The following is a 72089-nucleotide window of genomic DNA, read 5'->3' as shown; positions in this document are numbered from 1 at the left end:
GGAGAAAAGAAAAAGCGAGGAGAGTGTGCGTCGAGACGGGTCCCTACGGCCTGGCAGGATCAAAGGAAATCAACGAAGGCGATCGCGGACCCACTCAACTTCAGAGAAGGTGCTCCACACTCCTAGAAGCGGGGATTTTCAAGCGCCTGGAAAAGAAGCATATCAGGACACTGGTTCCCAGGAAAGTTTAGTTTTAAGGAATGTTTATTTAGATTTTATGATAATTTAGGTTCATTTAGTGTGTAAGTTTGTTAAAATGTTACCATTGGAATAAATGTATTTTTTTGTTTCCTTATGTAAATATTGTGTTCTTTTTTTTTTCTTTGTGTTAATTTTACTGTTATTGAATTTTCTTTGTTTTATTTTATTTTATTTTTTACGGTTCGCTGTTTCCGTGTACATAAACAGCGTGGCGCCCATTTTTTTTAATTTAATATTATGTTCAATATTCTTAATTCATTAAGTAACCCCGCCCGTCTCCACGGAGCGAAGCCGGCAAATTCTCGGCGTAAGACCCTTCAAAAAGAAAAATTGTCGAGGCCATTTAAATAAAATAAATTTGAAATAAAATATATATTTGGAGCCCTAAACAAAAGAAAAGAGCAAGGGGATTTTCTCCTTTCTCATCAACTACAACTCTGTTCTTTCAACAAATCAAATTCAACCAAAGTCGTTCGTTATTTGGGACTTTAGATCTACAAAAGTCTTACTTGAAACCCCACACCACACTCAAAAGAAAACAAATTAACAGAAGATTATTCTAATGATTTTTTAAATATATTTATTTATTATAACGATAGGAAGACCAGAATGATAGGTAACTGTGAACTAGGTTTATCATCCAGCAGACAACAGGAAAAATCTCACAATTGGTCTTTCTTCTTTTATAATTTTTTCTACTCTACCAACTTCTAAACGTATTACATATTACACAATTATAATATATTTAAGATACTTTTTATTAATAAACTACTTAATAAACCGCATTTGACCCGATCGTACCAAACTTTCCAAATTGCAATTATTATCTGATTGTTTGTCTTACAATCAGTTAATTTACGCAGCCACTATAACAGCTAGATCTGCTAATTAATTGATAACCATGAGCTGTCCAACTTACAACCAGGAAAGTGATGATCTGCTTAATTCCATAAAGAAGTATATTGCTCTGCCCTTTAACTATACGTCAATATTAGCTTCTAAAAATATCAACAATTGTGCCTTTTTATTAAATTATTTAAAAGATATCAAGATAACTGTGTAGGCATATTTACTGAACTAAGTTAAAGTTTCCTTTCGCTTTGACGGTAGCATTTGACCTCACATTAATATTTAATAATAAAATGTTGAATCGTGGCTGAGACTACATGATTGATGTTTAAAAAAATTAATGGCTGCCGACATGAATGATTTAAGACTGTAGATATACGGGTGTGATGCACGTAGACTATTTTTGCCACCCATACTGTTGACAACGCTTTGCACTACAAAAGATTTCATCATGTCAACAAGAAACCTAGAAAGAAGAAAGAAAGAAAGCGGGGAACACATTTACCTGATGCAACGCTATGCGACGCTACCCGACGCAAATCCAAAGTCCAATTTTCCATAAGATTGTATTACCCCCGTGCACATCTGCCCGATGCTACGCAACGCTAAATCCAGTAACACACCTACCCGATGTTACCACATGCGACGCTACGCGATGCTACCCGACGCCTTGCCACATTTTGGTGGGGTGTGCACATCTATCCAACGCAAGCACACGTCGCGTACAGTCCACAGCGTTTATCACAATAATCACTATCATAATCGCAACGCATCTTTTGTTATAAATTGTTAGTTAAATTTTATGAGCACAACCATCTAATAAATTGTTTGTTAAACTTAATTGTTTTAAGATACTCCTAACGATCATAATTAAACAATGTTTATAAAAACTTATGCATTTTTGATCTCGTTTAATTTGGTTTACATTAAAATAACATGTAATTAATATAACGACAAAATTACATGTACTTAGTTTGAAATGAACTACAAAAAATATGAGTGTCCTGTTCTGATGCTACCCGACATTACAAAATGGTGTAATTTTACGAGCAAAATTATTAAATAAATTGTTAATTAAATTTTATGAGCCAAACCGTGTAATAAATTGTTCCAATTTTAGTATATGTATCGCCGAAGCGAGTACAATAAATTGTTAGTTAAATTCGTTATATCAAAAAATCGTATTCCAGTGTTTTGATTAATTTTCTACCAAACCATTAATATTAATTTTTAAATAAAAACTAATTAATTTTTAATCACAGTTAATTTGGTTTATATTAAAATAAGTATGTCGTAATTAATATAACGACAATAATACATGTAGTTTGAATAAAAATATGAGTGTCCGGTTCTTTTGTCTTCGACTGTACTCGATGCGACCCGACGAAAATATGGTCAGTGGGGATCGCAGAGCGTCGGGTAGGTTAGCGTGACATAGTATCAGGTAGATGTGCACGGGGGTAATGCAACCTTATGGAAAATCGGAGTTTGGATTTGCGTCGGGTAGCATCGGGTAGATGTGCACGGGGGTAATGCAACCTTATGGAAAATCGGAGTTTGGATTTGCATCGGGTAGCGTCGCATGGCGTAGCATCGAGTAAGTGTGTTCCCGGCTTGAAAACCCATGAGTGTAGGAAAATGAAAATAAAAGTACAGAAATGTGAAAACTCGACGCTTCAGTCTTCGTAAAAGACCTGCTGAACAAATGGTCAAAACCGAATCTGAAAAAGAGATACCTCACATCACCATTTTGAGCCCCATTTGGACATACAGCATTGAACTTAGGGGTTCTAGGAAACCTTTCAATCGCCAATGTATCCAACTTGGTACCTATACATAGTATGTACTTACTACAAAATTGGTGATAGTATAGAGTTCGCAAACCAGACAGGAAATCGAAATTTATAACCATTAGATCACCTTTTCACCTAAAATTCGGCAATATTAACTCAGAAAGCACTCCAAAACAATAGGTACTTTTGATGTTCACAGCAAATCCAATTCTGTCCATACAACCATGTTTGTGGACAGGTGGTAGTTTTCTTTGAAACTGTAGATACTATTGTTTACATAAATACTTAGATAGGTTTGGCAAAGACGTAATAAGCTCAACTCGATAAGAAAACACATTTCAACATTTACAAAACAAAAAATTCATCAGCTGACAAATCATCATCTTAAAATGTTTGTAATAATTATACCACTGTAATAGGCCCTGATAGAAGTCAGTGACACTAATGACCTGATCCTGGCATGGGTCCCGGGCACTCGGGTCATAGAGGCAACGAAAAGGTTGAAATGTTAGACAAAGAAGAAGCCAACATGGACCCCCTGGGACATCCTAAAATCGATCCTTAATGAGTCCAAAACCCTAGTGGAACAATACCGCAGGTATGAAGCTCGCGAAGAGATTCATAGAAGGTCCGCCCGCAAAACTTACAAAAGAACTTGGACTCCTGACTGGACAGATGTTCCCATCTTTACTCATGAGCGTTGAGACCCATGAGGATCTACGTCCGGACTTATCCCCAAGGGGACTTCTCAGACGCCTAGTGTTCTCGAAAGAACACCAGGAAGATTTTACATGCATGGACTTGTCACATCCCTTGGTGGTGCAATACTAACGAACTTCGAAGTGCCATAAAAATGGCACATCCATGCATGTGCCTTAAAAAAGGCAGTTTTATGGTTTGCAGCACAGCCTTTTAGCAATGCCTTTCACCACCCCCGGAGAGATATAGAAGGCACTCTATCTCCAGCTCCGGTCGGCCGGTACCCTCCAGCTAAGGTACAATTTGTTTACAAACCACGACCACCACGAGTTACCACAACCTCAATTAGTGGAGCCGCTTGGATACTCCACTCCCGTGGTTCAGTATTATTTTTAAGGTGGGACTGATCGCCTACCCGGGAGGTCATACGAACTCCCTACTGATGCACCCGTTGCCTGAGGGGTGAGGGTTCAGTAATCCAGGAATCCTCTGCCAAAGCAGAGGGGGGCAGGGAGGGAAAAGGAAAGGTATAGGAAGGGTAAGGAAGGTAATAGGGATAATGCCTCCATCATTGGTCCCAGACACCAGCGTTGATGGTCGGACTTTGCCTCGGGCCCACAGGGAAGATGTCTCTGTGGGTAGCTCTTGACAGGATATTACCACTTAAGAAAGAAGTGCACCGTATAGGAGTACAAACAGAAGATTGCACTTTGCAGATACTGACTGGAAGAGGAGGAGGCTGCAAAACACATTTTATGTTTCTGTGAAGATGTATGTAGCTGCAGGTTCTTGCAACTAGGATAAAAAAACCTCAAGCAAGATCTTACATTAAAGAGCCACTGGCATAGCTATGGACGCTGATATCAACCTGAAGCTGGCCAGTGATTTGTAAGAAACAGGGGAGCACAATAGATCGATTCAGGTCGAGGTGCAGAAGGGCTTGTGCCGCCTTTTGTATCTTTATCCTACATCTATAATTATTTGTTCAAAAATAAACATTATTTTAAGAACTAAAAAGAACAATTTAAACGATAAAATAGAAACGGAGCGAATGATTTATTGGACAAAAATAGAAGAACTCTTTTTTTTACTGTTACTTTTACGTTATGGTTTTTAATTAAATCTACCGAGAGGGTGAATATTTGAAGAGAAACAAATTAAAATCCTGTTCTCACCAGTGAAGGAAAAGTGGGTAGCGGTCAGGTTGTTTGCCCATATTGTAAAGCGGTTTATTGAAACAGCCTGGGAAAAAAAACACCCTTTTTGGAGGAAAAGTCAATTATCTCCGTTCTCTCATTTTTACCCTGAATCGGAGAAATATTTCTCGGAGGGAAAATATTGACCGCTTTTCCTAATTACGACGAAATGTTTTCGTTTCATTGTTACCGACAAAGAAAAGACTGTTTGTTCGTCTCAACAGAACTTCTGACATTTACAATTTTACGTGTGATATTAATTAGGCGAAAGGTTGGTTAAAGAGAAATTTAATTTGAAAATATTCTAACCTTTTGGATTTTATACATTTTGGCATACTTATATTATTACTTATACTTATATTATACTTATATAATTTTTTAACAGACAACATAGAAACCTATATAACGACAATAATACATGTAGTTTGAATAAAANATGTGTGGTGATTAGTGACCGTTAATCGATAATTATTCAGAAATCGTGAGATGCGGTCTGGTGTGATGTAGGTTTCAGAAAAACATTTTCTTTATCGGGCACTCTCAACACGACATGCAAGAATGGCACACTTACGCAGAAAACAAACACTTTGAGCCCTGAAGATGATCTCAATAAAGACCGAAACGTTAGCACGATAAAGAAAATGTTTTTCTGAAACGTACATCACACCAGACCGCAACTCACGATTTCTGAGTATTTATCAATAATGTCCAATACGTAAGCGAAAACACAAAACGTTAAAAATCGAGCTGTACCACTAATAAAAAATACCCTCTCTTTCTCGCATATATTGGCTCTCATAATGTAACATAGTGTCATAGTTTGTCTGCCCTAACGATAATGGTGGTCATTGACGGTAGGAGTATTAATTTTTTTGTGACAGTAATAGACAACATAGAAACCTAACAAACGAGCATAAATATCCATTTAGTAAGTTTTAGTAAGATTATTTTTTAAATGTGCTTTCCTCCTGCAATCAGAGCTAATTAGTTATTTAAAATACAAAATTAATTATTGAAATAAAGGTTTAATCTATTATTAAACATAGTGTAATAAAACATTTAAAAAATCGTTGAATATAATAAAGAAAAAGCAATATTATAATTAAGAATTTATTTATTATTTATACTTTGGCCAATCATTTTATGATAGATGGATCAGCCAAGGAGGTCTCAGCTGCATAACGTCTGAGCAGATTGTTTCTATACTGCATGATTGCATATTTAAAAAAACTTCTTCCATAAACAAGCTGTGATTTTTCCATATCGCACAACCACAAGAAAAGGGATAGAATTTAAAAAAAACTTTTACAGAAGAGACAGAAGTTTAGCTTTTTTACTTATGTATTAAGCACACGCAATTACGGTTGTTGGCCATAAAAACTGTCATGATTTATCAATAATGTGTGGTGATTAGTGACCGTTAATCGATAATTATTCAGAAATCGTGAGATGCGGTCTGGTGTGATGTAGGTTTCAGAAAAACANTATTTTTGAAATGTGCTTTCCTCCTGCAATCAGAGCTAATTAGTTATTTAAAATACAAAATTAATTATTGAAATAAAGGTTTAATCTATTATTAAACATAGTGTAATAAAACATTTAAAAAATCGTTGAATATAATAAAGAAAAAGCAATATTATAATTAAGAATTTATTTTTATTAGGTTTCGTGGTCCGTTTGACAAAAAAATTTCTTTTCAATTAATGAATCTTTAATTAAGGTTTTAGTTGAGATAAAAAAGTGTCACAAGCGGGATTCGAACCCACGACCTTCGACTAAATACGCCGTTGCTCTACCACTTGAGCTATCGTGACTGATGATGTGTGATTAATTGAAAGATATTAATTGGTCAACCGGACCACGAAAACTAGTGAATTATATATAATATGAAAATAAACTCATGAATGTATCAATGCTCCAAGTTGCGATTTCAGGTTCCTCCGAATTACCTCCTGACCACGTGGGAATCGGATGGTTCGGATTGCCGAGTCCATATAGCCAACGCTATGACTACGCGGCCGGCGTCCTTCGAATGCGCGAAGAATGGTGGACGGGGGCCGCGTAGTCATAGCGTTGGCTATATGGACTCGGCAATCCGAACCATCCGATTCCCACGTGGTCAGGAGGTAATTCGGAGGAACCTGAAATCGCAACTTGGAGCATTGATACATTCATGAGTTTATTTTCATAGGCCGGCGTCCTTCGAATGCGCGAAGAATGGTGGACGGGGGCGGGTGATTGTCAGAACTGTCTTTACCGTAGGCATGGTTTCGTCTAGCGGGTGGTTAGAGATTCCACTAAAATCGAAACCGCGGCCGGAGCGTATACGGAGGTTTCGACGCTAGCGGTGCCCCTACACCCGGGGAGATAGAGTTGTCGTCTCTATCTAGGGAATGCGTGGGAGACTTGGCCGATGCATTTCGACCACCTTTTCGGTATGCCTTTACGCGCGGCACTGGTTAAGTGCACAACGTTAACCCACCCCCTCGGAAGGGGCAAGCCGTAGAAATCGACATGTCGGCAGTATGCTGCAGGATGATGTGGGCTTCTACACCGACCTCACGGATGCAGCAGATTTTCCGTGCGCGGAGATGAGTCGCTTCTAACTTGAGAATCTAAAATGTGTGATAAGGTCAAATCGGCCAAGTTCGCACGCTAAAGATGACATTGCGACCCTAGTAGGAACATAGTACGTTTCCACCAATTGAAAAGTGACACATGGTGCAGCCTTGCAGCCAAGAGTACACCTACAGTTGTGCCATTTTTGTTGTAGCATCACACACACGAATACCTTAAATTATTAATAATAATAATAATAATCCGGTTTTTAGAATTTTTCGACCTGTCTCACTTTTCTTGTGGTTGCGCGATATGTTTAATACATATTCCCTGAATATAAACATATAATATAATACTGGAAAATATGGAGGAATATCAGGAAGGAGGATTTTATCTTGAAACCTTTCATCAAACCCTACGTTGTTGCCAAGGGTATAACTTTGTAAAATACTTGGTCAGACTTTGTATTTTTTTCTATTATATTACCATATTATCAAAACTTGAAGAGCACCGTCTAACCGCATCTACCTGAATTATTCAGCAAGTCAGTCAAGACCCACTTCGCTCTAATGTATTCTGACCCTCCTATTCCGCATTTACACGTTTAACATTTTCCTTAACTCCCGAGAAGGCAGATAAAATGCACTGGAGCACTCGTTAAGACGTAATTTTGAACCATCGCGATTACCAAATGAAGCGTTAAAACCCAATTACTTCTATATTCCGGGGCCCAACTTGTTCTATGTCCAAAACATAGTATGAAAACTATTCCTAGCTTTCGGCTCTATTTGGCCTTCCCAAGGGCAATGTACGTAGTTATCACTAAAAATGACGAGGCGTGCGTATGGGTGCCTGTGTGTGTGTGTGTGTGTATGTGTGCGTGTGTGCGCGCGCGCCTGTGTGTGTTTGTGTGTGTGTGTGTTGTGTATGTGCGTGTGCGTGTGTGGGTCAAGAGGAAAAAACTAGTATCACGAGTGGGATTCGAATCTACGACCCTCGGCCCAATGTGCCGCTGCTCTAGCTGCTTGAGCTATCGTGACTGTCGAAGTATAGTTAATTAAAATAATTAATTCGTTCAATATGTTTAAATACATAGATGGATAAAAATTATATATTGCAAAATATTCGTCCGTCTGAATTCTATTACCTACATTAGAGTTAATTGAAAAAAAATACATGTAACATTGTAAAAAGTAAATAAATAAGTTTGAAAAAAGTAAATATAGAAAAAAATAAAACAAAATGATAGCCAATGTGTGGTGTTTATTTAATGATTATTCGGAAATCGTGAGATGCGGTCTGGTGTGTCGTAGGTTTTAGAAAAATATTTCGATCATTATTGAGATCATCTTCAGGGCCTGGGATTTATAAACATTGTTTAAATTTTACAAATACACGTAGGATGTGGGAAAAATGAATTTATACAATGCTAGAAAATTTTATATTCAATCAAAGTATTTGTACTCACTCAAAGTGTTTGTCTTCTGCGTAATTGTGCCATTCTTGCGTGTCGTGTTGAGAGTGCCAGTGAGACATTGCTGTTTTATGTTTATGTACGTTGGATTTTGAAGGGGTGGGGAAGGAAGTCAGTATAGAAAGACATTTTTGTATAAGGAGTCAAAGAAGCCGACAATGGGAAAAACGTTGGTAATGGTACGGCCAGATTATCCTTTCAGGATTATATAGACGGGGATAATTAAGGAAAGGAAAGGTAAATTGTTCAAAAATTAGACTATGTAGAAATGTTTGATGTGTGGAATGTAATGATTGTTTTATATGTAATATTCTATGTTTTGTGTGATGTGATGATGATATATGTGTGTTATTGATATTGAATTTGATTAATGATAATAGCGTAGCTGCAATTGAATTTACATGTGTCTGTTCTGTAATTGATGCTGTGTTTATCCCTGTTGATGTAAACCATTTCTAAATAGTATCAGCTTCTACTTTATTGTATAAATACTCAATAAATTATACACAATTTCCTTCAAATGAAAAATTTGTGTCACAGGCGGGATTTGAACCGACGACTTTCAGGTCAATGCGTCGCTGCTCTACCACTTGAGCTACCGTGACTTCAATCGCCCATGCCACAAACTTCTCATTTCGACTGTCCGATTTTATTCTAATTGTAAGTAAATCGCGGCTTTCATATAGAAAGACTTTTTATTAAGGATTGTACTAACATTAGCGGGGCTGTGTACGATTCACAGGTGTAATTCTAGATTAATACTAAATTTTTAATTATTTTATCAGCTCCTACTTAATTATATAAATACTCAATTAATACAGCCGAAAGTCGTGGGTTCGAATCCAGCCTGTGACACAAATTTTTCATTACGGTTATGTTTGTTTTGTTCGGTGTGTAATATTTTTGGATTGTTGAAGTCGAAATTGTGATTGTGTTCAAAATGGTGGGTAGCCAGTGCTGTAGGATTTTGTTTGGGCTTTTTGCAATCATACATATGTTGCTTTATTCTCTTATCCAGATATTGGGATATAATACCAATGAAAGTTGCCGGACAATTTAAACAATCGATTTTGTAAATTACGTCAGATTTATTTGTTACTGGTGTGGGTTCTTTAATTTTGGAAAAAAGTGTGTGAATTGTTTTATAGTTTTTGTTCGTTGGCACGGTAAAGAAAATGTTTTTCTAAAACCTACATCACACCAGACCGCATCTCACGGTCTCCAAAATAATCATTAAATAACGGTCACTAAACACCACACATTTTTATTAATGTATTACAAGTTTTTTTCTTCTGCAATTAGGTAGACCCAATGGAAGTTTGGCCCAGAAAGAATTTGGAAAAGGATCAGAAAGTAGGCGTGGACCCTAAAACTATCACATTTGAAAATTGGAATCAAATTGATTCTCATTTGAGTAAGCTTATAGTTTTTCTTCTTAAGTTTAAACAAAATATATATTTTCCATTGTCTGTTTGCATAATTTGGCTAATTAAGTAGTTTTTGGGATGCAAAATTTCTAAATGTCTAAATTTCAGTATATAGATAGTGTGTGGTGATTAGTGACCGTTAATCGATAATTATTCAGAAATCGTGAGATGCGGTCTGGTGTAATGTAGGTTTCAGAAAAACATTTTCTTCATCACGCCAACGTTTTGATCTTTATTAAGATCATCTTCATGACTTATGTTCTCAATAAATATCGAAACGTTGGCATGATAAAGAAAATGTTTTTCTAAAACCTACGTCACACCAGACCGCATCTCACGATCTCCGAATAATCATTAACTAACGCTCACTAAACACCCACAAAATGAGCAATCTTCATGTTTTCTATTCTTAAGTAAATCCGATATGAAAAATGAGGATTAACATTTGTTTGTTTTTGGTTTGTATTTTTTATTTTGTTTTAACCAACTAACTAAAATTAATTGAAAATTAAACCCGTTATCTTTAGAACCCTTAATATTCAAATTATAAGTATATTGAAAAAAGATTTGTGCGTAATTTCGTTAAGATTTAACCGCGAGAGAGACTTCTTCCTAGGATGGCGGCGGTCATTCGGGTGTTGTTGCAAAATTTATTCGTCTCATTTAACTTTGCCGGGATGTTGATGTTTTCCTGTTTATAATTGGAGTTGCCTCCATTCTCCACCCGGGGGCTCTTCGCACTTGCAAGTTCATTTCCTTAGGAATCCCCGTCCTAATCCGGGATTTAACGGGGCGAACTTGGAATATATACGCGAATTGCCCACTTCCCCTCGCCACGGGGAAACTGTAATACTTTTTGGGTTTCTTTTCAGGAACTAGACAAAACTCATTCATGCGTTTTATGGTTTGTCTCCCCACAACCTCCTGGACTGCCAGATCTGTCAGATTTGTACATAACTACACTATTTCCTCAATGCATGTTTTGTACAGATAGCAATAAATAAAATAATACAAAATAACACTTTTTTACGTGAATTTTGTTGAAAATAAGCAGTTATTATTGATATCAGTGAAAATTGGAAGACCAACAAGGGTACAATCAGGTTAGTGTATCACGGATTTGGATCAAACTTTTTTGGGTGATTCTACACTCCAAAATATCGGATTTTTGTGAATAGGCTCTGGTTACAAAAAAATTTAAAAGTTGAAATTTTCCGTTTTTGAATATTTTTATTTCGCCGTTCTAATTTCTCAAATCAGCTTTGAGTATTACTATTTTTTTATGAAGATTGCAATAAAAATATAGTAAAACTATCAAGGGTTTTCAATAACCAAAAAATTTCAAAACACAATTTTTTTTTCAAGCAAACTAGGCCATAACATTCGTTTTTTCTTAAACCTAATATGAAATTTCGTTTTAGCACCTCTAGAGACCCCTAAATATACATTTTTAATACAAAACATACATACATTCAAAAATTTTCCGATTTTAAGAAATTATTATCGGAATATCTGATTTAAACGGCAATAATTCAAAAATAGAGAAAAGAATTTTAACTTCAAATATGCCATTTAAAAGAAGAGGAAGGTACCTTGTTAACGACGTATGTGCCATAAAAATAAATGAAAAATTTCTTTAAGAAAATACTCAAAATAGGAAAAATATTTGTCAAAAATTAACCTCATTTTTTAAGCAATAATAGCTCGATTTTAATGTTTGATACAGGTATAAAATGCGCTTGACAATTCCTTTAAAAAGAATTATCAACCATGCAAGTCGGTCTCCTCTCGGCTCATAGACGCCGCGGTCGTGGGTTCGATTCCCACCGTCACCTCTGGCCCTTTTTTCACGATAACCCCCCCCCCCCATATGAACACACATATAAGTATTCGTCACCATGGTTAATATGCATAGATCATAAGGCAAAAAAAAAAAAAGTCGGTCTCCTAGGTTTTGAGAAAAAGTATGTTAGAACTTACACTCGGAATGTCTGTCACGGCCGTCGAAATTATCAGTCAAAAAATTAATTCACACTGATTTCTGCGAAAGATGATATCTAAATGTTTTATAACGCTAATATCACGACGATGAAGTCAAATCCAAGTTTTGACCAATTTCTGACAAACTTTGCATCCAGAATGTTTGTAAAAATTTGCAAAAAAAAGCAGTATTTTGTATAAATTTCTTCTCAAATAATACCAAATTGTGATATTTTGCGTCATAGAACATTTTTGCTTTTATGTTAACCAGCAATGAAACTATTACGCCAAAAATAATATTTTTTTAATATATAAATAACGATTTATGCTCATTTAATTAAATTGACTTTATACTTATATATAACTTTTATTAATATCTAATTTATACAATAATTCTAATTCAATTAAATTATTCTAAATGTATTATAATGGACGTTGATAAGCAAAACTCTCCAGCACAACCTTAACAAAATTCAGTTTCATTAATTTTGAAACAGGATGGACAGGATAATTCCGGTTGAATGAAGAGAGTTATTTATCATGTACAAATTAAAATATTAATAAAACTTATAAGTATAAAGTAAATTTGATGAAATGAGCATAAATCGTTATTTACAGAATGAAAAAATATTATTTCAGTGCAAGTTCTAAGATAATTATTCTCAAAACCAAGGAGATCGATTTCCATGGTTAATAATTCTTTATAAAGGAATTGTCAAGCATTTTATAACTGTATGGAACATTGAAATCGGACTAGTATTCCTTTAAAAAAAAAAAAAACAAGGTTAATTTTTGACGCATACTTTCCTATTTTGAGTATTTTCTTAAAGAAAATCTTTCGTATATTTTTATGGTACTTACGTCGTTACCTATCTGCCTTCTTCTTCTTTCAAATGGTATGGATGAGGTTATTTTTTTATTTATTTATATGTGTTTTTACGAGAGTTCGCAACAGCAGAGGTCATATCAACCTTCGGGGTGGCGGTGTTTTGAAAAAAGCCCATTTGTAAGTAAGTCGGGTTCGAATGCAGGGCAGCTGGATTCGAACCCGGGACCTTTAGGCTAAAGTGAGCGCCGCCTAAACCGCTGGCCACCGACGCCCCCTATGGATGAAGTTAAAATCCTTTTAGCCATTTTTGAATTGTAGCCGTTTCAATCAGATATTCCTATAACGACTTCTTAAAAATCGAAAAAAAATTTAGGGTGTCAAAAAAATCGATAAATTTAAATTCAAACAAAAATTTATATTTATGGGTGTATTGAGGTATATAAAAATATATGAGCTAGTTTATTTGAAAAAAAAAAAAAAAAGGTTTTTATTGCAATCTACACAAAAAACGCTGTAAAATGATATATTCACAGTATAGATTCAGTTGATTTGAGCAAGTAGAACGGCGAAATAAAAATATGAAAAAACGGTAAATTTCAACTTTCAATTTTTTTTTGCGAACCAGGGCCTATTCACAAGAGTGGCGGATACGTGTCCGATATTTTGGAGTGTAGGATCACCAAAAAAAGTATGGTCCGAATCCGTGACACTCCAACCTGATCGTTCGCTTGTTGGTCTTCCAAGTTTCACTGATATAAATAATCCATTAGATTTCGTGGTCCGATTGGCCAAATAACCTGTTTCAATTAATTAATCTTTATGTAAGGTATTGGTAAGGTATCTCTGAGAGAGAGAGAGAGAGAGAGAGAGAGAGAGAGAGAGAAGGTATTGGTTGCTATAAAGTAAATAATAAAATAGATATAAATAATAATAACAGCTTGGCCGTTTCAATCTGATAATGCGATAACACATCGTAAAAATCGAAAAAAATTTAGACGTCAAAAAAATCGATAAATTTAAATTCAATCAAAAATTTATATTTAGGGGAGTCTTCAATTGCTAAAACGAAATGTCATGTTTGTTTTAAGAAAAAAAATATATATGACCTACTTTACTTTTAAAAAAATTTGTTTTTTTTAAATTTTGTGTTTATTGATAAACTTTGATAGCTTTTACTATATTTTTATTTTCATATTTATATATCTGCATAAAAAACGATGTAAAATGATGTATTCATCTAGTTGATTTGAGCAAGTAGAACTGCGAAATAAAAATATTAAAAAACGGTAAATTTCAACTTTCAAATTTTTTTTGCGAAACCAGGGCCTATTCACAAGAAGTGGCGGATACGTGTCCGATGTTTTGGAGTGTAGATTCACCAAAAAAAAGTATGGTCCAAATCCGTGACACTCCAACCTGTTCTTCCTCGCAAGCTAAAATCCAGCACGTTCAAGCTCAAAAATGCAAATATCATTGAATATAATTGTTTAAATTTCACGGCTGTGATGAGTTTCAATAAATGTTTGCCTTTATGCTTCTCAAAAGCAGTTCAAATTGGTAAGATTTTCTTCTTATCCGGCCGTAAACCGGATACGTTCTTGCGGTCGGAGCTCCTTTCCCATTTCCGTTACAGCCTCCATCCAACTGGGAAAGGAATTCGAGCCCTGGATACGATTATTGCGACCGTTCCCCTAGCACGAGGACATTTCCTTGCCGGATGAAAAGCGACCGCTTTGATTTGATGATGCTCCACCGAGCTGAGCGCTGGCCCATGCTCTTCATCATCCGAGGGGAGTCCTCACACCGCTCACCTGCCCAACTCGCCCCCGCCGACCCACCATGCTGTGAATTATTCCGAGAAACTTCTGAATTTAACTCAACCGTTATAGCAACTGACCCCATTTGAATCCCAGTTGTATTACAGTTTCTACAACTGTTTTAACACTATGTGTTTTTAACACAATTCATCGTTGTAACTTTAAAATACCAGATGTTGCAAAAAGCCCTGTCGTTTTTTAAATTTTGTTTATTTCTGTTTATTTTAGTTTATATAACGCAATATTGAGTATTACACACTTTTCCATTCAAAGGAAACTTTCTTACATTAAAATGATCTCAAAACCTCATAAAAATGTATGCTCCCCATCATCTTATCGTCCTATTAGTTTGTTGTCCTTTCTTTCTAAATTATTCGAAAAATTAATTTACAAAAGAATTATCTCTATTGTTACTTTAAACAACATCTTACCAGACCATCAATTTGGCTTGCGAACCCATCATTCCCCTGCTCATCAAGTTCACAGATACAAATTTCATTCCTTCATGTATCGAACAGAAACTGGACTGTTTCTAGATGTTTCTCACGGTGTCGACAAAGTATGGCATGAGGGATTATTATACAAATTAAAATCACTGGTTTTCGTAGTCCACTTGACCAATTAATATCTCTCAATTAATTAAGGTTTTTTGTTGAGATAAAAAGTCAGTGTCACGAGTGGGATTGAAAAATGGCAAAAAGGGGGGAAAATTCAAAAGGTGAGGTTGAGATGGGAAGTTAGTGACCGAGTGGATCGAGGTCACGATAACTCAAGTGGTAGAGCAGCGGCGTATCTAGCCGAAGATCGTGGGTTCGAATCCCGCTCGTGACACTGACTTTTTATCTCAACTAAAAACTTTAATTAATTGAAACAAATTAAAATTATTTTTACCCCAGGCCAAACAAACATAAATTGAAATCCAATCTGCTCGTTGTATACAATACATGTACAGTTGCAGATAAATATAAATAAAGTTAAAAAAAGTTTCCTTTGGTTTCAGTGTTTCCTTATTGATTTGCGACGTTTCCTAGTGTAAGTTTTGAATGCTAAAATTATTTTGTTTTGCTTTGATTGTAAAACCACGGTATAAAATTGACTTGAAGCTTCTCGCGAAATATTCTAATATCACTTTCTGTTATTACGGGCTGTGAAAATTTAAAAAAGACCCTCGCCGGAGAAAGGAAATGCGTATTACCTGGTTGTACATAACCAAGATCACGGACACCTCAGGGATGACGCAGGTATCCGGTTTTAGAAAAGCGTATAATAATAGTCAACAAATGACTAGCCTGCAACGGAAGGAGTACGGCATCCCGCATATCTTGTATGTGTTATTTACTGGCAGTGATCTATTTATAAGCGCGAATGGAGCGCTCTCTAGAGGTATAACGAGAACTCTCAGGGAGTGTGAATGAATGAGGTGTTTGAAGGTAATTCATTAGCGTGAATGGAAAGGCGAATTTCCAATTATCCCGAGAAATACGAGTTCTCTGGGTTAGAGAGAGTATGAATGTGTGAATATAATTTATTTGCGTCAATGAAGGCGTTTATCCCTAATTACCCCGGAGAAATATCCGTATTCAGTGATAGTGTGCACGAAGTCTGGTGTGTGAATGTAATTTCTTAGCGTGAATGGAGAGTCTTATGCCACTCACTCAGATATCGAATACTCTGGAATAGCGTGAGTAAATTGGGATATGCGAAGGTAATTTATTAGCGCGAATGGAAAAGTTTATTCCTAATTCCCCGTGAAATATCGAGTGCTATGGGAGAAGTGAGAATGAAGTATGATATATGAATGTAATTTATTAGCGAAAAGGAAAGTCTTTCTATAATTAACCCGAGGAATAACGAGTACTCTAGGGCAGTGTTAATAAATTGTGGTGAGTGAATGTAATTTATTAGCGTGAATAGAGAGCTTATACCTAATTACCTCGAGGAATATCGACTGCTTGACAAGGGGTAGTGTGAATACTATTATATTTTATCTTGTTTCAGTTTTATGTGTGTTTGTGTCGGATGTTTTTGTTTTTATCCACAATTGATGACGCCCGGAGGTGCAGAGATGCTAGGTTAAAGATCCTAACTGGTCCGATCATAACAAGAGAAACAGGAAGGGAAATTAATATCATTTAACGCAAGAAATAAAGCAAAGAAAAACAAATAAAGAGAGGGCTGGCGACGACCAATGTAGTTCGCCGGCCCTGAAATTAACAACAACAAAAAGTAGAACATTAATTAAGATTTTGGTTGAGATAAAAAAAGTCAGTGTGACAAGCGGGATTCGAACCCACGACCTTGTGCTAAATAACGCCGCTGCTCTACAACTTGAGCTATCGTGACTTCGATCCAATCGGACACCAACTCCCCATCTCATCCCACATTTTGAACTTTCCCTCCCTTTTTATTTGCCATTTTTCAAATGTCGTGTAATCTATTTGATTCTGAGCGATAAATGAAATGGCCACGGAGGGCTATAGTGAAGTATACTTCATTTTTCTTATTACTTTATTAGGTTTCGTGGAAAAAAAGTCAGTGTTCACAATTCGAAACCAGACCTTGTGCTAAATAACGCCGCTGCTCTACCACTGGAGCTACCGTGACTTCTATCCACTCGGACAGTAACCTCCCATCTCAACCCCACCTTTTGAATTTTCCGTCCTTTTTGCCATTTTTCAAATGTCGTGTAATCTATTTGATACTCGGCAAAAAGGAGGGAAAATCCAAAAGGTGGGGTTAAGATGGGAGGTTAGTGACCAAGTGGGTCGAAGTCACGGTAGCTTATGTGGTAGAGTAACGGCGTATCTAGCCGACGTTCGTGGGTTCGAATCCCGCTCGTGACACTGACTTTTTTTATCTCAACTAAAAACCTTAATTAATTGAAAGATATTAATTGGTCAAGCGGATCACGAAAACTAGTGAATTTTATTAAAACATTTTGTTTCATGCTGTTATCAATAAATGAAAAAAGACTGATTATGAAAAATAAATCAACGCTCTTTAAAATAGAATGCAAAATGTTGATGTTTGTAAGAAATAAACAAATTCCTATTGAGGAAATATTATAAAAAAAGCCATCTCGAAAGTTACTATCTAATTAATTATATTATTTATTTATCCACAGCCAGACATTAAAAGCAAGTATTCTAAATTCAGGGAAGGTAAGGAAACCAATTTTGTGCCACCCGGGTAGGTATTATTCTTGTAAATCCATAGGATTGGGTTTGGCATTTAAATTAAGTCCATTAGGCATTTCCCCTTGAAGCTTGGAAAGCTAGTTTTCTATGTATAAATGCATGGTAAAATAATACTATCACGCATTTCCATCTAGGTCCTATTCTGTGTAGACAGTAATCTTTGTCAGGTATATTTAATTGCTATCATTAAAAAATAGATTAATCGCTTATCTGCAGTGGAAAAATTAATCAAATTTTTTAACACCATTGCAAACACTAGCTGTAAGATAACCAAACTTTGATGAAAACACCTTCTTCCAACAGTTCATAACAAATTTGTAAATTTACAACTCCCCTTTTATTTTTTTAAACTAATGTTAAAATATAGCAGCTGCTCATATGTGTAAAGTGTGTTAGTAGACTAAATTGATATGTTAGAATTTAAAAAAAAGAATAATAATTTAAAAAGCAATAGAAATAAAATTGGGAAAAAATTTACAAAATTTTTGTGGAGACTAGCTATCAAAACTCCTAATTTCAGTCAATAAAGGTTATTTAATGCTAGTCTTATTAGAAATCACATCTTTGATGATGATGATGGATACTAGGAAGCTTTGGTCCATAAGCACTACAGCTTTCTGGCTTATTGTAGTTTCCAGGTTCCTTAGTTCAGCGCAATCCATTTGATCCTTCTCTTATGAATTATTAGTTAATTGACAATCATTGCTACTAATCGTTCTCTTGGTTTTCTTCATGTATCCCAGGTTGTCTTCATTGAGCGGTTGCTTTGCATGCGAACATAGGTGGCTGTTTCTTCCTCCTTGATGCATAACTTACAAATGGATCGTTAACATGCCCATGTTGTGTACTTGTTATCTTAGATGCCAATGGCCGGTATATAAACCTATCACTCCTCTGAGTTTAACCTTCTCTAACTGTTCGGTTTGACAGTCTTGGTAAGGATTATTTTAGCATAAGCTTACTCTGACTAGCAACTCTAGCATTTATCCACTTCTCCTTTTGTATTTTTTGGATCCATCCTGTGATTTGTGTTTGTTTTAGTTATTCCAAGAAAAGATTAAGGGCCTTTGTTTGGTATTGCAGATCCTCATCTGGCCAGTTTGTCTGCTTTTCCGTTACCCAAAATTGTATTTCAACTTAAAAGACTGAACACTGACTTCCCTAATGAGTTTCTTTGTTTATGTTTTCGAATTGTCCAAAAAACGCCTTATCTGGTTCCTTCATATTTTGGAGTCATCTGTGTACCGTATTACTGTGACTGATGTCCTTCTGAATTTGTCTTGGATGAAGGATTGAATTGATTACATGAACTAAGGAACTAGGAAACTACAATAAGCCGGAAGGCTGTAGTGCTTGGAGAATAAAACCCACTTCTTAGTATCCATCATCATCATAATCATCACACATGATTTCTAATAACACTAGCTTTAAATAATATTAATATTTTGTCAAGATTCAGTGGAAACAAATGGTTGCATGTAAATAAATTGTTTTCTTTTAAATTCTTTATTATGTACACTTTTGATTTAGGTTATGTACAATACTACAGCTGATTCTACTTTCTCAATCAGCCATAATTTTTGGACAAGATTATTACAGCTAATGACTAGAGGAAACATTTTAAAAAATAAATGCTTGATTTTAACTTTTTTTGAATGGTAAGAGCATTTTGTAAAAGCTATTAACTCAGAAGTATTCTAATGGTACTAAATAAGTGAATCAAACTAGTATTAAATAAATTAAAGCTTTCAATAAAAATCAACATAACATTTAAATGTACAAATATAATAAAAACCTACCAAAAATTCAACAATTTTAAGCTAAATTTTATGATTATTTGATATGATTTAGTAACTATTCATTCAGTTCACCTAAATTTGAAGTAACATCATCAGTTTGTCTATGTGAAATTTATGACAGCCCAAGGCGCTCGCTTGTTGATCTGATCCAAGAGTTAAATGCTGCCACCCGTGTGTACACACCAGGCCGGTTCTTTTTAGCACATCCATCACCCCAGGAGACTACACCAGCAAGCACAAATCTCCCTAGAAAAAAAAGCAATTAAACTGGGCTATTTTTGTTTATTTAATAATACCACCTTGCTTCTGACAAGCAAGCGGGCCTCCAGAGTCTCCTTCGCAGGCATCGACACCTCCTTCTAGTAGACCTGCACACAGCATTGAATCCAGAATGGATTGGAGCCTGCCTCCATAAACATCCGCCTGTCTACAAGTGGACAATGGCAAGAGAGGAACAGAAGCTGCTCGGAGAGTACTTGACAAGCTCTTCGAATCACCAGCTTTAATCAAATAAACAAATTAAAACTTAGATAAACTTTGACAAAATCATTGGGATAGTTACGTTTCTGCGCTCCCCAACCAGTCACTGTGCACCATTCTCCTTCTGAAGGACCGATGTCACTTTCAGGAAGACAGATCGGTTGGACAAATTTATTGAAGTCAATGCCTGTTTCAGATGTTGCTTTAACTTTAATCAAAGCAATATCATTACTGTGTGGTCCATCTGAATAAAAAATGATTATATTGATAAAAATTAAATAACAAAAGATTACTAAAAATTTTTTTAATGTGTATTCATTATAATATGAGGAATTTATTTAATCTTGTTTATCACCTCGCCTAAATTCAGGGTGTATGACAATCCTTTCTGGCCGATAGACTCTTTCATGTTTGTCCTTTCCACGCAAATCATGTTTGCCAACAACAAGCCGCATAGATTCTGGGCGATCGAGATTTGTAATGCAGTGAGCTGCCGTTAGAACCAGTCTCTCGCCTACAACTGCTCCTCCGCAGTGATGGTCAAATCCTCTTTTCTGTGTGTTATAGGCCTGAATCTCAACCTTGAAAGTGAACAATATGTAAAGTTCAAATATTGTAATATTTCACTTTATTTCTTTTCAAATGCATAGGTCAGATAAAGAATTGTATTTCCTGTTTGATAAATATGAGGCTAAAATTCAATGTGTTGTGTTTCTAATGACTAAATATTTCACACAAACCCTTGGCACAGAATGGTGCACCTGCATAAAGGGCTGGTAAATTTTAAAATGTAAGACCAACAAATGCAGTTCAAAGATCCATTAGGATGTTCTTACTATCAAGAATTTCCATCAAAAAGTACATTTGTAAATATCATAATATATTACAATAAACTATGTTCTTCATTTATATTGTAGATTAATATATAAGTTTACAAAAATTACATATTATATCATTGGGGAGCTTGGTATATTTGTCATATTTGTCAATTCACCTGCCACGGGTACGCTCCATACGGAGTACTTGATCCGCCCACTATTTTTGCACTCGCCCCTCCGCTCGATCCTCTCACCGGCTGGTGTGAAACTGACCTTTGACCACAGTTTGAAGACGAGACGGGAAATTTAGGAAAACCGCCACTCTTCCAATCTCCGGCTGGAATTGAAAACGATGTTACTATTTTGAAACGAACAAAAACAGAACAGACTAAATAAAAATATTTTTAAAAAATTTAAAAAATCTTCTAAGAGCAAATTTGAAGACTTAAGTAATGAAGGTGTACATTATTTACTATGATACGAACGTTGAATTGATCCGTTAGCATTTACTTGTATAATACCAGCTTCGGTCCGGAAGTGAAGAACTGAGTGTAGAGCAAACTATGGTTATCGTGAGGACTAACTGCTGATGCCTCACCCCTCTAGGTATCATTGCTTGAAACCACCTGAAAATCGAAAATAAATTCTAAAAATATAGTTATTTCATTTGCAGGTGAACATAGAAGCTACAGAAGTAGTAGCTAAAAGTGATAACATTAAACCTAGGCCCGGAAAATAATTCAGGTTTATGGTTATAAAATAAAAATAATAAAATAAATGATTTTAAACATTTTTATCAATTAAAATACCCTCCATCACTCTCAATGCACTTCTCCCAACGTGATGGCAACTTCTATACACTCTCTGAGTAGAATTTTTAGTCTTTACTATTAACAAATTCTCCATTTTCTAATGACTTTTGATCAATAAATTTTTTATGCTGTCTTGGTGTCTGAAAAATGGTAGTCGGTAGGCGAGAGGTCTGGAGAATTGGGAGGGTGAGGCAGAACCTCATAACCAAGATACAACAGTTTTCGGGTTGTTACATGTTACACATGGGACTGAGGGTTGTCGTGTGACAGAATCGGCCTTTTCCAATTGATTCATTGAAGATGGCTTCAGTAATGCCAATTTGTGGAGCATTGCTTCAATTTGAGAGTAATAGATCTGACTGTTTCGTCAGAATTCAAGAAGTGATAGTAAATAAGCCCAAGTGAAGCCAACCAAACAGTCACCATCACATTTTTGTGATGAGTTCGGGGCTTGAGTGTGGTGCTTCTTCTCCTTTGTCGAGCCAATGTCCAGAACGGCTGCTGTTATCGTAGAGAATCCACTTTTCATCAAAAGTAACAATTCTATTCAGAAATGATTCCCTTTTGTTTCGGCTAAGAAATGTTACGCAAAATTCATAACGATGATTGGTTGGTCGTTTAATGAGGAACCAAACTTTCGAGCTTTTTCACCTTTCCAATTGCCTTATGGTTTTAGTTTTGCAAACTGAAAGATTCTCTACAAGTTCTCGAACTGGGATTTCCTTTGACAAAAGCTCGCAGGACATTATCATCTAGGGAAGAAATCCTTCCATGACCTTTTTTGTCTTCAATGCTGAGGTATTATGCGAAAATCACGCGTTGACATCTTAGTAAAGACTGAATTATTCTTAAGTAACAAAATGCTACTGAGGTAAACAGACAAATTTTGTTTGGAAGAGGATTAAAAAGTGTTGACATTCGAACAAAAAAAAAATCCAGCAAAAATAAACCATTTATTACATATAGGGGTAATTTAAAAAAATAAAAAAATAAATTTAAAAAAACCCTGCATTATTTTCCGGACAATTATATTTTGGTCATAATTTGAACATCTGAATCAAAAAGTGTCCCCGCCCAATCGAAAAAAATTCATTTCGAACGCCGCAATGTCCAAGGGCGAAGAGGAAACGCTTTGCCACCAGGGCATTCGGTTGGCCGATGAAGTGTGAAGTTGGCAAATTCGTTGCAAAATGTCCGTGGTGCCACATTTACGAATGAGCGGTGAAAGATCGTCCTATGATATTCGAAAAAATAGAGACAAAATAGAGTAGGTAGTAAGATCGGTGCAAGTATGAATCAAATTTCGCTAAACATAAGCTTAAAGACTATTTTCTAAAGAAAGTTAAATTAACCGTGAAAAAAAATGCTTTAGCCTAATAGTAAATAGTATATTCATTTTGTAACCAAAGAAGAAAGCTTAGACTGTATTTAAAAAAAAATCATTCAGTAATAATTAGCAAAAGTATGTCTACTAATTAATGCTATACACGATCAACAATCACCTTAGCGAAAAACGGGAAAAAATACTTAACAGTCAGAAAAACTCTTGACTCCTTACTTTTAACGAATTTTCAATAAGTAAAGCGACGTCACATGAATGAAAAGTGATTCTCGAGAAATGGTGAAACTGGCCCGACTAATAGGAACAACTTCTATCTTGTCCGGTTGTCTCGAGCGACCGGTCAATTAGTAGTCACTTGTTGGATTATCTCATTAGTCGCGGATCAGACCATGTCCGACAATCATCAGCCGTCGCAGTACTACAAAGCCTTAATCACCAAAGATTAAGGATTTACCGCGGTTTGCAGATTTATTAGATTACCCTCATATCGGATCAAATTTGACCCTTAGGTCAAGTTTTGTTGTATGATCGGCACTGATCTTCGACTGGTCTCACTGTTTTCGTACGCACTTGTTTCAGTTTCACATCTTTAGTGAAAAACTGTCGCTGACTAACGACTACCAGTTCAATTTTTCATTTTAACAACTAGTAACTTTCTGACTTACGTAAACTGGATACGCTTGGACATACGAGTTTTTTTCGGAACAAAGATACTTTGAGGATTTATAGGAAATTTTATGCTGAACAAAAAGTGCCTATAATGATAGGTCCTCAAATGAAGCCTTCTATGAGAAGAACGCAAAAACTTCTAAAACTTGTGTTTTGTAGCTTTTTTGAAGAATTATTTCCAAATGGCTCTGTCGCAAATTACATATCGAAAAAAAAAACCTATTCGAGCATTAAATTTTGAGTAAACTGGGACCAACCGCACGTTTTTAACTTAATCCGTTGCCAAGATAAGATTTTTTTAATATAATAACCACTTTTCTCGAGAGACAAAAAAAACCACTTTTTAATCGTTTATTCAGTGTTAACACTTCGAAATAAACGTTGTAGGAAATTAAATTCTACGTAAAATGAGACAAACGCCAACTCATAGAAACATCGGTGCCACGATTTTTAATCAATTTTCAAAGTTTTGAATTTTTAGGAAATCTCTTGAGAGTAGATTAAAAAGTGTTTTTTTCTCTCTCGAAAAAATGCGGTTATTATAATAACTTAATCCATTGCCAAGATATGATTTTTTTATATAATTCCTAAAAATTCAAAACTTTGAAAATTGATTAAAAATCGTGGCACCGATGTTTCTATGAGTTGGCGTTTGTCTCATTTTACGTAGAATTTAATTTCCTACAACGTTTATTTCGAAGTGTTAACACTGAAAAAACGTTTAAAAAAGTGGGTTGTTTTCTATCGAAAAAAGTGGTTATTGTATTTTTAAAAAAATCATATCTTGGCAACGGATTAAGATATAAACGCGCAGGTGGTCTCATTTTACTCAAAATTTAATGCTCAAATAGATCTTTTTCGATATTCATTTTGAGACAGAGCCATTTGGGAATAATTCTTTAAAAAAAACTACAAAACACAATTTTTAAAAGTTTTTGCGTTTTCCTCATAGAAGGCTTCATTTGAGGACATATTATTATAGGAACTTTTTTGTTCAGCATGAAATTTCCTATAATTCCTTAAATTATCTTTGCTTGGTTAGGACCCTCCCTGTAGAGTGCATAAATGCCTGAGTGGTTCTATATTTATTTACAATGTCTAAAGAATTATGTTTAACCAAATATTTCTCGAAAAAAAAATCACTAAAAACGTGTTATACCATGATTTAAAATAGTGATTTATTTTTACTTCTTTTGTAACCAAGATTCTTCAAAGGAGTTATTGGACTATTTACTGGTCACTCGCATCTGAGAAAACATCTACACAACATAATCTTATTCAATAACGTTTACATCTTTAGATTATGCAATGAATCAAAGCAACCCATATCATCTTCGAATGTGAAGCAACTGCTCAATGGAGACAACTTGTGATGAGAGAAGGATCGCATTGACAGACTGAAGTAAGGCTGTAGGAAATACAATAAGCCAGAAGGACATAAACCCTCATTTCCTTGTTTCCTTTCAACATCACCATCAAAGATATACAATTAATTTATATTTTGTTAAATCTACGCTGGAATAAATTTTGTATTTTTTCCTGCAAGTATGATTGTCTCATATTACTTGCCTGACGATTCTCGTGGTGTATTTTGGGTCAGAAGCGTTTCGTCATGTTCAGTGGTTGAATCTGTAGAAATAATTTTGTGTCCATTTGCAATCGCGAGAATTCAAAACATAACCACGGAATAATGGCGAAATGGGGAAAACCGTCAGACCGATACGCACAGCGAGAATACACGGACCAAGAACTATTTATGGAAATTGCCGTCAACCGTTTCATGACTTTGATAGACAAATGAAAGAATCGGCTATGGCATGCGGGAGCGTTGGAAAAACAAGACACGGTTTGATAGGAAGGATAAACACATGCAGCACGCAACAAATAATAAAGAATTAAAAAACAAATAAGATAGAAGAGGGTTAATAACCCAAAACTGACTTGATTGATCGGTCAAAACACAATTTAAAATAATGCTTAAAGAATTGTACAATTTCAGGCAAAATATACAGTTCGAATTTGAAAAATATTTGTCTAAACGCTAGCGAGAAATGTATCAATTGACGATGTCAATTTAAGCTGTCTTATCACTCAAAAATCATCAAATTTCGTCCATTTGTTTTTACAATTTACAACATGTTTCAGCCGCAGGGCCTTCTTCAAGTCAAAAACTTTACAAACTAACCACGTAGTGTCAATCCATGAAAATCCTTTTTTCTCATTTTCTTGGATGGACCCTCCGTGATGAGTTTGTAAAACCTTTCACCTAAAGAAGATCACAAACATTGTGACTTGTAAAATAAAACGAAATTATTGTTGAACCGGCATTGGGTCCGTGTTCACTCGCGGGTTTGTTGACTTACTCAAACGCATTGCGCCACCTTCAGTGAGGAAGGATATACCGGCTCATCAGAGTTCACCTACCCGCAGACCAACAACCATCATCAAGAAAAAAATTGTTTTAACTGATGAGCCCTACCATCTTAACTTAATCCAAATCAATCTATTGACAGTATATAAACACTTCAGTATATGTCAATTTAAACTAAAAACTACATCAATTATGGACAGATCAATTATAAATAGCCTAGTTAACCGATCAAAATAAATCACCTTCGATTTGGTTCGGTTTGTGCTTTTATTTAATTTTTGCCCAGTCTAATTCAAATGTCCCTTTTAATAAATAAAATGTTTTCTACCCTTGGTTATATGATTTTGAATATTTTGATAGATTTGCAAGTTTAGACATATTTTGGAATATCTTCTTGATTCTGTTGACAAAAAAATGATCAAAAGTTGTTTGGTGCCGTATTTCAAGACTCCCCCTCAAAAAAAGCTTAATTATTTCTGTATAGTTGACAACACAATTTCCTATTTTCACACATCGTATTAGTTTTACAGTGTCATATACCATTTTTCTAATGGTAAATCTAAGAATATTATTAATGCTTATTGAGGACCGCGGTAGCCGAGTTATATTTGACACGGTAGGCGTTCTGGGTTCGAATCCCGGGAAATCCCTTAGCTTTTTAAGTGAAAATAGTGTGAAAATTCTAATGTAAGGTAGTTTGACCTCTCATCCTTTTTATTATTAATTATTGATCGAAGAATGTCTTGGACAGCACACATCAAATCTATCTTTACTCAATGCCAAAAATTGTATTATGTAAACTGCAGTTTTTCCGGGGAGGTGAACCCTCGATGGAGTGACTATTTTATAAATTCTCGATTAGATCCTTCTTAGATTTTGTTCCAATATTCTACGTTCTGTTAAATTTTTAGATGAAGCGATACTTTTTACTCATGAATAATCTAGATCTTGGTAAGGTCTGGATGAAAAAAATAAAACCAAATTCAGTTGTTATATGCCTAGCTTTCGACCTATTTTAAAGTCATCATGAGAGTAAAATTTGAAGATGTCTGCAAATTGACATAATTAAGTTTTTAATAAATTTATTTGAAGGCCGACTCAGTCCCGACATTGCCAAGAACAGTTGCATTATTGATTGCTATATGCCAAACTGGCCTAGGTTATGTTCATCATCACAGCAAAACAAACAGTCTTAAAGATGTCCACAAATTGAAATAATTACGTTTTTAATAAAATGTTTCAAATTTTTTTGAAGACCGTCGGAGGCCAAATATTGCCAAAAACTGTATCACCATTGATCGTTATCTGCAAAGCTTTCTACCTATTTACAAATATTAAGGTCATCCGGAGTAAAACAATATTAAAGATGTCAACAAATTGTTATAATTATGTTTTTAATGGTTTCAATTTTTTTTTTAAAGACCGACTAAGTCCCAATATTCCCAAGGACTTTATGACTGTTGGTTGTTATCTGCAAACCTGTCGACCTATTTTAAGGTCATCATCAGAGTAAAACAATATTAAAGATGTCTACAAATTGAGAAAATTAAGTTTTTAATAGATTGTTTCAAGAATCTTTGAAGACCGTCGGAGTCCCAACATTAAGGATTGTAACACTTTAATGTTGGGGTTGTGATTTTTTTCCATATCATACTGAGGCCAAAATTATTCGTGAATATGCAAACAACAATCTGAATTTTAAAAAAGTAGATAAATTTATCAGGCAGATCCTAGGTTTGCCCCCTTCGTTACTTCTATAAATGTGCTTTCAGCTGAATCAGCGGAACTTCGTCCAATTATTAGAATATCAAAATTAGTTTTGGCAGTGCTTGTTTAAGGCGGTAGTGAACGTTATTAACGAGCTAATAATTTAACAGACGGTCCTGTGATGGATGGAAAGGGTGGTTGTGTTTATGGCTCCTCTCCTAAGCTTTCCAAAAAATATAAGTTACTGTCATCTATATCAGTATTTACCCCTTTTAAAGAACCCTGGAATATGTAAAAACACTGGAATGCAATGTGAACCAGATTATAAACGCGAGGTCATCAAATAATGGTTACAAAAATGGCGAAATTGGTACCAACAAAAAAGCAGACTCAATGTACAAAAATTTATTTCACGAAGTACGTCCTCGATACGGCTTATCGGCGGTAAATAATTTCTCTCCACTATGAAAACAAAACGATCGAATTGTATTTGCGGATCATACCTTAACAAAATTCATTTACCTTTTACCAACTCTATAACCAGTGATGAACAGGAAATTATGAAATATGTAACACTGTTTGTGATCCAGTACATAATTATTGAGAAACCACAGAGCTTCGAGTCCTGTTAAAGAATTTTTTTTATCATATTTATTTGTATTTTTTAATAAATACTTTGATTGAATATAAAATTTTCTAGCATTGTATAAATTCATTTTTTTCCCACACCCTACGTGTAATTGTACAATTTAAACAATGTTTATAAATCCCAGGCCCTGAAGATGGTCTCAATAAAGATCGAAACGTTGGCACGAAAACGAAAATATTTTTCTAAAACCTACGTCACACCATGCCGCGTCTCGCGATCTCCGAATTAAATAACGGTCCCTAAACACCACACATTTGTATTAATGTATTAAAAAAAATTTTCTTCTGAAATTAGGTAGACCCAATGTAAGTTTGGCTCAGAAAGAATTTGGAGAAGGATCAGAAAGTAGGCGTGGACCCTAAAACTATCACGTTTGAAAATTGGAATCAAATTGATTCTCATTTGAGTAAGCTTATAGTTTTTCTTCTTATGTTTAAACAAAATATATATTTTCCACTGTCTGTTTGCAAAATTTGGCTAATTAAGTAGTTTTTGGGATGCAAAATTTCTAAATGTCTAAATTTCAGATTATAGATAATGTGTGGTGATTAGTGACCGTTAATCTATAATTATTCAAAAATCGTGAGATGCGGTCTGGTGTGATGCAGGTTTCAGAAAAACATTTCTTTTATCGTGCCAACGTTTCGATCTTTATTGAGATCATCTTCAGGGCTCAAAGTGTTCGTCTTCTGTGTAGTTGTGTCGTGTCGAGAGTGCACTCGAGACAAACACTTTGAGCCCTGAAGATGATCTCAATAATGATCGAAACGTTGGCACGATAAAGAAAATGTTTTTCTGAAACATACATCACACCGGACCGCATCTCACGATTTCTGAATAATTATATATATAATTTTATTGTAAAAGTACTGCTTTTGGTGTTTAAATGTTTACCACGGATAGGAATTAGCTTGCAGCCTCTTTTACTATCACTTGAAGAGAACTAGTAATATATTTTTTTTAAATAACATTTTATTAGGTAATAAATTTTGCAAATTTGTCCCCTGGAAAATAACTTGATTGATGAAATTTGGGACTTTTTAAGATTTTTTTTTCTTTAAGATAGGGACCTGGACATTCAGCAATTGATTTTCAGTAAGTGTCTTTGCTGAATGCGTTATTCACACATCTATTAACAAATAAATAGTTTATTTTTCAATTTAGTTTTAATTAATTATACTTTTTATCTAAGGTCTTGGTTGAGATGGAAAAGCCAGTGTTCGAGCGAGATTCGAACCTACAACCCTCGGCTTAATACGCCTGCTCTAACCATTTGAGCTGTCGTAACACATTTTTTCTTTTGAATAATTTTAAATAATTTAATTTTTTCTACGAAAACAATAAATTATAAAAATAATATTTAGAAACAAATCATGTACTTGAAAATGGCATAGGACGCCGAAACGTCGTACGTTTGAAAATTCCTTTAGAAAAAGTTGTTAGAAAAAATTAAACCATCCATCGAAATACAAACAAGAGTGCAAACAAAGGAAGAAAGAAGAATAAATAAAATTAATGAATTAAAAAAGTGTGGTTGAATTAAGCTATCACTAATTCGATTTTGCTAATGCTGTTTTACCATAAAAGAAAAACATTTATCAGTTTATTTCATACAAGAAAAACATTGTTATCAATTGTTATAAGTTATAAATATTAAAAACAGAAGGATATTTCATGCAAAATGATAACTGAAACTACCTCCGGTTTTAAAAGTTCCCGTCAGACTCAATCTATTCATTATTCCCGCATAGAAAAAAGTGAAATGGAAAAGGGAAATCTGATCTGATGTCAATTTTTGAACCACTATTCCCCCTAAGAAAAATTATTTTCATTGTAAAGTTTTTATCCTTCATCTGGATCTATTGTCAGCCATGCGATAGTTTATTATCACCTGCTGGTCCACTCATTCACTCTTAAGCGTTTCGTCTTCAATATCTGCCATCGATCAATCATAATACTCGGGTAATTAAATGAACAGAACGATCTCCCAAAAGCATTAGACGCGATAAGATCTATTCTTATATATTGGTTTATCGATGTTTTGTTTTTTATAAAGTAGTAACCTTGTTGGTATTTACATGTTGCAAAGAAACCGCTCGTTCTTTATTCAGTCAAATTGAATTAAAAAAGTAGCTTACTAAGCATATACCACTATATCCACATGTCACAGCAATAATCTCTTAAGCCAATTATGTCAATTCTCATAACCTGTAACAAGTTATTCGTACTGACGGGTACAGAACGAAACGAAACTTAATATGAAGAAGACATCACTTTCACTCTCCGCCGATCAACATGTCCTACCATCAATTTCAGTTATATCAAACCGGTTCGATACTTAGGAATCTACTAGAATAAGGTACTAATTTGTGATTTATATACGCGATTTAACACGTTAGAGCTGATGGGGACGTTAGACTCATTCAAGGCTAAAAGGTAAACAAATGACTTTATTTACATCTTGGCCTTATCTACAAGAACTATGTGGCTTCTCTAATACGTTACAAATCAAAACATTCCATCCTACAATCCTAAATATCCTTTTGGATCCATGAAACCAGCCATAAAGTTCTAAATATCCATCGTGAAAAATTCGTGACACAAAGTCATTCTCAATCCAGTCATTCAAAAGCTCTTCCTGTCAAATCACTCAGCTCCTCTTAAAAGAGGCACAGAGATAGTGAAAGTGAATGCAGTGCAATGTAGTTCTATATAATTTGTGTTCTGTCTATGGGTAGCTTCTCCAATCTAATCTTCTTTTTTTTCACTTGCTTATTTTTGCTTCTTTCCTATACTAGTGGGGTGTAGTTGTAATATCCAATGAAAATATTTTTTAAATAATGTGTTATGGTAGTTCTTTCGGCATGCAGATTATAGATTTTATTATATATCTGTAACATAAGTAATTTCGGCTAGTTCATTGCTAGTACATTAATGATAAGTTATTGCTTTAAATAATTAAAAAATAATTGATATTTTTGCTAGATGTAGCTAGTCGAAAAATTAATGAGTCTTGATTAAACTGTGTTTTTTCGGACAAGAACGTTCACTTACATATTTTAGATTATTTCCTGTCGAGGGACGTGGGCGTGAGTCGACGGCAGGACTTCAAAACGAAGTGGAAAGTATCCTGAACGTGCACTTGGGGAGGCAGGCAAAGGTTTAGCGGTGGTGGGGCGAGGTGGTTGGTTTATATACAGAAGGAGCAAACAATTGGGCAACAGGCTCTCCTCCCTTCCCAGGATGGAAATCCACCGGATTCATGTAACACCGGGCGTGTGTTTCGTCACATCGGGCCGATTCTTCTGCAGGAGGCACGTCCTTGCCGCTCTTGACACACTTTTCCCAGTCGGGGGCGGAGGAAAAGGGGCCGGCCGTCGGCGAGGCCTCACTTCGAAAATCGGCTTTTCCTCGAGTTACGACCGAGTCAGGTTCAAGATCGTTCCTTCCCTTATCGACCTCGGTTCTAAACCGTTTAATGCCAATTTTCATCTTTTGGACGGCCCCTTTCGCCATCCGCCTCTGACCGTTACAGGCGACCGGGGAAGGTAACGTATTCCCCTTCGTATCTTTCACTTTCATCTTCTCCGCTTAACTGAACACGTTTCAAACATTTGAAATTCTAAAACTAAAGCGGAATTTAAAAATTCAAAATTATTACAATGTTTCTGAATTTTTTTACTGCAATTTCTTCTTCCTTCCGGTGGTCCGTGCGTTTCCGCTTTACAGGCAAAGGTCTATCAGTACATTTTTGTTTCCAAATAGCGTATTTTGTTTATTAATATTTACGAATAACCTGGATCTAGGTATGGTCTGGATAAAAAAAATCAATTTTTATATCCCAAGATTTTATTTTTATTGATTTATTTAAGGTCATCCACATGGCACAACAACAATGACTACACTTTGACATAATTAAATTTTTAATAAATGGTTTCACATCTCTTTGAAGACCGACTGAACATTGCCAAACGGTTCTGGGTTCGAATCCCGGCATATCCCTTAATTTTTAATTGATAATGGTGTGAAAATGTAAGGTGGTTCGACCCTCGTCCGCGGCATCCTGTAAGACAGGAATTAATTTACTTTATGTTAATAATACTTATTTATTATATTTTTAAGTCTTACTTTCATTTTATTCTTCTATATTATTTTTCCTTCCATTGGTCCGCACGTTTCCGCTTTACAGTCAAAGGTGTTTTCAAGAAGTCAAGCGTTTCAGTAGATTTGTGTAACTAAATTGTGCATTTTGTTTCTTAAGATTTACTAATAATCTGGATCTAGGTATGGTCTGGATGAAAAAACACTCAATTTTTCGTCTACCCAGAATTCGTCTTATTTGAGGTCATCGTGAGGACAAAACAATTATAAAAATGTTTAAAAATTGACATCTTTAAATTTTTATAAATGGTTTCAATCTCTTTGAAGACGGACTGAACATTGCCAAACAGTCCTGGGTTCGAATCGCGGCATATCCCATGATTTTTAATGGATAATGGTATGAAAATTGTATTTACTTTATTTTAATAATGCTTATTTATTTAATAAACTTTTATTTATTATATTTTTTAAGTCTTACTTTAATTTTAATGTTCTATATTATTTTTCCTTCCGTTAGTCCGCACGTTTTCGCTTTACAGTCAATGTGTGGTGATTAGTGACCGTTAATCGATAATTATTCAGAAATCGTGAGACGCAGTCTGGTGTGATGTAGGTTTCAAAAAAACATTTTCTTTATCGTGCCAACGTTTCGATCTTTATTGAGATCATCTTCAGGGCTCAAAGTGTTTGTCTTCTGTGTAATTGTGCCATTCTTGCGTGCCGTGTTGAAAGTGCCAGAATGGCACAATTACACAGAAGACAAACACTTTGAGCCCTGAAGATGATCTCAATAAAGATCGAAACGTTGGCACGATAAAGAAAAAGTTTTTCTGAAACCTACATCACACCAGACCGCATCTCACGATTTCTGAATAATTTACAGTCAATGTTCTTCAGTAGATTTTTGTTCCTAAATAGCCACTTTGTTTCTTAAGATTTACAACTAATCTGGATCTAGGTATGGTCTAAATAAAAAAAATCATTTTTCATCTCCCAAGATTTAAACCTATTTAAGAACATCGTCAAGATAAAACAATTTTAAAAATATCTAAAAATTGACATCTTTAAATTTTTATAAAACGGTTCCAAGTCTCTTTGAAGACCGACTGTACGTTGACAAACGGTTCTGGGTTCGAATCCCGGCATATCCTTTGATTTTTAATTGATAATGGTGTGAAAATTGTATTGTACGGTGGTTTGAACCTCGTCCGCGACACCCAAGGGGTTAAGCCCTCCTGTATGATAGGAATTATTTATTTGATTTATTGTTGACAGGATTTATTTTATTAATGATTATCTCTTCTATTTTTAAAATCTTACTTTCATTTTATTGTTTTATTATTATTTGTATATACTTAATTGTTGTTTTTAGAGCAAATTTGCAATTTCCCAAATCATGTTCACTATGTTTGTATAACTTTCCAGCAAGTTTGTAAGTAAAATTTTTAGTATTAAATATTGATCGGAGGATATCTTGGACCACACACATCAAATCTTTACTAAATGCGAAAAATTGTATGCAGTTTTTCTGGAGAGGTGAACTCCCGAATGTCAGGCCTTAGATTGTATAAATATTCTAGATTGTATATTTTTACGTTTCTGTTAAAGTATTAAATGTATCAACTAATTTTTACTCATTAATAATCTAGCTCTTGGTAAGATGAGGGTGAAAAAAACAAAATCAGTTTTTATAGGTCTATTTTTAGGTCATCATCAGGAAAAGTTATATTAAAGACGTCTACAAATTAACATAATTAAGTTTTAATAGATTTCCAACCCCTTTGATGTCTGACTCAGTTCCAACATTGCCAAGGACTGACACATATTTGGCAATAGTGTTACAGTCTTTGGTAATAAGTTGGTAAATAAGTTGGGACTGAGTCGGTCTTCAAGAAATATGAAATCATCTCTTAAAAATTTAATTATGAAAATTTGTAGACGTCTTTAAGATTGTGATATTTCCTCCTGTGGTCTGCGGGAATATCAACCAATTGTTTCGTATTTACCTATCAACCTAATCTGCCTATCCTCGCTTATTTTTGTCGGTCCAGACGCGTGCCGGCATTTTGCAATCTTCAGTATTTGGGTGACATTTGTGACAAAATTTACTTGTTAAATTGTTAATAAAGATAATTATAAAGATTATTTGTAAAATGTTTTGTCGCAAATATCACCCAAACATTGAAGGTGGCGAAATGACGAAACGCGCCCGAACCAACAAAAATCAGCAAAGAAAGGTAGACCAGGATGATAGGCAACAATAAAACAGTATTTTTAAGATTGTTTTGCTTTGATGATGATTTTGAAATTGGTGAAAAGACGAATTTTTTGTTCACCCAGACCATCCAGAGATCGAGAATATTCCGGAGTAAAACGTTGTTCTAACAGAAATGTGTGGAGATTAGTGACCGTTAATCGATAATTATTCAGAAATCGTGAGATGCGGTCTGGTGTGATGTAGGTTTCAGAAAAACATTTTCTTTGTCGGTAAATTTATTTAACTTTATTTTTGTTTTTCACTAATTAGTGTTTATTTGATCCAGATTTAGTTTTGATTATAAGTTTAAGTTACTTAAGGGATAACAGCGTAATCTTGTTGGAGAGTTCTTATTGATGGCGAGGTTTGCCAACGTTTCGATCTTTATTGAGATCATCTTCAGGGCCTTGTGTTGTCTGCATTTCAGCAAAAAAGTTCTCTGGTTGAAATGCAGACAACACAAGGCCCTGAAGATGATCTCAATAAAGATCGAAACGTTGGCACGATAAAGAAAATTTTTTTCTGAAACCTACATTACACCAGACCGCATCTCACGATTTCTGAATAATTATCGATTAACGGTCACCAATCACCACACATTTCTACACGAGAAGAACGAAGAACATGGGATTCTATGAACAAAATTTCAACTACATGTGGACACGCAGCTAAACGTTCTCTGAAGGACATGGCCAACAATGAGAAGAAACTCGCATCGGCTATCAACCAGAGAACTTTTTTGCTGAAATGCAGACAACACAAGGCCCTGAAGATGATCTCAATAAAGATCGAAACGTTGGCACGATAAAGAAAATGTTTTTCTGAAACCTACATCACACCAGACCGCATCTCATGATTTCTGAATAGTTGTTTTAACACTTTAAACCGAAATATCTTAAGAATTACTTAAGGACTTGAAATCGGAATGAAAATTGTATATTCTAAAGATGGCATTAAGCATAAGCATAATATGGCTTTGAGATTTCTTTCCGAACTGAGAAACTTGTAGTTTTGTCTCTTCCAGGATGGTGGCCCGTCAAAGCTCGTTGTTTCGATCTTTCAAACGTGTTTTTGGCATTGCATCATCTTCAGTGGTGGACTTGGTACTGTATTCATTTCATTAATCTTAACTAAATATATATTAATCAATGTTCTTGGTTGAGATGAAAAAGCAATTATCACGAGCGGGATTCGAACCCACGACCTTCGGCTCGTGACACGTGCTTTTTCATCTCCACCAAGAACTTAGATTGAAGTATAAATAATTAAAATACTTAATACGGACAACTATGACTACTATTTTTATCTTTAAACTAGTCCTATATAACTATCTAACTCAGCTTCACTCTATCTGTCTCCCTTTTCGGCGCTTCCCTCACTCTTTCTTTTCTTCACCTACCCTTTCTCTGCTTTACTCCGCCTTCCTCTCTCTCTCCTTTCTGTCCTTTACTAATCTCTGTTTCCTTATCTTTCTTTATGTTTATTTGCTGTTTCATTCTTCCTCTCTTCTTCGAACTCTCATAGAGTCCCTTACGTTTTGTTCATGACTATTTCTCCGTTGTCCCTCTTAGTTGCTCTTCTCTGTTTCTGCCTTTATCTTTTCATTCTGATTTCTATCTGGTTCTTTCTCATCTCTNTATATATATATTCATCTATCTATTTATCTCTTTAATCTAACATACAGAAAAAATCTAGGGAATGAAATTGTGAGCTGATACCTCTCATTACCTTTACCATCTATCTCACATTCTCACTTTCTCTTCTCTCTCTCTCTCTCCTTCTTATACCCGACGTCTCACTTTTTCTCACTATCCTTTTTTTTGTGAATTTGTTTAATCAAGTAGATTATACAGTATAATATTTTCCAGATTGATGGTAAAATGTCATACAGCATTGATGTCAAAAACTAAGGAAAATTTGAGAAAATATCCTTAATGATCGTTTAAAATTTTGCACTTGAATGTGATTTACCGATCGAATTTTATATTTCACTGATTATTTTACTAGATTTTGTTTCTGTAAATATGAGTAAAAACTTTCTAGATATGTTAAATAGTTCATTTTTATCCTACCGAAAATAAAAAGTTATTTGTATCGCAAAATATAATTTGTCTCCCTGCTATTATACATTTTAAAACTACTATCATCTCTTAGGCAGTCAAAATGTTAATTTACTATGTAATGACGTGTTATGTAATCTCTTTCGATTTCACTGCGCACAATAAAGTAAAGCACAACGAGTTCTCGTCAAATTCGGCTCGTATTCTCAACAACTTGAGATGACGGTCTGTCAATCAATGTTTTGTGAAAAGCGGGAGCTGACGAAATGTCTCAACTTACTTTCTCCGAGGAAACGTTATCAATTTAAGACAAGCGTTTGAACGGATCGAAAAAATGCTTAATTTTCACTATTTCAATCGGTCATTTCGAATTGTATGGTACATTATTAGAAGCAACTTTGACTCGACTTACAAACTTAGTAAAAATTCCTTTCGTTCCGGAGTCTCTTGCAGTCTTGAAGAACTCTTTCTTTTGAGTATCTTTTCTTTTAAAAAGAAATGTTTAACGTACAAATAAGGAAAAGTAAGAAAGTACGCGTGGAAAGGGGAAAAAATGCTGTGTAACTTGCTGATTCCACTATTATTTTAAATTCATTCACATTTGATATTAGGGTAACTCAAGTCGCTTAATAAGTTTAAATTAAATTAAATTACATATATAACACGATAATAACATAGTACACCAAAACGCTATAAATACAGTTATCACTACTAGCAAATAACAAAAAGTATACAATTCAATTAAAATTCTCCAGAACAGATAATTTAGTTTCAGCTTAACAAATGAAAACGCAGATTTTGTTCAAAACTTTCTCTTTGGAAATAATATAAAATTTCCAATCATACGATTATTTGGAGATCGTGAGATGCAGTCTGGTGTGACGTAGGTTTTAGAACAACATTTTCTTTATCGTGCCAACGTTTCGATCGTTATTGAGATCATCTTCAGGGCCTGGGACTTATAACCATTGTTTAAATATTACAAATACATGTAGGATGTGAAAAAAGAATTACACTTTTTTTAGAATACGAAAATTTTAGATTAAAAAAAATGAATTAATACAATGCTAGAAAAGTTTAGATCAAACAAAAGAATTTATACAATCCTAGAAAATTTTAGATTAAAAAAATTAACCTTTCATCTCAAAGAAGCCGACTCCTTATATAAAAATGTCTTTCTATTCCCGACTTCCCTCCCCATCCTTCAAAATCCAACGTGTATAAACATAAAACATCAATCTCACTGGCACTCTCAACACGATAGACAAGAATGACATATCAACACGGAAAACAAACACTTTGAGTGAGTACAAATACTTTGATTGAATCTAAAATTTTCTAGAATTGTATAAATTCAGTTTTTTAATCTAAAATTTTCTAGGATTGTATAAATTCATTTTTTTAATCTAAAATTTTCTAGGATTGTATAAATTCATTTTTGAATCTAAAATTTTTTGGCATTGTATAAATTCTTTTGTTTGATCTAAAATTTTCTAGCATTGTATAAATTCATTTTTTTAATCTAAAATTTTCTAGGATTGTATAAATTCATTTTTTAATCTAAAATTTTCTAGCATTGTATAAATTCTTTTGTTTGATCTAAAATTTTCTAGCATTGTATAAATTATTTTTTTTATCTAAAATTTTCTAGCATTGTATAGTACTTATGCACAAAATCGCGGATTAAGGGGTTTGAGCGATAGAGTAATTTAGAATTAATTTTTTTAACGAAATTAGGCAAGGTCAGATATGATTTTTAAGTCGGTATGAATTGTACGTTAGAGACATTAAAAAGGGAGCATTACTACCGTTCGAAAAATTTTAGATTGCAGGGTTTGTAGTCTGTTAGCAGTGGAACGCTTAGGCCCCGGTGCACCAGTCACGGTTCAAGCCGGGTTCACTGGAACGTCGTTCACAATTTGAACGAAGTTCAGAGATTGCGTACAGTTCAAGTCCGTACGTCCATAGAGGAACTATCAGGCCAGTGTATTTTTGTTTGTTACTGTAAGTTTGGAAACTTGTCAAGTAGTTGTGTTAGCAGCCTGAATCTTGCATTTAAATTTTTATTTTTAATTTCGTATGGGGGGGACTCCGGGACTCCATGTAAGTACTTTGACGAGGTTTTTTTTTTTTTTTTTTTTTTTTTAAGACTAAAGAGATGTATTTAGATTTTGTTTCATTAAACTTGATTCTCCATTGGCAGAGCCATGATTCCAGTGTGTGTAAGTGGTTTTGTAAATTACGTGAAACTGAGATCTTTATCGGATGTGAGTATTGATGTGTCATCGGTAAAGGTAAAAATGAAATTGTTAGGGTGAGTGGGTAGATCAGCCGTGTAAATTGTGTAAAGGAGCGAGAACGCTCCCCTGTGGAACACCAGCGAGAATCGGATAAATGGGGGAGAAAGAGAAAACAACTTAAAAACTAATTGACTCACTCGACGCTTTACCTCTTGCAAAGGATGAAATTGAATAGATTTTTCTTTATTTTTAATCTAAAGAGTGTAAAAGGATTATTAACACTTTATAATGAGAAACATCAAGTTGTTAATTTTGTGTTCTTGTTGTTAAAGTGTGTTTCACTTTTTAACTCAATACCTAGGTTTCAGAAAAACATTTTCTTTGTCGTGCCAACGTATCGATCTTTATTGAGATCATCTTCAGGTTTTTCCCTTCGTCGGCTCTTTTCACCTCAAAGAAGCCGACTCCTTATACAAAAATGTCTTGGTATACCGACTTCATCCCCACCCCTTCAAAATCCCACGTATATAAACATAAAACAGCAATATCTCACTGGCACTCTCAACCCGACACGCAAGAATGGCACAATTACACAGAAAATAAACACTTTGAGTGAGTAGAAATACGTTGATTGAATATAAAAAATATATTTTTTGCATTGTATAAATTCACTTTTTTCCACATCCTACAGGTATTTGTTAAATTTAAACAATGTTTGTAAATCCCAGGCCCTGAAGATGATCTCAATAAAGATCGAAACGTTGGCACGATAAAGAAAATGTTTTTCTGAAACCTACATCACACCAGACCGCGTCTCACGATTTCTGAATAATCATCGACTAACGGTCACTAATCACCACACATTAATACCTAGTTATTATGGAAAATAAACAAATAAATACAAGTGTCCGGTTTTTGTCTTTGAGTGTATATTTCTGACTGGATATTCTCAAAGATTGAGCAGTAAATTTTAGTATTAACAACAATAACTATAAAAGAACGAAAATAGAATAAGAAAAACGGTCATGAAACAAATGTATTAGAGCACAAAACTTACAAAATATCGTGGCGACCAATAAAACAAAATAAAATATTACGTACCTCTTCTTTACACTCTTTTCATTATTAATATGTATATTTTTTAATACATACTTAAATGCTACTACCACTAATGAAAAGTAAAAATTTCAAATAACAGTTTCTGTCAATCAATGATTTTATGAGAAAGTTTGAGTTGTCAAAACCATTTTACTTTCTCCCTTGAAATATTATCAAAATTCGTCGGGCGGCGAATTAAAAGTAATAATTAAGATTCAAACGTACAATTTTTAAAAATAATTACTCCAACGATGGTGATGAGTGCGTTTCAGTTTGGTGGAAATTTTTAATTTTAAAAGTAATTTTTATTTAATTTAGTAGCGAAATTCATCATTTGTTCTTTCCTTGAACTATATATTTCCGCAGCGAAAGCGTATCTTGTTTCTCCTCTCAGACTTCATCAGCTTTATTAGTAGCTTTTTACATGTGGTAAACCGTTTCTAGCTTGATCAGTCCATCTTTCTTTATGTCTTTCATTAAGAAACCAGTACTTCCATTTAATCTCATTGTAAACCCACTTCTTTAATTATTTTATACTTCTTCCCTTTTTCTCAATATCTTACTTTAATCCAGTGTTATTTTATTTCCAGGAGTACTGTAATGACCCTACGAATTAAGTATTCGGTTGTTTGTTTACTATAACTATCTTAAGTTATAACATGTATTGTCTTAAGTTGTACAACTCAATCCAACAAATCGGTGGGAAACGAGTGCCTCACTGAAGATGGCGCAATGCCGAAACTAGTTTGAATATTTCAACAAACCAGCGAGTAAAGACGACCCCACTAAGTGAGCATATGCCGGCTTCCGCTTGATATTTTAATGTTCTAAAATTAACTCCTACACTCTTTAGGCTATAAATTTTTACATTTCTTTCAAAAACATTCCAAAAGCTTGCACAATCCATGAAGGATGATTTTGAAAATAACGGGCCAGTGATTTGAGGAAATTCATTGGTATTATTTTAAAACGTTTTCCACACATTTCGATAGAACAATGAAAGTAGTTAGGACAAATTACCTTGTTTTTGAAAGAAATTAGGTGCAATTAATAGTTTTTTCTTTTATTTCGAATTCTAATACTTCGCTCCCATTTTAAAGATCAGTCCAACGAGAGAGAGAGGCATTTATAGATAATTTGAATAATTCTTAACATTAGTAGCTTTTAAGACCCCTAATTTTTCTAACGCAGGGCCGCTTTGAATAATCAAGTCTCAGGTGTGTATAGTTATAATATTAACAACACTTAAATTTGTTTAAAAATGCTTTTATCGAGCATAGGATGTTTTTGTCCTATGGTAAATTTGATGTAATTTTCCGCTACCAAATAAAAAAGTGCACCAGGTTTTCAAAGGAATTAATTTAAATTCAGTAAAGTAAATTCGAACAAACAAAACGTTTCCGACAATTTTCGTCTGTCTCGCTGCTATGGTGCATCATAGGGGGAGAGGCAGACCAATGTACATGAAGATCAAACAGGTTCATCACCAGAGAACTCAGGAGGAAATCTATCAGTCTTGGTCCGCTTATCCTCCCTGGCATGTCGCGTGAATTCGGCCTGGATAGGTAGACCAAAATTTTTAGAAACGACCAAACTGAAGATTCGTAACCATACAGGCCGCAAGAAGAAATGTTACAAAGTAAACTTAGTCCGTTTATCCTGGTTCGATCTGTCAGGTAAGTCTCGAAAACGACCAAACTACAGGTTCAACAGAAACTACGGGTACAAGAGAAAATCTTCTTAAAAAATTGTTGCCTGTTAGATTCGGTGAAAACTAATTAACCAAAATAATCGGAAGGGTCCAAAGAGCGAACTGTAGGTTCGTTAACTCTTAGACCCCAGGAGAAAACTTACAAAATAAGTTAGTCTGCTTATTCTTGCTGATTTGATCTAACAGACGAATTTCGGGGGTGGACCAAAATGATCGGAAACGAATAAACTGTCTTTATTCACCTCGGAGACCTCAAGCAATCTTACGAAGTAACTTGGTCCGCTTACCCTCGCTGCTTTCATCTGGCAGGAGAGTTTCAGAGTACAGGCTAAGCAAAATGCCCGGAAACACCGAACTACAGGTTCATCACTCGACATTCCCCAAGAGTAAATTCCACAAAGTAACTTAGCCCGCTTACACTCGCTGCTTTCATCTGGCAGGAGAGTTTCAGAGTATAGGCTAAATAAAATGATCAGCAATGACTGAACTACGGGTTCGTCATTCGACATACCCCATGAGGAAATTCCACAAAGTAACTTAGCCCGCCTACCCTCGCTGCTTTCATCTGGTAGGAGAGTTTGAATGGATAGGAATGCCAAAAATATTTGAAACAACCAAACCTCACATTCATTCAATGCAAAAGTCAGTGACATGACAGATGGATACACGAACTGCTTAACATTCTTTTGGGTTAACAGTTGCTTAACAGTTGGGTTTCCAGTCTTACCAAGCCATATTGATTACTGATTTAAATATGTTCAAATCTGCACATATATTCATGCGTGTACAGAGTCGAGTCTACCAATTAGTCCACCGGCAATTCCAGCTTTTGCAATTTACAATAAAGTACCGGCATGTCTCGAGAATGACCTACTCGAGGTGTTAGGTCTGCTCATCTGCCCAGGTTGATCTTCAGGGACTAACAGCTCGATCATTTCAGCCCACAACTCATGCCGTTTCTAGATCCAAACACATTCTCACTCTCACTCGTTCTTAAATTAATTATTTCCTATTTACATACCATTCAGTCAGATAGGGTATGTGATTCGCACAAGGGGTCGCAATGTCATAATATAACATAGAGGTTCTTTAACGTGCGCACCTAGCCGATCAAGCCTTATCACTCGTTTAGATTCTCAAGTTAGGAGCGACTCACCTCCGTGCGCGGAAAATCTGCTTCTTCCGCGAGGTTGGGTGTAGAAGCCCACACATTCTACAGCAATCGTAGGAATCTAAACGTCCCTAACTCTTATTGGGTAGTAGAATATTCCATATTCCTTCATCACCGTTTGTACATATATATAATTAACCTAATTGAGGTTTATTATATACATGTACAAGTTGTATATATATGTATACAAGTTAAGAACAATATTCCGCCATCGGCCCCTTCACACAACACATCACGCCAATAAATACATTCATTCTCAACACGCTAGGGACACAAAAATAAAAAGTATGTACAATAAAACAACACTGTTTACTCTAAAAATCGGAACTGGAGGCCCAGATATTCGCCGCCCTGCTTAAACACGATTCACAAATCGGATGGCATTTACCTAGTTGCACCCAGCAGTTAGGTGGAAACATCGAGCAACCTGAGAATAGAGAGATCAATATGTAACGAAACTTTATTGGCCTTACATTTTGTAACTAAAGACTGCGTTTCATTCTTATTATTTCATAAAACGACAAAATTAGTTTCGCTTATCCATGCTTTCGTTTCGGCGAAGATAAGTAAACCAAAATAATCTGAAAGGACAGGTTCATCACCCCGCACAGTCTTATAAAATAAACATGGTCTTTTTATCCTCGCTGGCTTGATATGTCAGGCGAATCTCGGAAACGAACAAACTACAAGTTCATCACCCCTGCAGATTCCAAGAGGAAGTGTCAGAAAGTAAACTTGGCCTTGTTCTCTCAGTTTTTCTTTTTGACTGATATTATCCGTATTAATTAAAACGCACACAGGTCCTTATTTCGATGACAGTCTTAAGATTTTGATGACTGTCCTAAGTTTAGGGAAGATTTTTCCAACGCCTTTTCCTGTTCAGTGATGATGGTACGAATATAAAAATCGAGTCAATTCTCGTGAATTTAATTTCGTAATTAGAGTTTGCAACAGATAGGTCATATCAACCACCGGGGTGCAGGTGTTTTTGAAAAAAATAAGCCAATTTGTAAGTATGTAAGTAAGTCCTTGAATTAGAACCCGGAACATTACTTTACAGTGATGAACCGTCGAGTGCGGCCACCAACGTCCCCATTATTTAGTTATGTGTAGAGATTAGTGACCGTTAATCGATAGTTATTCAGATATCGTGAGATGCGGTCGGGTGTGATGTACGTTTCAGAAAAACATTTTCTTGTGTGCCTTCCTTGCGTGTCGTGTTGAGAGTGCCAGTGAGATTTTGCTGTTTTATGTTATTTATTTTAAAACAGCAAAATCTCACTGGCACACTCAACACGACACGCAAGGATGGCACAATTACACATAAGGCATAAAACACTTTGAGTGAGTAGAAATACTTTGTTTGAATATAAAATATATTTTGCATTGTATAAATTCACTTTTCCACATCCTAAATGTATCTGTTAAATGTAAACATTGTTTGTAAAACCCAGGCCCTGAAGATGATCTCAATAAAAGATCGAAACGTTGTCGCGATAAAGAAAATGTTTTTCTGAAACCTACATCACACCCGACCGCATCTCACGATATCTGAATTATTATTTAGTTAGTTATACGACAGTTTATGTATTTTTGTTATTTTCCATCCACTATTAGATTTCGTTAGCAATAATTAACTAACTTTTGAATGCCCAAGTGATGCATGAAAGAGGTGGTTTGATACACAATATCTGATGAGGGCTATCGGCTCAAGATTCTATGGTGTTAAGTTACGCATTGTTCCGAAAACGTTAACATAGGATGATGGGGTTTGTGTTAATTTTGCTTATCAACATCTTAATTTTCCTAATAAAACAGCGAAGAGAATAAAAAGAAGAACCAGTTTACAGGTGTTTTTTTTTTAAATCGATGTAACATCAGTGGCAGTTTCGACTGTAAGCCCAGAAGTATTTCCGGCCAGTTCGAAATCCCGGTTTACACAACGGTTTCCTCAACGTAACTCAGGACGCCTTTTGCTGTCTGCGAAATTGCTACCGCGAATGCATCGAACACAACATCAGTGAAAGCAGACCAATCAACGCCCACCGCAGCCCGGAGCCAGAACCAGGCCAACTTTAATCAAAACAGCCGTCAAAACTTGTCTCCATTGTGACATTTTAAAATTCGCACAAAGAAATTAGAAAGTGAGATGTCGCAAAAACGAAATTCCACAATTTTGATTTAGCCGGGGAAGTGTAGATGAATCACAAAGTCATCCCAGTCCAGGGTGTCGACGTTGACCTTTTCAAAATGGAAGGAAGTCTTTAAAATCGTGATTTCATGTAAGAGGCAAGTACAATTCGTGTACGTTTCAAAATAATTATTTTTATATAAAAATACCATTAACATCCCGTAAAAAATTATTCGTAACGATTTCAAACTTAATTATTTGTTTTAACCCACTACTATAATTCAATTAATTAAACCTTCGGCTTATGGGCTAGGTCAGTTGAACTTCAAAATCTAAAAGTTTTAAAATACTTGGGTACTTTTTAAAATATAAATATTTGCCAAATATACGCTTACATAAATTGAATCAACTGTCATTGGTGAACTTCACAATTCCAAACTGTTCTATACAAATGTGTAAATTAATTTATTCATTCGTCATGTGGGTGAACAACACGTTTTTTCAATTTGAGTTAGCACATTAATTCTTAAATATTTATCAGTTATCCTTTTACGGAAACTAAGACAGATTATGCCATTGTTGTATTAAAAATTGCCTACTTATTGAAAAATTATGCTATTTATAAAGTTTGCATTCAAAAATCTATAATGTATTTCCATCTCATATGTTTTCATTGACAACACAAAAACATGCATTAGATTTTTAACCCAGGATTAATGTGAAGAATAACAAGTTCAATAAAAATGTTATCTACTTTCAACCACTCTGTTTACAATAAAATTATAACTAAATTCTATTAAAAGTAAAAGAAAATTTATTTTGTAAGTATTACGTCCAAAAAACCCTGCACATTTTTCAAATCGTAAAAAAATACACGACTGAAAAAATATCGTAAGGGATAAGCTTCAAAAACATAACATGGTGTTTGTATGTTGGTGTATGAATTAAATAAACATAATAGCAATGCAGAATAGTGCAACATAAATAACTGTACACGACAATAATTAAATATGTAGTATATGTGTATATTTCATGACAGTTGCACTAGAGTAGAGTGCATATTCATGAAACTTTGGCCTCCTTTGACATTTGAGATAGTATTATATTCCATAAATGTCAATACTTCCGTGATCAATTCACTAAATGAAACATAGTTGAGTGCAACCAGAACGACGATTCTATCTTGGATCAATCATGAGATATTAAATTTTTTATGATTTTAGTCTAAAATCAAAATTTCTCAACTTCAGCGTTATTAAAATACGAATCTAACCTTTATCTCGCAAACTACATTACATTTTTCACTAGATAACAACACTTCCGTTGAAACATTTGCGTTTCCTAATACACGTACCCGCTCAAAGAATAACAAATGGCAAAACCCATGTTTATTTATTTTTAATTAATTAATTTTTTTGGAGGGGGAATACTCAAGTGGGGCTCATGCAGTGACTTTGCTATCAAAATTTTTTGGTTTTTCCCAAAGTTGCCTTATATTATAAGTATTCCAAGGACATACTCACTTGTTCATATTTTAGAACCTTTCTTAGTGAAATCTTTTTCTCTATATCTCACTAGTTTTCGTGGTCCCCTTGACCAATTAATGTCTTTCAATTAATTAAGGTTTTAAGTTGAGATAAAAAAGTCAGTGTCACGAGCGGGATTCGAACCCACGAACTTTGGCTAGATACACAGCTGCTCTACCACTTGAGCTATCGTGACCTCAATCCACTCGGATACTAACTTCCCATCTCAACCCCACCTTTTGAATTTTCCCTCCTTTTTGCCATTTTTGAAATGTCTAATTTATTTGGTTCTCGGCGACAAATGAAACGGCCGCGGAGAGCTTTAGGGAAGTTATACTCCATTTAAACTTATTAAATTCACTAGTTTTCATTTATTCATTGAAAGGACGTTTTTTCAAGGTTGAAAAACGTGATATCGAACCCCTAGGAGAGACGCAACACAAGAACATCGTACACGTCATATTTTTAATAAAACAGTTATTACTTGGTTACAAAAATCAGATCCAATCTTCTCATAAAGCCAGGAACACACTTAACCGATGCTACGCCATGCGACGCTACCCGACGCAAATCCAAACTCCGATTTTCCATAAGGTTGCATTACCCCCGTGCACATCTACCCGATGCTACCCGACGCAAATCCAAACTCCGATTTTCCATAAGGTTGCATGGACCCCTGTGCACATCTACCCGATGCTATGCCACGCTAACCTCCCCGACGCTCTGCGATCCCCACTGTCCAAATTTTCGTCGGGTCGCATCGAGTACAGTCGAAGACAAAAGAACCGAACACTCATATTTTTATTCAAACTACATGTATTATTGTCGTTATATTAATTACAACATATTTATTTTAATATAAACCAATTTAACTGAGATTAAAAATTAATTAGATTTTATTTAAAAAATTAATTGTAATGGTTTGGTAAAAAATTAATCGAAACATCGGATTACTATTTTTTGATATAATGAATTTAACTAACAATTAATTGTACTCGCTTCGGCGGTACATATACTAAAATTGGAACAATTTATTACACGGTTTTGCTCATAAAATTTAATTAACAATTTATTCCATAGTTTTGCTGATCATAGTTGTGCTACACCATTTTGTAATGTCAGGTAGCGTCAGACCAGGACACTCATATTTTTTGTAGTTTATTTCAAATTAAGAATATGTAATTTTGTCGTTATATTAATTACAACATGTTACTTTAATGTAAACCAAATTAAACAAGATCAAAAATGCATAAGTTTTTATAAACATTGTTTAATTATGATGGTTAGGACCTTATTTAAAATAATTATGTTTAACAAACTATTTATTAGATGGTTTTGCTCAAAATAGTGCATTAAGAACAAAAGATGCTTTGCGATTGGGATAGTGATTATTGTGATAAACGCTGTGGACTGTACGCGACGTGTGCTTGCGTCGGATAGATGTGCACACCCCACCAAAACGTGGCAAGGCGTCGGGTAGCATCGGGTAGCGTCGCATGGCGTAGCATCGTTTAAGTGTGTTCCCGGCTTAAAGCGTACATAATTATAGAAAAATTGCAATGATAATAAAACTCCATTAAATTGTGAATATTTTGCAAATTAAATTTTGTATTGTTCGAAATGCTTTCCTTCCTGTTGGATACACAAGCACGAACGTAGAGCAGCCGTCGTGACTGCTGGAGGACTTCTTCCCTTCTTTCCCTCATGTCATTGCCCGTGATTTCAATACTCTCTATGAGCTGTTCCCACGTTTCGATGGGTGTGCTGTACACTGCACTTTTCAGAGTTCACCACATGTAAAAATCTAGTGGGATCAAATCAGAGCTCCTTGCTGGCCGTGCGAAGGTGTCTAATACATTTTTACGCAGCTTAATCTGAGAATAAGATTTTGTAGGTTGCACTTCTATGATTTGTACAATAATAGCAGTGCTCATATCTTACAACTGAGGCACAGGAGTCGGTCGATTTCTAAGGTGGAAGTCAGAAGAAACCGAAGTGGCTTGATTCTACGCGCAATTTTTGAACTCCATTTTTAGTTTTCGCTGTTACACGAGTTTTGGCTTAAATTTGTGTATGATTTATATTTCTTTACATCTATAACGAATTGAAATTTATCAACTTATTATAAATTCTGATGTTTAACAGCAATCTAATTGAATGGGCTAGATGCATTAGGGATGGATGGGTGCGATTTATAACAGAATAAACTACTCTCACTTCTCTATTCTAAACTATATACCTTCTGAACTATTGGTGTCTGCACCCTGGAAGCCCTGCAGAGTCAAAATTTGAATTAATTCTAGTGGTATATGATCAGTATTGACGCCCTTTTCGTCGTTTAGCGATACCTATAATATAAGCAATTGATGTTTTGCAAATGTGATGTATTTCAGAAAAAAAATATAATTTACATCTGAGTCCCGATAATCGAAAAACCGCTAATTCAAAATTTTCCTTCAGTTCGCAGGACAAAGGATTTTGAAATTTCCATTTTTCACCCTTCTGCGTGTATTAACCTGTAGTTGGTTGTTTTTGTTCAACCAAGTCTCACTCTTCTGATCTGTCGTACGTTTCGCCTTCTCGCCATCAGCAGTGGCTGGATTTACTGCAGAATAAGGGAAGAAGTTGAATTGTATCTGACGATCAAAAGCAAAGGCTGTGCAGACTAAATTAAACAATCACCCTTCTACTGCTTTTTGAAAACTTCTAGACTATTTTTCATATTTTATTCTATGCAATTTTTTTTTTCTTATGCTGAATGAAACCTTACCTACCTTACATAATTTGAATATTAAGTTATAGTAACTGCGCATAGATTATGCCAAGGACGAAATCATTTAGACCGAACACACAGCCCTGTTATGTTATAGTTACTTTAAAAATAATGATAATAAAAAAAGTGATTAAAAGCCAATTAAATTTATGTTTGTAAATTATAATAATTGACCAATTTTTTAAGTAAGAAGGATGATTAGAGTAACAGAAGCAAATCATTTAATGGAGCATAGGTTGATTATTAGACTTGATTATGATAGATAAGAAAACAATTTACCTACTTTTTCGTTAGACTATAATTTACCATTCAAATTTAAAAAAGAACATCTTTGCATTATTTGGCCATCTTTTATGTAATAAAAAATATCACTTACAACTTGATAAATTGAACATATTTTTATGTTCTTATGATTTAATCTTTTTAAATAGAAATTCAGTTAAAATAAAAATATTCGTTTAAGTTTCAAGTAAAAAAATTGCTATTTTGACTAGGTCATTAACTAACTAACAAAGTGAGTCTACGGATTTAAAAGCACACATTTTATTGGCCTTTTTTGGTGATAATAAGCCTAAAAATATTTGAGATATGTCCAGCCGTTCTTGCCAATAAGCTCTGGCAGAATAGTATTTATGCATGCGTTTAAAAATGTACAAGTATTTATTATGTAATATGTTTTTCTCCATTTCTTGCGCATGTATTTCAAGGTTGTATTATATTAATAGATTTTTTTAAGTAGAATAAAAAAATAATATAAAGATTGCATTAAATAAGATTGGATTTATAAAACGTTACAAAACTAAACGAGGTTTCTAGAAAAGTAGGTCGATAGTTTTGTTAAATTCTGATTTTTTGAACACTAAATACGAATTTGATATAGTGATAACAAAATGGACATTTTGAGGATGGTTTCGCCTGGGTCCTTTTTATCACCAATGTCCATTTCAATAATTTATAAACCGTTGGAAAGCTACAGTTTCCTCCTTTGAGCCGATATTAACAACGATTAGTTTTTACCTAATTATGAGTGAGTAAAGTAAAGGCGGTAAAAACAAAACTTTCCCCCAAACCCATTACAGTTCGTGGTCCGATTGACCTATTAACTTTTTTCTATTAATTCATATTTATGAAAGGCTCAAGTGGAAGAGTAGCGGCGTATTTAGCCGAAGGTCGGAGGTTCGAATCCCGCTCGTGACACTGACTTTTTTTATCACAACCTTACATAAAGATTAATTAATTTCCCCCAAACGTTTTATTTTATAACTTCGATTCGTATTTATTTATGAAGGCGAAATTTTTTGCAATTAAGCGTATTTTGTATGAGAGAGGATAGGACGAGAAATGAGAGACAGAAAGTATAAGGCGTGTGAGAGAAGGATAGAGAGAGAGAGAGAGAGAGAGAGAGAGAGAGATTGAGAGAATTGGACGAAATTGAGAGGGAGTGAGAGAGGATAGGTAGAGAGAGAGAACGATTAGAGAATGGAAGGATAGGACAAGAAAGAGAGATAGAATCCAGGGAGAAATAGAGAGAGAGAGAGAGAGAGAGAGAGAGAGACAAACAGACAGACAGACAGAGAGACAGAGAGAGAGAGAAAGAGAGAGAGAGTGAGAGATAGAGAGAGAGAATTGGACGAGATTGAGAGAGAGTGAGAGAGGATAGATAAAGAGAGAGCACGATTAGAGAATGGAAGGTTAGGACAAGAAAGAGAGATCGAATCCAGGGAGAGAGAGAGAGAGAGAATTGCACGAAATTGAGAGGGAGTGAGAGAGGATAGGTAGAGAGAGAGAACGATTAGAGAATGAAAGGATAGGACAAGAAAGAGAGATCGACTCCAGGGAGAGAGATAGAGAGAGTGAGAGATAGAGAGAGTGAGAGAATTGCACGAAATTGAGAGGGAGTGAGAGAGGATAGGTAGGGAGAGAGCTTAGAGAATGGAAGGATAGGACAAGAAAGAAAGATAGAATCCAGGGAGAGAGAGAGAGAGAGAGAGAGAGAGAGAGAGAGATTGAGGGAGAGAATGTGAGTTGTACGTACCAAATTATTATTTTCTATTATTTAAAAAAATTTAATACATTTTATTTTATTTTGCTTTACAATTTTAGTTCGAGATAATCATTTTTAATTTAGTTTTATTAATTTCAATGTCCGAGGATTTGATATACTGTACTTTTTTTGTTACAACCAACAAATCGGTCCGTAATAAATTCAAATTCCATACGTAAAAACGTTAATAAAGTATTAAGTTGTAAAGTTAAATAAAGACAATTAAGGTAAAATCAATTTACAACTTAATTTTACTGACTTTTTTATTTTTCTCTCTACGTGTCTCTCCCTATATATATATATATATATGTACCCATCTTTTCCTCAATCTCTCTCCTCTCGCACACGATCTCACTCACTCAAATACCACATTTGATTCTCAATAGTCTTTCTACTCTATCTATTTAAACTATGTATAAACTACAATATTCTATAAGGTTTTAACTCATTTAGAGAAGTATTCAGTATATACTTCATGATGTGTAAGTCGTGCTTTGGGAGGGCTGGTATAATTGTAGAATATTTTCTACCGAATGGCAATGGTGAAAGTCTTTAAGGAGCTTAATCGAATGTTCGGAGCTATTATCTCCCTTCAGAATGTTATTAAGTCTAATTAATGTTCGTCGTGTTGGGATGGCGTGTTCTCTATTTTCTCCGACTAAATATCTACAACAACTTCTATTTCGATCGTTCAACTGGCGTTAAGGTTGATTAGTGAAGTACTTCATCCTTAAAATTCCATTAGTCGCAAATATGTTAACTACTAACTAACTGCTTCCAGTTTACTATACTGCCATGGATATCAATATTGATGAATACAAATTTAATTATGTCTCTAACCCAATTTTGCAAATTAATGAAATTTTTTGAAGAAATTGAATTTAACTTTAATGCCAGGCTTAACGATGTATGATGACAATGCATTAAAATAATTATTGTAATAAACATTTATTAAAGGGTTCTGCATATTCATGTTTTATTTATTGTTATTATGGACGGTTTAGTCCTCAAAAAAATTTAATTTACTAAAAAATTATTCTTTTTAGTCAAAGGTCGTTGGTTCGAATCCCGCACGTGACACTAGCTTTTTCGTCTCAACCGAGACCAAAAAATAAAAATAACATAAAATACATAAAAATTAAAATCATTTTAAAAATTAATACGGTTAATTATGACTACTAATTGTGTACATGGTTCTTCTTTTGTTTCTTGAAAATCATGTATTTATTTTATTAGCTACTTTTGTATTAATGTTCTGTAGTTGAAAGTGATATGATTATCGTCAGGCATTAAGGATAAAAAGATCGATCGGATGGTATTCCGCATTGATTAATTATAATGTCATTAACTCCCGCCTTTAATTACTGTTGTAATGAATGAGATAAACTACTTACCGATAAGCCAGTAATTTTCATCTTCTTGCCTTTGAAACGAAGGGTCTTCGGGTGCGGCTTAGGCTTTTTGTATGACTGAGAAGGCTGCTGTGGTGGACGAGATGGTGATCCGAGGAGGGGAAAGACTTTCACCAGACTCCCCAGTGGGCGTCTTTATTATACAAAATATGCGTCAATACGCAATTGGCAAATTTCCATCGATGCAAATACAATAGCATGTACAAAAGAGAGTAGTGTACCGAAAAATATTAAAGCGAAGCTCATTTCTATGTTCCACTACTAATGGTGTGTTTATTGCATTTTATAAAATCTTTTATATATCGTTTAAATATGTTATATAATATCTTTTTTTTATATGACAAATAAATATTTGTAATGAATTTCATTACAATCTCATCTACGCTAGATAAAAATAAGTAATGAGATAGATAGATAGAGAAAGAGAGAGAGAGAGAGAGAGAGAGAGAGAGAGAGAGAGAGAGAGAGTGAATAAGAAAGAAACAAGAGAACAGAATGTGAAAAAAGATAAAAGGAAACAGAGACAGATTGAAAGAGGAGAGACACTAAAAGAGACAAGGAAAGGTAGAAATGAACGAAATGTAAGGGAGTCTCTTAGAGGTCGAGAGTGACTCAGAATAATAGAACCACAATTGAGGTGTAGAGATAGGTAGATAGATAGGTAGGTAGAGAGAGAGAGAGACGAAAGAGGAGAGAGTGATTAGAGAAGAAGACGGAATTGAGAAAAAAGTAGGTGAAGAAGAGGGACAGGATGAGCGAAACAGCAAAAATGGAGAAAATTAGACTGAAATTGTTAGCTAGAAAAATAGATAGACAGATAAAGACATATATAGAGAGAGAGCGAAAGATAGAGGCAGGAAGAGAGCAATAAAGAAAGAGAGAAGCAGAGAGAGAAAAAGAGATAGCAATAAAAAAAGAGAGAGAGATCAGAGAGGAAGACGGAATTGAGAAAAAAAGTAGGTGAAGAAGAGGGACAGGATGAGCGAAACAGCAAAAATGGAGAAAATTAGACTGAAATAGTTAGCTATAAAAATAGATAGACAGATAAATACATATATATATATAGAGAGAGAGAGAGCGAAAGATAGAGGCAGAAAGAGAACAATAAAGAAAGAGAGAGAGAGAGATCAGAGAGGAAGACGGAATTGAGAAAAAAAGTAGGTGAAGAAGAGGGACAGGTTAAGCGAAACAGCGAAAATGGAGACAATTGGACTAAGATAGATTGCTAGAAAAATAGATAGATAAATAGATATATAGAGAGAGAAAGCGAAAGAGAGAAGCAGAGAGAGAGAGAGAGAGCTACTAGGAAAGAGAGAGAGAGAGAGAGAGATAAGAGAGGAAGACTGAATTGAGAAAAAAAATAGGTGAAGAAGAAGGACCGGATGAGCGTAACAGAGAAAATGGAGACAATTAGACTGATATAGATAGCTAGAAAAATAGATAGATAAATAGAGAGAGAGAGAGGGTGAAAGAGAAAGGCAGACAAAGAGAGCAACAAAGAAAGAGAGAGAGAGAAAGAGAGAGGAAGACGGAATTGAGAAAAAAGTAGGTGAAGTAGAGGGACAGGTTAAGCGAAACAGCAAAAATGGAGACAATTAGACTGAGATAGATAGCTAGAAAAATAGATAGATAAATATAAATAGATAGAGAGAGACCGCTGCTTTAATCACTTTAGCTATCGTGACTTGGAAGGTCGTGGGTTTGAATCCCGTTCGTAACACTTACTTTTTCATCTCAATCAAGACCATACATAAAAAGAATAATTAATTGAAAGAAGTACTTTGGTCAATTATGCCACTAAACATAATGGACTTATTGTTATATTTAAACAAAACTTTTAAATTATTTAGATGGCTATCCAACAGAAACTCAATGTTTTTAGAAGCATCTGCAATGTGTACCAAGGAAAAATCTCTTAAAATCTCATCCCCGCTAATATTGCCGTCAAGATGACGTAACTTTCTTTGTGAGATAAGCTTCTTAATCAGGTATGCTGGATAGCCATTATAATTATTTAGAAATCGTGAGATGCGGTCTGGTGTAATTAGGTTTCAGAAAAACATTTTCTTTATCGTGCCAACGTTTCGATCTTTATTGAGATCATCTTCAGGGCTCAAAGTGTTTATCTTCTGTGTAATTGTGCCATTCTTGCGTGTCGTGTTGAGAGTGCCCACGACACGCAAGAATGGCACAATTACACAGAAGACAAACACTTTGAGCCCTGAAGATGATTTCAATAAAGATCGAAACGTTGGCACGATCTAAATAATTATCGATTAACGGTCACTAATCACCACACATAGCCATTATATTTCAACATGGATATGATCTTCAGCTCATTATCCCCATGGAAAGACAAAAATTAATTTTAAAAAATGCTTTTCAACAACACAATATTGTGGCTATTATGGCAAATGTAAAGCAGAAAATCGTAATGACATTTGAAACTTTTGTTCTTGTACTGCTCTGCTGTCAAAATTAATCAAGTTTGATGTTATTTTGATAGATTTTTATGTAGTATTTCATTACCGGTCGAAATTCTATTTTTTGCAACTCTTAGTCTAGCCCACCAGCCAGTTTAATTACAAAAATTAATTTTGAAAAATTAGACTGAAATTGAATGTTAACAAGCAGTTGTTTCAATGTAGCGAATTCGATTAACTCCGCCAGTGAGATGGATGGTATAGAAAAACCATAAATTTTATGAAAATAGAACATACAAATACTTAAAAAAAATGTCTACTGTGCAACAGTATTCTGACATTGTTAAATAGTTTGTCAAAAATTCCAATTATGTTTTCCCCATTCACAAATGATCTCCTTCTCTCAATGGTGCAACCTGGGGCGAGGTTTGCTTTTCGTACAAATCAATTTGTCGCCCTAGCCTGCATTATCGTTTACGACACGCAAGGTCAACGGATTGGATGTGGGACCACCATTATTGAGTTCCCCGCACTATAAACACAGAACAAGGAGTCCTTGTTACAGTTTCGGGACCTGCACTATTTTCCACTGGCCTACTGACAATCGGAATCAATCGGGAGTAGAGAAGACCCCTGGGACTAAGTAACACAAGGACGGGTTATGAAAATGTCCTTTCAACGCTTGAAAATGAAACAAAAGATTCGTAATTGAACTTGAATGCTTTTCGTGCCGTATTTCCCTTGTCTTTTTATTTTAAAATGGGCCGACTGCGTGACTATTATCGAGACTAGAATGCACAAATGAGAAGTGTATCTGCTATCAAAAGACAACCTTGTGAAATAACCAACAATTTTATTTCCATCTGAAAAAAAATCAAACATTTCGTAACCTGATACGCAATTTACATGATCCCACAGAGAATTTTGGAAAAAAATCCTAAGGAACAATATACAAACAATAACTTAGTACATCTGACACCATGGTTTTCTTCAAAATAAACCGTTCCTACCATTCTTTATTACTAAATCTTAAAAACCTATCTAATAGAACGTTGCTTCAGAATGCGACAATGAATTCTCTGTGACAGACCGATCGAGACCAGTCAGAAGGGAGAATACCATTTATACCGCTGAGATCCAAACACCATACTTACATCCTACGAGTACGATACAGCCATTTTATCCCTAACTCCCAACCTACTCAAACCGCCTCCATCTAGAAGCATCTTGAGCTCATTGAAGTTTAAATCTTGTGAATTGACACTGAATGTGTAAATGCGCTCAACAAACAGCCTTGCCAACGTCTATAAGTTAGCAGTAAAGAACTACCAAGTACTTCAGGCTCAAGCGGTCAGAACTAAATAGACGATTTGGATAATTAGGCGAAATCAGATGATAAAGAACAAATTAACTCTCTACAAAACATTACTTTGACTTATCTGGAGAAACTGAGTGGAGCTGTGGGGTACCTCCAAGCCATCTAACATCCAACGAATGCAAGCATTCCAATTTAAAATCCTTAGAAGATTTGAATGATGAGCTATTGTTTTTTTAAGACAATGCAGTCGCATGAGAAATGTTTTTGTGATCACTACAAAAAACAAAAGAAGATTGCCTCTCTGCGAAATTATGAAAAAATTAGTCTTTGGATCTTTGGAAAAGGTGAGAAAGTGCGTTACCAGTTGCCTGAACCTGTTAACAGCCCATGACCAACAACATAAAATTGAATTTGGTATTGAAACATCTTAATAATAAAAACAATTATTGGTGTAACTTGCTTTCATCAATTAAGAATTGCTTCACTGTTCTGTTTTTAATGTAAATTTGTTGAATTTTTACAAAAACAAGCAATAACTTTTTTGCAACAATACCTTTTTTCAAACTTTTTACTGATGTCATAATTTATTTCAAGTTAAAATCTTATTTCCCATTCTCCTCATCAATTTCTCAAACTAGAGGCATGAAGCCACTACTGTTGCAAACCAGTTTCCACTACTGACGTTTTTAAAATTCATCCACTAATGAAACAAAAACAATTTTTTTTTAATTAAATAGTTAAAAATACAATTCTTTTTCAGATCACATTTTTGAGGAGAAGGTTAAAAAAGAGAATATTTACCAAAGAACCCTACTGGAAAAACCCTGGAGTCAAAGCTGGAGAGTAGAGGCAGCGAACACAGCGAGCATTCTTTTAAAGTGTCCATTCTTGTATCGTTACCTTATTTTTTTTCCAACTCCCGTCTGATCCTTGAGAATTAAATGAATGATTTTAAACATTTTTTATTCACTAAAATACCCTCCATCCCTCAATACACTTTTCCCAATGTGTACCTCTTTCTACCTTCTGAGAATTTTGAGTATTTACTATTAACAAATTCTGCAAATGCATTTTCTAATGACTTTTGATTAATACATTTTTTATATTGTCTTGGTGTTCGTAAAGTAGTAGTCGGTAGGGCGAGAGGTTTGGAGAATTGATTGGGAGGGTGAGGCCTGACCGTAACCAAGATCCAATAGTTTTCGTGTTGTTGTCAGACATGGGGCTGAGGGTTGTCGGGTAACATAATCGGCCTTTTCCGATTTACCAAAGATGGCTTCAATAATGCATTGCTCCATTTGTGATCAATACATTCTGGCATTAGTTGTTTCGCCAGGTTCAAGAAGAAGTAAATCAGTACAAGTGAAGCCCTCCAAACAGTCACCATCACCTTTTTTAATGAGTTCGGGGCTTGAGTGTGGTGTCGCTTCGTCTTTGACGAGCCAATGTCGACGTTCGGCACTGGCTGTTATCGTTTAGAATCCACTTTTCATCAAAACAACAATTCTATCCAGAAATGATTCGTTTATGTTTTGGCAAAGAAATGTTGCGCAAAATTCATAATGATGATTTTTTTTTGTTGGCCGTTTAATGCATGAGGAACCAAATTTTCGAACTTTTTCACCTTTCCAATTGCCTTAATGTGGTCAGCTTACACGACCTTCTTTGTCTTCAAGGCTTAAGTCTCCCAAGAGTTTTTGTGAACTATCTCTGAACGCTGCGCGCACCGTTCCGACCGTGTTTAAACTGTAAAACGAGCTAGGCGAAAATCGCGCGTTCATATCTTAGTAAAGACTGAATATTCTCAAGTAACAAAATGCTACTGAGGTAAACAGACAAATTTTGTTTGGAAGAGGATTAGAAAGTGTTGACATTGGTATAAAAGAATAATCCAGCAAAATAGAAGCAATTGTAAGAAAACATAAAAACCATACTTTTATTTTCCGGACAACCCAATAAAATGTAGTGGTTCCGACATAATTGACTTACACATCTGTCAGGCCTCAAGAATTTGGTAATTATCTCATTTGGGCAAAATTTGACCTAGTTTTACCCCGATGGTGCAGACTTAATCATAGAAACAAACTAGAAAGGTCTAAGACCTAGGCATCTGAACTCTGAGACTTCAGAACAGAACAAGTTGACCCATCTATCAGCATTTTTAACCCACCCATACAGAATTCAATTTTTGAAGAAAAAATTAATAATTTATGTTAAGGTTTACGTTTTTTTCTTCTCTTACGACATGCCGCCTGTTGTATGGAGGTGTCCTAATTATTAATCAAAGAAGCCCATTGAGTGAAACAAAGTCGAGGACGGGTTGCGATATCCTGCGGGGGGGAACAAAAGGGGCTTCCTAGCCGTCGGCGGAAGAAGAGAATGACTCATTCACGCCAAATGTTGACAAAAGATCTGGAAAAGAACACGCGCTCAATCCCCACGCTCTCCGCACGATTTCCAGCCGTGGGAACTTGACCAGGTGGTTGGTTAGTCGAGCTTTTTGCCCTGCGATCCCTCTGTCCAGCCCCTTTTATTTTCTTTAAACATCGGCCAAAGGTAAGGACGTGGGCCTTTGTAAATATTGCTCAAAGGGGAGGAGAACACCTTTACGATATTCAATCTATTTAGCCTTTCATTTCTTCCTATTCCGCATTATGTATCAGGGCAGGCTGAGGGTTTTTTTATCCCGCCGGTGGACGCTCCTTCGGGTTTAATTGTACACCGATTTGAAATGGGATTTGACTGTCAGACATTATTTTGCCATATAAAAGGTCAGATTTTATATTCAGTGGATCATAAGCTTTATAAAGATTTTTTCTTCCATTAAAAAATCACTAAATCATAAAACTCTATGTATCAAAAAGGAAAACCCAAATCCCCTCCGCCCGAAAATATTATGATAGTACTAATCCAGTTTTTAAGAAAATAAAACACAGGTTAATTACATGCAGCATAGTTCATTCTTGTTCCTAAATATTATCGTAAAATTTTTGGGTTATTAACATTGGCTTAATTTCTTGTGATCGGCTATCATAATTTTGACTGGTTGTATTAAATAAAGTATATAATGTGTGAAAATGTTATTACACATAATCTTCATTAGGAGCTGGTGAAGAAGGAAAAAATGTACCCTTTCATAATTAAATGCAACAATAAATAAGACTAAAAATAGTCTTCTTGTCCTTATTTTTAATAAATCTCACCATTTTTTCCAGATTTTTCAGATTATTTTAGAATTGTTTGCAAATCTTAAATTAAAACACCTTTCAAAATTAATAATAATATGTATTATTTAATATTATAATATACAGGGTGTTCGGCTACTCGTGTTACAAACTTTGCCGGCAGATTCTACATTCATAATGGAACCAAAAAGTCCTAATTAAGTATGGTCCGAATATCAACAGTTTCGGAGTTATTTCACTTTTTCCGATTTTTTAAGATTTCACGACTTTGCTTCAAATGAACGATGATAACTCCAAAACTGAAAGGTTGTGGACAAATCTGTTGAACACGTAAACATTAGCGAAATAAGCGTTTTAGCAGCGAGAACATTGAAAAAAAATTTTTTTTTTTCAATGTTGATAAACGTACTATGGTGATTCTAAACTACTATTTCCAAACCGAGAAACTAGCAAATTTCAGAAAATGTACACCATTTAATATCCTTTTTAGTGGTGCAATTGCTTTTTTAATTACATTTTTAAAACCGTTTTGAAAGATTGGTAAGGTGGAAAATTAAAAAAATACTTAAGGAAATTTTGAATGAAATTATTACTTTTTTTAAATTTGAGTTCAAAACCGAAATAGTGCAAGTGGTTACTGTTTTACCTACACGACTACAACTTTGATTAAAGAATTATTGTATTATTATTCTGCGGAATAAAGAGTTTTAAGATTCAATACATTTTTATTTATCTATGTGATATCTTTTTAATACTACGGCTAGTTTTTCTAATGAGAATACGTTGATATACATCTTATGTACAGGTTTTGCGGGTTTAATGCAACGGCAGTGCGTCGAAAATAAATTGCGGAGGGTGGAGAGCATTTCGAATCAAAATTTAAAAAACTTTTAATAAATTCATTCAAAACTTCCTTACGTTTTTTATTTTTTATTATTATTAATATTTCCACCTTACCAATCCTTCAAACACGGTTTTTTCTTTTCCTTCATCAATCTTTGAAAAAAGTAATTTAAAAAAAGCAATTGCACCACTAAAAAGGATATTAGATGGAGTACGTTTTCTGAAAATTGCTGGTCTCTAGGTTTAGAGTTTAGAATCACCATAGTAAATTTTCCAACTTTGAAAAAAAAAATATTTTTCAAAGTTCTAGCTACTAAAACGCTTGTTTCCCTAACAAGTTTAATATTAATCACATCTTATTGGAAATTTAACGTACTTTTCAATGGTCTCAAGTTTTGTCCAAACCCTTTTAGTTTTAGAGTTATCATTGTTTATTTGAAGCAAGGCCGTGAAATCTGAAAAAATCAGAAAAAGTTAAATAATTCCGAAACTGTTGAGATTCGGTCCATAGTTAATTAGGACTTTTTGGTTTCATTTTGAATGTAGAATCTACTGACAAAGTTTGTAACACGAGTAGCCGAATACCATACTACATAGTTTCCTTTCTGTGTACACAGTGTAATACATAGTATATAGTACTAAATAAACATTTTTTACAAATATATATTTCATTCTATCAGTAAATTAGACAGTGTTACAGCAAAAAAAAAATATACATATAGAAAGGAAATTTTAAGGATAGCCAAGATATCATATCTGTCCTATTGTCTAACAATGGTTTGTCATGAACTATTTTTTTTAAATTTACTACTCAACTTTTCTTGTATGCAATCATGAAATTTAACATAGTATAAAGATGATGAAAATTATAGGAATATGAAGGAAATAACGCCTTTCAATAGGTGGACAATGAAGACAGGCATGTTCAAGATGAACCAATACCAAAAATGCCTGTCCTGTGCTACACTCTCTCCACGACTCTCGCAACGAGCCAAGGCGGTTAACCCTTTGCAACCTGTTGATTTGAAGGGTTGGCGAAATAGATATCCGGAATCGTATAGAATTAATTATTTTTTTATTGCAAGATACAGAAATATTATATAATAATAAATTTGTTGGGTAATTTCAGAAAACATTTCCACTTTTTTTAAACTTTTTTTATATTTTTTAATAAAAAATAAATACATTACTTATTTTCATTTATTTGAATGTAGGGAGATTTATATCTATCATCAGCATATATGTTTTTATAAAACGCCAAGTATAACGTTGATATTCATATGTTACGTTTTATTAAAAGCTTACGTTGCATTCTATCGAATTTCTAATTTATTAATATCCGCCTAGGATTTTAAAATATATGACCATCTTGCATACACATACAGTTTTGTAGTTCTTCTAAATAATATTTCTAAAAAAAGAACTTACTCGCCAACAGGCCGCATGGCCAAGATGGAAAAATATTACCTATTGTTTTTAAATGCTTAATTTTGTTAAACTATGGTTGTTGTTGTTTTTTTTTGTTTAGAAATATATTTTTTAAGCACTTTTATTATTTGTTATCTTATGCATTCTTTCATAATAATTTTAATTTATTTTAGATTTTTTACAATTTTTGTTTAACATTAAGGGAGTTTTTTCAGTCTTAATATTATTTTAAGTTTGCGGCAATTTTTAAAATATCAGAATTGTTTATTTTATTTTTATTTATGTATTTTTTGTTAGTTTTTTAATAAATTAAAAAAATATTTCTATACATTTTATGATTTTTTTAAAATATCGGACTATAATAACGACATTTGGCTGTAATCAGATTTTCATTTTATGTTTTTTCGTATTTCCTTCTAAAATATATGCATTCTAAATTTGTCTTTTATATTTTATATCATTGCTATGGTTCTTTAACTTGTTAGCCATATTTTTTTATATATATTTTCAATTGATATTTATTATTAATTTTATCATTATGTTTGCAATTATTTACTACTATTATATACTATTTATTACTATTATGTATTATTAATTTTTATGTGCCTATGTAGACTGTTTAATAGTATTTTTTTATTGTTTGCTATTAAACAATAATTGCTGTTTACAGACAGTGTGAGTTTCTTTTAAATTCCATTACATTTATAGAAAAAAGCTCTCCGTGGCCATTTCATTTGTCGCCGAGAATCGAATCCTGATTACACTTGATTGAAAAATGGCTAAAAGGAGGGAAAACTCGAAAGGTTGGTTGGGATGGGAAGTTGGTGTCCGAGTGGATCGAAGTCACGATAGCTCAAGTGGTAGAGCAGCGGTGTATTTACCCGAAGATCGTGGGTTCGAATCCCTCTCGTGACACTAGCTTTTTCAAATATTAAATATTAATTACTTGAAAGAAGTTATTTGGTCAATCGGACCACGAAATATAATGGATATATTATAAAAATTTTAACAAATTGTCAAATCTGCAACCATACATTTTAAAAATAAAATGGACTCGATGATGATAAAAAAATCGTTTTTGTAAAAAGAGGTAAAAGAGGTTTTTTTTCTCAAAAATTATTATAAGCTAAATGTAAAAGGAACCCCATGATCCCTACCCTATTCTGAGATGATTCCTATCCTAAATTATATTGCTGATGCTAATCGTTTTCGAAATAAATAGGGAGGTCCAACTTGTTCAAAAAGCGTACCCCCTCATGCGCCTTCCGTCGGACATAACTCAGAAATGGTCGGTCCTATCAAAATTTTCCTTTCAATAAAAGTGACTTAAAATAAGCTCTAGAATCGAAATGTACATTAAAAATATGGGATTTTTGTATTTAAAATAACAAAGTTAGTGTAATTTTCCAGCGAGATGAGAAAGTTATGATAAATATGTTACCACCACGCGATTTCTAGACAGAATTAACTTGGGGTTTGTAAATAAAATATGCTTTTTTACTAAAGTTAATCGATTCCTAATTAAATGGGTGGACTAGAAGTTGATCTACCTTGTATAATTAGTAATTATTATTGAACATCATATCGTACTAAAATCATGATTGGAGAAAGGTTTCCATTGTTAAATTGATAAACACGTTTCACCAATAGAGAAGTTAATTATTATGCCGTTGTCATCTCCCCTGGGATGATTGTGATCGAAACAAACAGGCGACGTACGCCGTGAACATTGGCGACGGTGACATTCCATGAACCGATTTTAAACGGACGTGGGGTAGTAATTTGGCCCCCTTGCCCTCCCTCGGCTTTGTTGAGGGTCGACCTTAGGGTGATGAGGTGGCAAAGTGGTTTCCAGCCCCTATTTCTACCACCTCGTCCGTGCAAAAAGAACGTGCTGTGCACTTGCCACCCCAGACCTCAAGCCGACAGGTGCCCCTTTCACTAACTCGAGTCATGTTTAACTTAACAATCGAATACCGTTTTGACTGCTTAACTTAAAAACAAACATCGAATTAACATTTTTTGCATTAGAATTTTTGAGGTATCTTCATGAAGTCTTTTGGGTTCATCAAGCTTTCGGCGATTTATACCTCCATCATCAGCGCTTTACCCAATGATGTTAATTAAAAAAGTGCAGTTATTTTGATTAAGATAATTTAATTTAGTTTTAATTAAGATAATTTAAAACTTAAAAAACTGAAAACATAAAAACTAAGTGTGTGATGAGTAGAAATACTTTGATTGAATATAAATGAAAAAACATATATTTTTGCATTGTATAAATTCGCTTTTTTCCACATCCTACATGTATTTGTTAAATTTAAACAATGTTTGTAAATCCCAGGCCCTTAAGATGATCTCAATAAAGATCGAAACGTTGGCACGATAAAGAAAATGTTTTTCTGAAACCTATATCACACCAGACCGCATCTCACGATTTCTGAATAATCATAAAAACTAAGGAAAAATGCAAACAAGAAGATTTTTTGTTTTGCCGGCTAATACTACTATGACAACATTTCTTAGTGAAAACATTTTTTTATTGGTGGTACAAAACTCAATCATTCCCATTAAAGGTGTTCTACAAGTAATTATATTTTATTATTACTTCATGGGGTTTGCGGGGTGATGAACCTTTAGCCAAAATGGCATCCCATTGAATTGTACCCTTTTAGTCAAAAACAACAGCTTTAAAAGCATGCCCTTCAAATCTCCATAAAAGCATGAAAGTAATGACAATCTTTTTGATGGACGAGCCGATTTTACGTTAAATATTACAATTGTGCTTTTCAAAATCCTGAAAAAAGAGAGCTTCTCGGATTCGATAGATTTTTATCAATGATTTGTTTGTTTTATATTGGTAAGTCGAACCATTTGTTACTTTATGTTGGGTATGCTTTAAAACATGAAAAACCTCTAAAAATTGCCTCTTCGTAACAGTTGGTTGGCATTTTTAGACATTTGTTTCTATAATTTCTAAACGTGGTTTTTTTACTTTAGCCTCGATATTTGCTTCCTGAAATGTACTGATTTTTGAATTCGATACATTTTCATCAATGAAACATGTTTCATTTTTTAAAATGCTGTTAATATTTTATTATTTGATGATTGAGTTTTTTACTGTACTAGGTGTACCTTTGCTCTGTTTTTGTATTGATTTTTGGCGTGGAAAACCATTTTTCAATTTTTCCGTGGTATGTTTTGACATCTGTAAAACCAGTAAAGGTAGATTGCCAGTAGAATGATACCAATTATTTGACAATTATTAGAAATTTTGTTTTATAATTTCTAGACATAGATTTTACAAACTCAAGCTTTGATTTTTGCTTTCGGAAAAGTAGTTCTTTTTGGAATCGATACATTTTTATATATGATACACCTTTAATTTATTTCAAAAGTAGTTGCTTATTGATAGAACATAGCTGGACTTAGTGGACTTTTGTTCACGTAAAACCATATAACAATTTTCATTCGTATGCTTTAAAGAATGTAAAACGTAATAACTATCTCTTCTTACCAGTCGCTTGGCCATTATTAGAAAATTGGTGCCATCATTTCTAGGCGTGGTATAAAAACTTTTAACTGTGAGTTTTGCTTTCTGAAATATTGTGATTTTGGATTTGATACATTTTTATCGCCGATACATTTTCATTTTTTTAAACGATGTTTCCTTTTCAAAGAAGTATTTTTATATACTTATGAACTTTTGCTCTCTCTCTCCATTTTTCAATTCTTCCTTCGTATGATCCGGAGCCTGTAAAACCGGTAAAAACGGGTATAACCATCGTCCATTTTTCTTCTTCTGCACTTCATTACTCCCGGTCTCTTATTTGCAGTTTCATGGTCACTATTCGAAATTTGAGTTCTATAATTTGCAGACCTGATATTTTAATACTCTTAACTATGATTAAAATTCACTAATTTCGTGTCCGCTTGACCAATTGATAATATTACAAGTAATTAAGGTTTTTAGTTGACATAAAAAAGTCAATGGCACGAGTGGGATTCGAACCCAAGATCTTCGGCTTGATACGCCGCTACTCTACCACCTGAAGTCACGATAGCTCAAGATGCCTCGACACGACACGCAAGAATGGCACAATTACACAGAAGACAAACACTTTTCCCTGAAGATGATCTCAATAAAGATCGAAACGTTGGCACGATAAAGAAAATGTTTTTCTGAAACCTACATCACACCAGACCGCATCTCACGATTTCTAAATAAATATAAATCTACTTATAATTCATGGTTGGTATGACTTGAAGCACATCGGTACAAATAAATATAAAAATATTGTTCTAACCGTGGAACTTTTTTAAAACTGCTACAACAATGGTCGCTTCATTTTGCAAAATGTTTTATGTTAAATTATTAAAATGTTATGGAAAATTTAAAACGTATATGTTCAATGAGTTTAATATTTAGGAAATAATTTTTAAACTGTTTCTACAGCTTTCATATTTTTTTTAGGTTATGTATAGCTGTAACTTCTGATAAATGTGAAGTGTGTATATCATTTTCGTATTCTTCTTTTTTTTTTGTCAAATAGTTTTTCTACTGTTAAAAATGTGGTCCTGTCGTTTCTACAGGTGACATTTTACATTTTAGCAGATTTTATCTCCCTGAAATGTAATTTTCGATTCGAATGTAAGATTCGGTAAATTTTTTGTCGGCGGTATGTTAAGTCTCCAAAATGCATGTCGTTATGTACCTCTGTTCGAGTTTAATCATGTAATTCTTTCAATTTATTAAGGTTTTTAGTTGATATAAAAAAGTTAGTCTCAACCTCACCTTCTGAATTTTCCCTCCTTTTTGCTACTTCGAACTGAAGATATGTAATATGTAATATTTTATATATGAAACTTCATTTTAACTTATTAAATTCACAAGTTTTCGTGGTCCGCTTGACCAATTAATATATTTCAGTTAATTAAGGTTTTTAGTTGAGATAAAAAAGTCAGTATCACGAGGGATCGAGGTCACGATAGCTCAAGTGGTAGAGCAGCGGCGTATCAAGCCGAAGATCTTGGGTTCGAACTTGCACGTAATATTGATACATTATCTATCATTGGTGTGACTTAGAGCCAAAATGTTAACATAAATTTTAAAAATCGTTTTATATGTCGTCTATGTGGTGATGAACTAATTGGGTTCTCTCGATCATATTGGACAGCGGAAATCTGGTCTGGAACTGACCAAATTAGGAAATAATTATGTAATTTTGAAACAAAATGTTCAATAATCGATGTAATTATAATAATTTAAGTTTGTTACTTACAAAAATAAAAATGAAATATTATAATTTAATGCAGGGTTGACATTTTCTCCTAAAAGTAGCGTTGGCCTACTTTAGTAACGTATGTTTTTAAAATTTAAATATTCTTTAAACAAACGTAAAACAAACGTCTTAAGCATAGCACTTTTATAGGCAGAATCGTAGTAAAACTGAAATTTCGGTTTCGTTATTATTTTCGTTTGAGCCACAATTATTGATTTTTGTCCTTTTTGATTTTTAAATGACTACTGCTTTTAAAGCCGTTCGTTTATGATGGGAATTATTGAGGAGCTATCGGTGAGGTGCATAATAATTAAACACGAAATGATGGATGGATCGGAAGGGGATTCTTTCACACGACTACCTCGACCGCACGGGTCACGAATGACTGGAATAATTACAATCCTGCCCCAGGACGAAGTTGTAGCCAGTTAGTTCTCACAATTTCTTTCCTTCCCACCAACCCGATAAATATCCACCCTTAAACAGAAGTAAATTAAGAAAATATGAAAATTAAAGGAAACATCAAGCACTTTACTGTAAAATCAGTAGGGTTTTTGTTTTCTTTTTGGGTTGGTCAAAAATGTATATCAAACAATATAAAAGTATCATTCACTAATCATTTTTGGTTCTTTTTGGCCTTTTACTTTCTTGTCCTTTATATAAACAGTTTTTATAAATATTTTTTATATTTTTCTTTGGACAGGTATAGGAACTTAATGAAGATTATTAATAACGAAGTGAAATATACAAAAATGATCAAAACATATCCTACCTTCTAATAAAGAAAGTACCAAAAGTTCAATTTCAATTTAAAGAGCTCAATTTGGTTTGAAAAGGAAACAATTTGATTGGAATATGTTCTATTTGATGTTAAAATGCTCCATTTGGTTTGAGAAAAATCAATTTGGTTGGAAAATTTTCTATTTGATTTTAAAAATCTTAATTTGTTTTGAGAAAGAATCAATTTATTAGAAAAATTTTCTATTTGATTTTAAAAAGCTTCATTTCCTTTGAAAAAGGAACAATTTCATTGGAAAAATATCTATTTGATATTAAAATGCCCACATTTTTTTAAAAAAGGATCAATTTGGTTTAAAAAAAATGTGTTTGATTTTAGGAAGTTCAATTTGGTTTGAAAAAGTATTATTATGTTAGAAAAATATTCAACTTGATTTTAGAAATCACAAGTTGGTTTGAAAAAAATCAGTTTTGTTGGAAAATTTTATATTTAATTTTTAAAATGTTTAATTTGGTTTGAAAAATGATCAGTTTGTTTGGAAAATTGTCTATTTAATTTTAAAAAGCTTAATTTGGTCTGTGAAAGATCAATTTGGTTGGAAAACTTTATATTTGATTTTAAAATAATCATTTTGGTTTGAAAAATTGTCTATTTGATTTTAGAAATCTCAAGTTGGTTTGAAAAAATCAGTTTTGTTGGAAAATTTTATATTTAATTTTTAAAATGTTTAATTTGGTTTGAAAAAGGATCAGTTCGTTTGGAAAATTGTCTATTTAATTTTAATAAGCTTAATTTGATTTGTGAAAAATCAATTTGGTGGGAAAACTTTATATTTGATTTTAAAATAATCATTTTGGTTTGAAAAATTGTCTATTTGAATTTAGAAAGCTCAATTTGGTTTGAAAAAGATTCAATTTGGTTGGAAAATTTTATATTTGATTTCAAAATGTTCAATTTGGTTTGAAAATTATGTATTTAATTTTAAAAAGCTCAATTTGGTTTGTGAAAGATCATTTGGTTGGAAAATTTTATATTTGATTTCAAAATGTTCAATTTGGTTTGAAAATTGTCTATTTAATTTTAAAAAGCTCAATTTGGTTTGTGAAAGATCATTTGGTTGGAAAATTTTATATTTGTTTTTAAAATGTTCAATTTGGTTAGAAAATTGTTAATTTGATTTTAAAAAGCTCAATTTGGTTCGAAGAAATTCAATTTGTTTTGAAAAACGTTTTATAGAGTTCGGCAAAGACCAATTTGATTTTTTTAACTCAATTTCGTTTGAAAGATTTTAGATTTGGTTTGGTACAACATTAATTAATTAATTTTAAAAAATTCATCGAATGAACTTTGCACAGTTCTATAGAGTTTATTATTAGTAGATATTTTTTTGCTACTTTTATTTATTCGATTATTAAATCAAGAAACCGTCATTTGTAGTTTAAACAAACATCCTTACTATTTATTGTTTTGTTTTCTATGTTAGTATTTTTTGAGAAGTATGTTGTTTATTAATTGTTGTGTTTTTATTATGGAAGGTGTATGTTGTGAAAATTAACGTTTGTATCATGCTAATTTAAAAAAAAAAATCAACACTGTAAAATCCGTGTTACTTAAGATGTCAGATACGATAAACATTATTGATTTGTTTTAATAATGTTTTTATGATGTTTTTATGATTTTTAATAATGTTTTGTAAACACTGATGATTTAGGATGTTCTGTGATAATGAATGATAAATTTAAATAAACGTTTCCCGCTCTTTTATTAATGTATTTTTGAATTGTGATATCAATGAAAACATATAGCCAAGTTTAAGATTAATTATTTACTCAATCACTCGTTGGTTATCCAACTGACGTAAATGTGCAGTTAAAAACACTTTTCACGTCGCTATTGGCAGCTACGAAAAATGTTTGTAATGCTAATCCTTTTTGTATATTTATTGACAGTTTTTAAAATATAAGAAGTATATAATATTTAGTTAATTACTGATTATTTAAAGATCGAGAGATGGGGTCTGGTGTGATGTAGGTAAGAAAAACATTTTCTTTATCGTGCCAAAATTTCGATCTTTATTGAAATCATCTTCAGGACCTGGGATTTATAAACATTGTTTACATTCATTGTATGTATTTGTATAATTTAAACAATGTTTATAAATCTCAGGCCCTGAAGAGGATCTCAAAGATCAAAACGTTGGCACGATAAAGAAAATGTTTTTTCTAATACATCACAGGAGATAGCATCTCATGATCTTTAAATAACCATAACCTATGTTTATCACGGCATTGTTAACTTTTTACATTTTTATAATTTTTTCATTTTTTATAAATATTTATAAAAATGTTAAACACTGCTTGATAATTTTGTAACCTATAACCTTTGAAATATAGTAATATTTGAAGGGTAAAATAATAATGCAGTTTTAATGTAAAGAAATAAAACTTAATATATTTTTATTGTATCACAGACTTTCGTAATACATAAACAACTTTTTACTTTCAATTAATTAAACATCTTTTGAAAATATCTTCTTTTTCTACGTTTCAAAATAAAACAATTATAGCTCTAATTAAAACATTTTAAAAAATTAAAAAAGAACTATATTTAATAAAAAGTGAACCTTAAAAATTAATGAGATTAAAAGGCACTGAATCACAGTTCACAGTCTTATCACATGGCTCTAGCCACTTAAAGCTATCAGACTTAAAAGTTATTTGTTAAAGCAAACGATCTGAGAGAAAGACAAAAGGGTTTTTCTTCTTTTGGAGTCTGGAATCGAGATGAGATCTACCAGGGCCTCCAGACGGGGGAAGAGGCGACTTTCAGGAGGCCAGAGTATTCCAAGCCGGGAGAGTCGGATCCCCTGGAGGAGGCGGGCGTCGGGGGCATCGAGTAGCCTGGGGACGAGGAGCCGGCGGAGGTCATCCCGATCGAAGGGGCGGGAGACTCGGCGATCCTCACCGTCAACGGGGACATCCTGTCGATCTCGTTGAGGCGGTGGCCCAGATGAGACATAAGCTGGGTGCCGAGGCGGACGTCGACGCCGGGGGTGGATGCGAGGCAGCGGCTCACCTCGTTGGCACAGTGGGTGTAGCCGGCCCTGAACTTGTCTTCCTTCTCGCCACCGGTGAGACACAGTTTCTTCGCCTTCCTCAATTTGTGGAGATGTTGAACTGTCAACTCCAGGATGTCGGCTTTTTCCAACTTGGAGACGTTTTCGCCTTCGCTCTGGAGAGCCGTCACCATCAGCTCTTTCAACTCGTCCAAACAGCGGTTAATCCTAGCTCTTCTTTTCCTTTCGAGCATCGGTTTCATCACCTTTAAAAAAAACAAAAAGAAAAAACTGTTAATCAACTGGTTTTCTTGTGATGTGAGACAGATAAAAAGTAGAAGAGTTATGACACTGAATTAAATTTTTGAACTGACTCTAAAACAGAACTAATTCGAAATTGACATTTACCTTTCTGTATTGGTAAGTCCTCGAGATGGGTTGGACCTGCTCCACGTCGATTTGAGAATCGTAAGTATCCATTGTGTTTTGAAAAAATAGAACACAATAAGGCACTTTTGGTGTTTGGAAAAACTCGATGTGCACAGCACGGAGGCCACTGAGTGACTGAATGCCGAAAGTGGGGATCCGGAGTCTTATATAGGGTAGACAGGTGGGATCGCCGTG

The 72089-nt window shown here is 34.2% G+C and overlaps 2 protein-coding genes across 7 annotated transcripts in view; both read right to left on the bottom strand.

Annotated features, from left to right (window-relative positions):
* Positions 1 to 19517: 19517 nt before the first annotated feature.
* LOC106660931 (serine protease 33-like) lies at positions 19518 to 53258 on the bottom strand. Of its 6 annotated transcripts, none has more exons than XM_014383994.2 (7): positions 53175 to 53258; positions 21629 to 21744; positions 21295 to 21455; positions 20656 to 20881; positions 20383 to 20544; positions 20120 to 20320; positions 19518 to 20066 (listed from the first exon to the last, which is right to left on the bottom strand). In XM_014383994.2, exons 2-7 carry the CDS (start codon positions 21729 to 21731, stop codon positions 19933 to 19935), a joined length of 987 nt encoding a protein of 328 aa, XP_014239480.1. In that variant the 5' UTR covers positions 21732 to 21744; positions 53175 to 53258; the 3' UTR covers positions 19518 to 19932. The 6 variants fall into 6 exon arrangements, with proteins under 6 accessions (XP_014239480.1, XP_014239479.1, XP_014239483.1 ...); XM_014383993.2 differs by lacking the exon at positions 53175 to 53258 and adding an exon at positions 31723 to 31836; XM_014383997.2 differs by lacking the exon at positions 53175 to 53258 and adding an exon at positions 30807 to 31105.
* Positions 53259 to 71030: 17772 nt separating this feature from the next.
* The window catches only part of LOC106674345 (enhancer of split mbeta protein-like), a 1125-nt gene continuing 66 nt past the window's right edge, over positions 71031 to 72089 (bottom strand). Inside the window, exons 1-2 of the mRNA XM_014406989.2 lie at positions 71874 to 72089; positions 71031 to 71731 (exon numbers count right to left, since the gene is read on the bottom strand). The exon at positions 71874 to 72089 is cut by the window's right edge and continues 66 nt beyond it. Coding sequence (XP_014262475.1) covers positions 71201 to 71731; positions 71874 to 72089 — 747 coding nt within the window. The 3' untranslated portion in view covers positions 71031 to 71200. The remainder of the gene's footprint in view (positions 71732 to 71873) is intronic.

This window comes from Cimex lectularius, unplaced genomic scaffold (assembly GCF_000648675.2).
Source record: "Cimex lectularius strain Harlan isolate CLEC.00 unplaced genomic scaffold, Clec_2.1 scaffold24, whole genome shotgun sequence".
Classification (NCBI taxonomy): Eukaryota; Metazoa; Arthropoda; class Insecta; order Hemiptera; family Cimicidae; genus Cimex; species Cimex lectularius.
This window is presented reverse-complemented; position numbering and strand designations above follow the sequence as displayed.

Excerpts from the sequence above, each read along its gene's own strand:
- LOC106660931 (XM_014383993.2), bottom strand. Across the intron at positions 21,456-21,628 it reads CCGAAGCTGGTATTATACAA|CCGGAGATTGGAAGAGTGGC; the intron begins GTAAATGCTAAC and ends TTTCAATTCCAG. Across the intron at positions 20,067-20,119 it reads GCTTGCTTGTCAGAAGCAAG|GGAGATTTGTGCTTGCTGGT; the intron begins GTGGTATTATTA and ends TTTTTTTTCTAG.